Raw genomic sequence first — 62,579 nt, forward strand, 5'->3', positions numbered from 1 at the left:
TAAGGTGCTTCTCAGGCGAGTGAGGCCTAGATGGGCAGGAGGTGGGATGACTGAGTTCCAGAGCTCAGAGGTGCGGCCATGTCAGCAATGACCAGGGTGGACCACAGTGCAGGGGCCAGCCAAGGTCCCTGGGGATGACAGGGTAGAGAAAGAGGGAGGCCAGCGTGTTGGCCGGGGGTCCTTGTGGGGCCCTGAGGGACACTCTGAATGGAGAGAGCAGCACTCTGGGAGGCCCCAAAGCCCTAAACAGAAAAGTTGTCCCAGGAACCAGGATGCTAGAACCACCAGGGGCTGAGGGAGTTGGGTGGGGATCAGGGATAGGCAAGCTGTGGTGGGTGGAAGGTTATCACAGGCTTAAGTTAGGAATCATGGAGGAGAGAAAATGAGAGAGAGAGAGAGAGAGAGAGAGCTGTTCTTCTGTACCCAGGTGGGCAGCTTGAGGAAGGATGTCTTCCTGCGTCCTGCCTCGGCAGGCAGCTCCAGCTACCTAGGAAAAGAGTCCAGGCCCGTGCCCCGCCTGGGCCTTGAAGCCAGGCCTGTAAGATGGAAAGAAAGTCGAGAGGAGCTAGGCCTCACACACAGACTGCCACTGGAGCCCAGGCTCTGAGTGGAGAGGCTGGGGCGCAGGTGTGAGAGGCCTGGAGCAGGGATATGGCAGACGGCCGCATGCCTCTGTAAGCTCAGAGGCTCAGGAGAGCCTCCCTTGGCCAGGTGCCAGGGGGAGGCCTCTGCTGGCTCCCCAAGGCCACCTGCTGTCCCTGGCCCCCACCCCCAGCCAGCCCTGGAGGCATGGGGGAGCAGAGAGGAGGCCATTTCCTTGGACCCCAGCTGGGTGCAGGTTGGGGCCAGCTGGGCGGTCCTGGCTGGCTTCTGCCTCCCTCTTCAGCATCCTCTACCTCAGAAGCAGCAGTCAAACCCCACCCTGGCTCTGTCCTCAGCACACTGCTAAAACATGGGGAAGCACCCTCCTCCCCACAGCAGTGTGCTGTGCTCCCCGAGTGTGGGATTACACACCCCAGGGCACCTGCATGTGTGCTCAGCATGTGCATGGAGGCAAACACAGACACAGGCACAAACGTAAGCAGCCTTAGAAATGTGTGTGTCGTCGGGAATAGCTACCTGAGCTGGTGTGCATGTGTGCAGAGGAATTACACACAGGCAGACACAAACACAAAGGGTACAAACACAAACACAAACCACAAAGGTGAGTACGTGCACCACGTATGTACCCATGTCTGCCAGCGTGCACACATTATGTACCCAGAATGCGAATGTATATCAGAGGTAAATATCAGAGCCATTTCATACACATCCGTGCAATTCCATGCACCCACAGAGATGCCTATTCCATGTACTTACAAGCATTCACAGGGATGGTCACCCCCACACACAGGTGTGCCCTGAAAACCAAGTACAATCAGATATACACAGGCACATGCGAGGTGCATGTACAAATACACACAAAGACGCACATGTACATAAATGCACCCATGCATATGAACACGTCCATAGTTAGGCATACACAGAGCTGCTCACACACAGTGCAGACTCTGCAATATATGCACCCCTGCCCATGTACACAGTGCACACATACAAAGAAGCCCATGCAGATACACACGTCCACATAGAGACCTGCATGCTTATAAACGCCTAACTGCAGGCTTGTTCCAGATCTTGAGCACTCCCTCTGGAGCCCCATTTGGGAAGCCAGAAAGCTGGGAAAGGAGAGTACAGAGACCCCAAGATTCTATGCTGGCCTGCCCTTTTGATTGAGCCATTGTTGACACCACCCAAGGTCCCCTCAACTTCCAGGGAAGACTTGAGTCGAGGGTTGATCCACTCCAAAGCCCACACCCCTATAGTGGTGGAAATCATTATCTCCATTTTACAGATGAGGAAACTGAGGCTCGGAGAGGCTAAGAACAGAACTTCCAGTGCAGGATTTCTGCATGCCAGGCTTCCAGCTGCAAGGCCGAACTTGATCCTGCCATTCCCCTGCTTAAAGCTCTCCTGTGTTCCCCTTCTTTCATGGGGGCCTAACCTCGCAGACCCTCCTTGGCCTGACCCTGCCGACCTCACCCTCCTCTCCTGCCCTCCAGCACACTGGCCTTTCCCAGTTTCTCTAACATTCCAAGTTCCTTTTGGACTCCAGCCTTGGCCCATGCTGCCCCCACTGGGTGGGCTGATCTCCTCTGCCTTTGCCCACTCTCACTCCACCTTCAGTTTCGGCTCAAAGGTCATCTCTTCTGGGAAGTTTTCTCTGATGCCCAACTACCACCCACCCCCAGCCCCATCCATAACCTGTCACAGTCCCTTGAACTTACCACAGGTATCCTACATGAATGACTGTGTAATGATTTGCTTGATAACTAGCCTGTCCCTAGGGCAGACAAAGGGACTGTCTTGTTCTCTGTTGTGTCCTCTGCATCCAGCACAGTTCCTGGCACACAGTAGGTGTTCAGTGGAGAGGTGCTAGAGAGATGAATGAGACTGTGGCTGGCAGGCAAGTGGGGGAGGGGACAGCAGAGAGAAGGTGGGTGAGCAGGAAGCAGCCTTGGGGGACAAAAGATACAACCCCTCTTTGTAGAAGGCCTGGGGAGGGACAGGGACTTGCCCCAGTTGACATGCTGGTGAGTGGAGGGATCGGATTAGAACTCAGGTCCCCTGCTCGCCAGCCTGGAGCCCCAGGCACACACCGCAAGTCTAGTGTTGGGCAGGGAGAGGACTTCCTTCCCCTCCCCCTTTCCCTCCACCCTGGAGGCTGCAGAGCCAAGCTGCCCTGAGCCAGGCAGTCCCTGGGGCCCTGATCTGATCCCCCTTCCTTCCTGACCACACCCCTAACCGGCTCTGGGATGTCAGCACCCCACTGAGAGACTCCCTCCAATCTCCCCTCTGAGAGCTGGCTTCTGGAGTCATGGGGCCACTCTCCTGCTGCGTGACCATGGACAAATCATCTCCCTTCTCTAAAGTTAGTTTAATCATCTATAAAATGGGGACATGACACATATAGAGACGCTGGGAAGAATCGGTGGTATAAACACGAAATAAACCCCCAACGTGCTTTGGGTAGCAACGAGCGCAGGCACTTCTCATAAACTCTCTCGTTTCATCCTCTCCCCAAGCAAGACATAGGAACTACCCCATTTATAGATGAGGAAACTGAGGCTCAGAGAGGTCACGCACTTTCCCAAGCAGCAGGACTCCGCAGGGCTGGCTCCCACCCCAGCACCCGCTGCCCTCTCTAGGTGGGAGCCATCCCTGCCGCCTGGCGTTTGTCCTTCCTCCCTACCAGTTCGCGGGCTCCCCCCGGGGCATCCCCGCGCCGTGTGGCGCGCCCGGTGCCAGGCCCGGAAGCGGGGCAACCAGCGCCGGGGCCAGAGCTGGGGAGAAGAGGGCGAGTGGGAGGGGACGCGGGTGCGCGCGGGGTCGACTGTGGGTCGATAGAGCGGCAGAATGAATGGGAGAGGAGAGAGCTGAGAGACAGGGAGGGCGCGGTGCGGAGGGGCGAGCTGGAGGAGGTGGAGGACGGCGGGGGGCAGTAGGGAGAGCCCGCCTCCCCCCGCTGCACCCCTCCCCGCCCGGCGGGGCTCGGCCTGGGTCTGCAGCCGTCAGCGCCGAGCGCGGCCCCGCGGCCCCGCCGAGGGATCGATAACTAATTTCACCGCAGCAGCCGCCCCAGTTTTTTCCCGATAATTGTGCGCCGGCAGCTGCGAGCGAGGCCCCCAGCCCGGCACGCGGCCCCCGCCCGCGCCGGATCAATTGACACCGCCACCGGGCGGCAGGAAAACTCATTTTTCTCTCCCTCCCCCCTCCCAGTAGGCGCAGGCGAAGCTCCGCCTCCGGCCTGGGGCGGTGGAGGGACAGGGCCGGGGAGGGGGTGCAGGTCGGTTCCCCGACTGACTCCGGTCTGGGAAGGAGGCTTCCAGGGAATATGAGGAAGTGGGGTGCCTCAGTTTCTCCATTCCACAAGTAGGGGCGTGGCTGAAGGCCCCTGGGCGGACTGGTCCCTCCCCCTCGGTTTTCCCAGGCTGGCTTGCGTTGCGCGTGGCCCATCCCTGGCTACCGGGAGGAAGGGTTAAGAGCGCGGGCTCCTGGACGCTTAGATTCGAATCCAATCTCCACCAATTGTGGCTGCGTGACCTTGGACTCGTTCTTCCCTTCCTGCCCTATCCGAGCCTCAGTTACCCCATCTTCCCACAGGGCCTGGCCTAGCCCTGGGCATGCAGACCTGTTGATCTGAGACAGTGAGGTGGTGCACGTGTAGGTGTTCGTAAATGGTGGCTGTCATTAGAGAGCAGAGGAAATCTTCATCCATCAGTTACTCCCTGAGCACCTCCAGTCCAGGCACTGTTCCAGGCCTGGGGGACAGAGCAGCGATCACAGCAGAAACCCTTACGCTTGCAGAACTGACATTCTAATGAGGGGGTGGACAATAAACATAATACATAAGTGAAGTAAGTTGTGAGAAGATGAGAAATGCCAGGGAGCCAACTAAAGCAGGCAAGTGGAACAGGGTGTGGGGAGAGAGGGGGTGCAAAGGCCGTGCAGTCCCCCAGGACCTCATCGGGAGAGGGCCCTTTATAAAGCTCTGAGCTGCCAGCTATGCTTCCAACCTACTGGCTGCTCAAGGTCGCGGGAAACCTGCAGACTTGGCATTCTCTGAGGGTGGGCAGGAGGAGGGGGAGAAAGAGGAGGGAGAAGGCAAGAAGTGGGGTAGGGGGAGACCATAGAAGGCCAGAGAGAGGCCATAGTGGGGGCTGAAGGGGGTCCAGAGAGGAAGGGGGTCCAGAGAGAAAGGGGCTGCAGGGAAGGAAGGGCAAGCTCTGATGGTCAAGGAGTCCTGGAGGGTCAGGGTCAGTATCAGAAGGGATTCAGGTAGCCAGCCTGCCGCAGCTGGGTCACTGAGGCTCAGAGCGGGGCAGGGGCCTGCCCAAGGCCACAGGACGTGTGGAGGACAGAGGTGGGCTCCCGGGTCCTGCATCCACAGCAGCGGGAGTTTCCGTGGAGCTTTACGGTTTGTGTTAGCAAATCTTTGGGAAGACTCAGAGTGACTGGTGGGGTCTCAGGGAACCCAATCTGCTGAACAGACACCACACACACACACACACACACACACACACACACCACACACACATCTGACCCTGGTGATGGTGAACCAGGCAGGGGTAGGGGCCCAAGGCTGGGGAGGGGGACATTCTGGGGCTGAGCAAACCTCAGCACTCTCCCCTGCTTCAGTTTTCTCATCGGGAAAGTGGAGCTGCTGGTGAGGTTCTGTCAATCACAGGGGGGAATGGGGAGGGGAGGAACAATGACTGGCAGAAATAGGAGCAAGATTGCTAGCAACCAAATGGGGTGGGAAGAGGAGGGAAGGACTGGACTGGGTGGCTGAGATTTGGAACAATCTGGAGCTAGATCTCACCCTCCTGTTTGTCCGTTTGTCTATCCATCCACCTGTCCAGACATTCATTGTCATTCAGCAAATATTTATATTATAGTAAGTGCCTACTATATGCGAGACACTCTGGAGGGAGTGGGCATAAGGTCCCTACCTCTCCCATCCTCTCCTCCCCACGACCCCCACATTTTCTCTCGGGGTTTTTGATTAAAGGAGTACTAGATTGGGAGTCAAGACTGGACTCAGGCCCACTGGGTGGCCTAGTCAGGCCCCTTGCCCTCTCTGTGCTTTGGTGTTCTGACCCCCTGTCCAGCCAGTGGTGCTGTGTCCCTAGGAACTGGGCCATACAGTCCAGGAATAAGTTATGGAAATAGGATCGCGCTTCTCCCCATCACTTCCAGTGCCCCACTTGTGAATTTGTGTATCTCGTCCCTGTATCCTTAGGTTTTGTCAAATAAGAAGTCCAGATTCCCCAGGACAGTATAGGTTCCACTGAATTCAAAGCTGTGACTGCCATATGACCATTTGGGGGATCCTTATGCCAGGAAGCAGCAGGCAGAAAGGAGTTACTGTTCGGGTGTGGGCAGTCCACTTCAGATGGGGCTGCAGGGCCTATAGTTCGCCTCTGTAATCATCTCATGTAACGTCTTTGCAAGGACTGCAGATGGCCAGCCTTGAAGAGGACTCTAATGGACTGGACCCAGTGGAGGCCAGGGGCCGAGCTGAGTGCTGCAAGGGGCAGATTGTACTGAACATCTCTCACGCATTCTTTCACACCTCTTGGCTATGCCTCTTAATCTAGGCCTCGCTGCAGTGAACAGCCATAGCAGGCTTTGGCTAGCTCCAGGCAGCTGGCCGCCAGTGCAGCACCCTGGGCCTGCAGGCTGCGACGCGCTTCCTGCCCTGGGGCTTCTCTGATGCCCCAGGAACCCATCCACCAACAACGCATGCTCACCTGTAACATCCTACAGATCAACCCTTGACCCAGGGGAGACACAGCCACAGGATTGGTGCCTCCCCTTTCTTCCCCTGGGCAGATAGTCCTGAGATGCATTTCATAAGGAATCTCAGACAATCTCAGGGGATTGGGCACCCAGACTTCCATCAATAATGTGTGTTTGTGTTGGCGCTTTCCTCTCCTGCTTCGTTCTCCCTCCTCCCCCATCCCTCACTCTTGCCCCTGGGAATATCCTCCCAAACAAACCACACGTACATCAGCCTTTAGTGTAGCCTGCTTTCAGGGAAAGGAAAACAGATGTTAGGGGCTGAATTGTGTCTCCCCAAATTTACATGTTGAAGTCCTAACGCCCTGTACCTCAGACTGTGACTGTATTTGGACATAGGGTCTTTAAAGAGGTGATTAAGGTTAAATGAGGTCATTAGAGTGGTCCCTACCAGTATGACTGGTGTCATTATAAGAAGAAATTAGGACATACGAATAGACACACAAGAGGAGGGACCACGTGAAGACACAGGGAGAACATGTCCACCTACAAGCCAGGAAGAGAGGCCTCAAAAGAAACCAAACGTGGAAACACCTTGATCTTGGATTTCTAGCCTGCAGAACTGTGAGAAAATAAATTTCTGTTGTTTAAGCTACTCAGTCTGTGGGACTTTGTTATGGCGGCCCTAGCAGACTAATATGTTATCATGCCCATTTTACAACCGAAGAAACTGAGGCTTCGAGAGGCAAAGGACTCATCAGGATCAAACAGCTTGTAAGAGACAGAGCCCAATTCAAACAGGGGTCTTGGAGAGGTAGAGTGCTAGCCCTTGACACTAGGAATGCTAGGGAACCAAGTGAGTCTTCAGACGTTTGGGTCCAGAATTCCTCAGTCTCCTTTCCCAGGTTTGGAAGCCCCTCCTTCCATCCATCCAGGCCCACCTCTTCTTTCACACTTCCTTTCCAAGCTCCCTGCCTCTGGGCCTCTGCTTCACTGCTCCTGCTGGGCTGGGCTTTTCCAGCACATTCCCTTCCTCTGAAGGCTCTTTCTTGCCAGACACACACACACACACACACCCACACACACACACACACACACACACACACACTCTCAATGCTCACCCTTTTTTGGCAGCCACTCTGAGGCTGTCTACCACATTTCCTAATGCCTGCTGAAGACCAGCTGCAGAGCGGCTTTGGGGGTGCCCCCTGAAGGCCACATCCCTTCCCTCCCTGTGCCCTGTTGCCCAGGTGAGTGTTCCCCCCACCTCCCCGCAGGACACTGTGCTGAGCACCAGGCCAGGAACTGCACACAGATGGTGTGGCTGACTCATGCCCCCTGCAGTGAGGACCTGTATTGCCTCCACTCCACATATGAGGAACCTAGGCCCAGACACTGGGGAGAGAGGCACAGGGATATGGCAGTCAATAATGGGGTGACTTAACCCAGTCCAAGGAGAGGTTGGGGAAGGCTTCCCAGAGAGAGTGGCCCTACAGCTGAGATCTGGAGAATAAGTAGGAGTTACCCAGGTGAGGAGGGAGGGAACAGCATTGCAGCTTGAGGGAACAGCATGTGCAAAGGGCCTCTACAGGGAGGGACATAGGGAAGAGAGGGGCAGAGAGAGGCCTGTGCACTGGATCTGGTGGAGACTTCTGGAAGAGGCTGGAAAGGCTCCCAATGGCTGAGCCATGCAGGACCCTGTGAGCCACGTTAAAAACTCTGTTTTTATCCCACAGAGATCTGTGTTTTGAAGACCTCTACACCCGCTCTGTGTGATGGAGAATAGGGTCAAAGCACAGAAGCAGGTAGGAAAGCGAGAGGTTGGCTTCTGTCCAGGTGAGAGGACCTAGGGATGTGTTATGGCCTGAATATATATATATTTTAAAAATTGACACAGCCCAGCAATGACAATAACGTCCAGTCCTGATTTCAGAGTGGAAGGGACCTCAGACATTCCTAGTTTGTGGACACGCAGTTTCACATGTGAAGAAACTGAGGCCCAGAGAGAGAAAGGGCTTTACCCCCCAGTAACTCTGCTGGTTCATTCATTCGAAAAACATTTATTGAGCACCTGCTAGATGCCAGGTGCTGTGCCAGAGGCTGGGGACTGGACCTGCGGTGGCGGTGGGGCAAGCTTGCATGGTCCCAAACACAGGAAGGAGGACAGGGAGGGAGAGACATGATGATAAGGATGACAAAATTATACTGACTGAGCATTTTCCATTGCCACACATAGTGTCAAGCCTTCTGTAACCATGATCTCATTAACTGCTACAAGGCTGCAGGGAAGTGCCGTTGTGCCATTTCATAGATGGGGCAGAGAAGGGGAGTGCCCTGCCTCACCCAGGCCTGCGTGAGAGACAGGGCAGGCTGCCAGGCCAGGCCCTTGTCCCACCTGCCACTGGAGCCAGTGCTTGCACTCCTGGGCCTGATGGGGGAGGTGGGGTCCCCCAGGGCCCAGGCAGGAGCTGAAGGGATGGTGCACTGGGGGTGGGGGGCAGAAGCACAGCTGGATGAGATACTGACTATACTGGGAGGTCTCTGCCCCTTCCCCCATTCAGTGGAGGGGCCCAGGCTGGGTGATGGAGGTCACAGGAAGGTCAGAGAGGAAGGAAGGAGCAGAATGTGTCAGCACCAAAGGCTGTAGACTGCAGGCCTCCGCCTCCCCCTTCCCTCTCCACTCTCCCCTCCCCCTCCAACAACAAAGCAACCTCAGTAAGTCCACTGTCTGCACTGGGGTGGGGAGTGGAGTGCTCTGGCCTCCCCCTGCTCCAGGCCCCCTCCAAGACACAGCCTTGGCCAAATCGCTGACCCCTCCATCACTAACTGCGGGAACACACGTGCTGCCCCTCCTGCATTGTACGCATGTGCACAGGCAAGTGATTGCAGCCTCTTTGCTCATGCATCGGACATGTGCATTCATTTACTCATTCATTCATTCATTCAACATCGTGTTCATGGAGCCTCCTCTTGGGTCATGTGGAGTTTAAATGCAAGTTGTTGAACACATACTGCGTATTAAGAATGGCCCAGGATGCTGGATACAAACCTGTGAGATAGCCAGCCGTGGGCCTTCCTGGGGCCTTCACTCTACCATGAAAGCAGCAACCTCTCTGCCTGGATCCTGGAGGGAGGTGACATCAAGTGGAGCTGCTGTTCTCCTGCAGCCCAGCTGACCTCTAACCTGAGCGAGAAGTAGATCTTTGTGGTTATGGGACACAGCGATGTGGAGGCTGGTTGTTACCACAGCACAGCCAATCAAGAGCTGACTGACCGGCTCTATCTCCCCGAGCTAGATCCAGTAGGGGCTGATACACTCATCATCTGCCCTCTTCCTCACCTCCATCTTCCATCAGGACCCCAGGCTGGAGAAACCAGCGAGTAAGTTGGCTACTCCCACTCCTCAATTCCCCCATTTCATTGGTTACTGGGGCCCGGTGATTCTACCTGGAGTCCAGGACTCCTGCCCCTTCCTACTGGCCCTTCCCTCAGCCCCGCCCCAAGCTCCCTTCCTGGCCCTCCCAGAACTCCATGCTTGGTGGGTATAATGTCTGTACCCAAATCACAGGAGCAGAGAAAGTGTGGCATGGATAGAATTCAGGGCGTTTGTGAACTTGGATGGGGAAAAAATGACATCTTCGTTTTCCCTCCCCTCTAACCACAGTTTAGCCTTTCTTTCAGGGACAAGGCACTGGCACCCCCAGCAGCGGGCCCACCTGCAGCTCTGTTCCCAGAAGAAATCACTGATCTCTGCAGATCACGTCAAAGTGCATATAGACTCCTCAACATTTCCTTCATTTTAGACTTGCTGCTAGATCTTGGTAATGCTTAATAAAGAATCATGCTCATTATGACATCACAAATGTGGTTTAAAAAAACTCTTGTTAGCTTTGTTTCAAATTCACTGGCTTCCGGTGTAATCCTATGTATTTGTTATGCATTTACACACAAGACAGGGTATGAAGGTGTCACCAAATGCTACAGTGGTCCGTGGTCTGTGGCACAGAAAAAGTCATGACCCCCCACACACACACACTGAGGGGAAAGGAATTGGGTACACGGGTGAGAAGCAGGGTCCAGAGCGCAGCTGGGAAGCCTGTGGTGAATGGAGGTGGGGGCTGGCAGGTGAATGATTGGCCTCCAAGTGGGCCCAGATGGGGAGATACTGGCACCCTCTCGTTGTCAGGGCCTCTCTCCTTGAGGGATGCTGCCACAAGGCTGGTGGCCAGGCCTTTCCGTGGTGCTTATGGCCTCCTCTCGGCACCAAACCCAGGTAGATTGAGTAGGAAAATGTCCTCAGAAGAGTTCCTTAGCAGAGAGAGCGTTCCAAGGGAGAGCGTTGGAGGCCGGCTAGCTAACATCCCTGGACTCCTGTGGGGCCAGGCAAGAGCCTACTCCATCCCTAGTTTCTCCTCCTTGCCCCCCATCAGGATCAGGGCTCCCCAGCAGCTAGAAGCGTGGGTAGAGCCCCCACAGGCTCCACACTGCCCTGAAAAGGTCTTCATTTCACACTGATTCAGTCCCAGTTTTTGAAGGAAGCCTGAGTCTGCCTCCACGTCCCCTTCCCCCCTGGTTCTCTGGAACTGCTCCTACCCTTCTTCCCCTCCCAGTGGCAAAATCCCCTGCCCCTTCCAGGAGCTGGCCTCTGAGTCCCCTAGCTTCAGGCCAAGCTCAGTCCTAGAGGCCCAGCCCAGCCCAACCCAAGGGCAGGAGAGGAAGCCACATTGAGGGGCACCCAGTCAATTGATGGGGCACCTGGGGACAAAAGCAAATTCAGTTGGGTCAGTTATTCATTCCACAGCAATTTAGCGGGCACTGCAGAGAAGTAGAGACATGTCAGCCCAGGAGCCAGATGGCTCTAGGTCTAAATCCTAGCTCTGCTACTTCCTAGCTGAGTGGCCTGGGCAGGTGATTCGACCAATCCTGTCCCTCAGTTTCCCTACCTTAAGGGTTATTGTAAGGATTAAATGAATGACTACAAATTAAAGTACTAAATACATGTCAGCTATTACTATTATTACTACTACTGCTACTATTTATCATTATTATTATTATTATTATTATTATTATTATTATTCAGGAGGTGGAGACTGTGACGCAGGCTGCTAGGTCTCTTCTCTCCTGTTTCATAAGACTAGCAACCCTCAATCCTTAGCTGGGCACATGGCTGCCTGGCCTAGAGACTACATTTCCCAGCTTCTCTTGCAGCTAGACATGGCCATGTGACTAAGTTCTGGCCAATCGAATGTTGGCAGAAGTGGTTTGTATCACTTCCTGGGAATTTCCTTAAAGGACAGAGGGGATGCTTTCTCCCTTTTTCTCTCCTTTCTGCTGACCAGAATGTGAGCATGGAGGCTGGAGCTGGAGCAGCCATTGTGCACTGTGAAGTAGAAGCCACATGTTGAGGATGGAGAGCAACTAGACATTAGGAGTTCTGGTTCCCAACAGCCATGGAACTCCATATCAACCCTGACTGCTGTATTTCTTCAGCAAGAAATAAGCCCTTTTCTTGTTTAAACCACTGTTATTTGAAGTCGGCCATGTTTGAAGCACAACCAAATCCTTTTTAACACAGGGACACAGCTGTGAGCAAGACGCACAGTCCCTGCCTTCTGGGAACCTCAGTCTTCTTGGGGAGAGAGAGAGTCTGTAATCACGTAAATAAAGAACACTGCAGTTGTGAAAAGAGCTCTGAAGGAAACGAAATGAGGGGGTGAAGAACATGATGGGGAGTGGAGGAGGTGCTGACCGACTCAGAGGACAGTCCATGGGAGGGTCTCTTGGAGGAAGGGACAGCCCAGCTGAGATCTGGCAGGTAGGAGGAACAGGGATGAGCATGGCACAGAGGGAGGCAGCCCAGCCCTGCATGCAGAGCCTGGGTCGGGTAGGTGGTCCTAGGCCCCTAGTCTAGCCCTGCCTCTTCCAAGTGTAGGAGCTATTTCTCTCTCTGAGGCAAAGTGCTCAGCAAGTACCTGACACATAGTAGGTGTTCAATGAAGATCACTGTTTGAGATCTTTCTAAAGATCTTGAAATTATAGAGGGAGGGGGTGTTCTGGGAAGTCTTCACAGTAGAGAGACCATTTAGATTGTGTCCTGAGTGTCACAGGAATTTGATTAAGGTAATGAGAAGAAAAGGAGAGTGGGTCACAGGCCCTTTCCACTCACCATCCACTTTTGGGCCAGCCCCACCCACCACACCTCCTCAGAGCAGAGCTTGGGTTTCTCCATTTCAGCCTCTGGCCAGTCCATTCCAGGTGAGGCCAGAAATCCAGTCTGGGGTTTTCTTCTAACCCCAACTTAATCCTTCCCCTTCTCTGGGTCTCACCCATTGAGTTCTCTCAACCTGGGAGTGGGGACATCCTGGCTTCTTGCATTCTGTGGGTTCCAAGGTCCTGCAATGCCCTGCTCAACCAGGGCTCTATCCAGACCCCTGCTGCCCCAGGCCTCTGCCACACCAACTTGCTTTTCCATCCTTGCTTTTCCACTCACACAATCCAGCCCACTCACTCTTCTGCCTCCACACTCTTCCCCTCCCACTGCTCACTCTCCTCACCCTGGCCTTTGTTTTCAATTCGTCCATGCGGCTTCCTCCAGGACGCCTTCCCTGCTTCCTGTGGCTGGGTTAGAGCCTTTTCTCTGAGCTGCCTGGAGTTCCAGGATAGGCCCTGTTTATGGGTCTATTGGACTTGTGTCTGTTTCCCCCACTAAATGATGACTATCCTGTCCACAGAGGTATCTGCACACTTAGCACAGGGTTGGCACATAGCAGGTGCTCAGTAAACATTTATTAAAGGAAAGAAGAAGGAGAATTAGTTCAGCCTTCCAGGGTGATGAGAAAACAGGCTGAGAATCTTGGCCCAGGGGGGTCAGGTCTCCTGCCTGCTGCCCCCAGGGAGAGCCCTCCATTCCCTCTCCCCTCCCCTCTCTGCCTGCTGAAGAGCAGAGAGTGGGGTGGGGTGGGGTGGGGGCATTGGGAGTGGTGGTAGGGAGCTGCAGAGAGAATACCCAATACCCTGCGGGAGAAGCCACAGGAAAGCTGGCGCTGGGGGTGGGGCTGAAGCGCACATCTGATTTTGCCCACCCAGGCCGCAGTTCCTGCAGGCGGCATGTCCATCCCCGCATCACTACCACCCCCTACATCCCACCCACCACCCTCACGCTTCCCTCTTCCCCTCCTGGGGAGGCAGGATGAGGCAGTTTCTGGGCTGCTCTTAGATTTGCGTGCACGTACAACCAGCTGTATGGAGCGGTATGTGTGCATCAAAAACATCAGTTCCTGAGACGTAACATCGGAACCTACCTTGAGGCTTGGGACCAGTTTTCTCCTGTGTTTAATATATGGAAGCCCCCCAGAAGTACGCCTGCTCCCCTTCGCCCTCCCAGGAGGCTTTGGTTGAACAGATTCCTAGGTTTGAATCTAGCCTGAATGGGAGGGGAGCGGGCTGTCTTGAGGCCAAACACTGCTAGCTCTGTCCCACTAGCTCTGGAACTCAGATCCCTCTGTGGACCTCAGTGCCCCTAACTGCAACTCGGAACTAAAACTGTGTCCCCCGCCTGCTGCTCTGCGGTGCTGGACAAGGCTGGGAAATCAGCTGGCTGGCAGAGGAGGGGTTCAAGGAGGCTGCTGCAGAGCATCATGGGACTTGGGCAGGGGAATCAGTGGCTGGGCTTTCCCAGGGCTGGCAGCGGTTGGGCCCACCACCTGAGGCAACAGCTGGGGGTCCTGCACAGTGACAGCAAGGTGTGGGCTGGAGGTAGGGAAAAGGCTCACCCTGCTTTGTGATCTGAGGCTATGGTACCCCAAGAACCTGTGATGTACTCTAGAAGCCTGGGATGCTCTCAGTGGACCCCTAGGACTGGCTGGCCCCAAAGGCTAGTCTTATTGTGACTATTGTTGAAAAGTCCTCCCTGTTGGCAGAGCACCCACTCACAGCTGTCCAGGCACCTGGGAAAGGGATGAGGGGAGGGGTTTCCAAGGAAGGCCCAAGGAAGAGATGCAGACAAAGAGGAGCTGGGTTCAGGCCAGGAGGAAAAGATGGGCATTCCAGGCAGAAGGAACAGCATGTGCTAGGGCGCGACAGAAGACCATACCTGGGCACCACAATTAACCTGTCTGGTCCAAGGATCCACTGGCAACGGGTGGCGGAGCCACAGCCGCCGCCGCAGGGCCTGGAACGCCGAGGACAACCTGCTTCCTTGCTCCTTGGGCGGGGCTGGGACCCTACGCACACCTCCCTGCCTCCTCCCCTTCTCCGGGCGGGTCCCGGAAGGCTAGACGGCCGGCGGCTGCCCTTTCAAGTCCGCCTCCGCGAGGTTCCCCAGCCCTCTGGAGCCGGCCGCTGCGCAAACATCAAAGCCCCGCGCCCCAGCCTGATCCTTTAACGGAAGGGGCTGGCGAGCCGTGGAGGGAAGCGGCTTTCGGAGATCGGATCCCCCTTTCATCCCGCAGCTCTGCCGAGCCGAGACCTCCAGGAGGCCCCGCAAGTCTCTGCAGGACTGAGCTGCCCGGGAAGGCAGGGACCGGGGGGGCCACAAGGCAGCGCCGCTGGGCTGTGTGACCTCAGGCCCGTCAATGCCCTTCTCTGTGCCTTTATTGCCTTCCTCCCTACCCAGGAATCCCTGGCTCAGGGCCTTCTTGGGAAACGGCGCTCCTTGGGAGAGGCATTCGGGAAGATTCCCTGGCGTTTGGACCCCTGAGATCTGATCGGGGAGCCAGGGCTCACCTTGGGTATCTGCTCCTTAACCCCCACCCATCCCACGGGAGGGTAGTCTCAGAGGCTCCGGTGTGTCCAAGAGACTCTATGCCCCCCCCTTCCCGTGTGACCCATTGTCCTGCCTTCCCCTCTGTGGGCCTCAGCTACTTAGAAGGGACGTTAGATGTCCTTCCCCGCTGTTGAGACTGAACACATCCTTCCTGCTTCCCCATCGGTAAAATCAGGGTGGAGGGAACTGGCTCTACTTTCTGATACCACAACGACAGTAAAAATGACCGTGACCACCTTGCTATAGCTAGCCACACACTGTCCCACATGAGCCGCACAGTGCCCTGTGTGGTGGAATTTGGACTCCTTTCTCAGGTGAGCAGCCTGAAGCTCAGCGAGGGGACTCACCCCAAGTTACACAGCTGGCAACGTGGGACCGGAGTCCCTGCTGGAGAGGATGCACGAGGTTCCGGTGCATTCTTTCCAGGGCCTGTTCCTGCCTGCTGTTCCCATATCGATCAGAAGACAATTGTGACGTGGGGGGGGGGGGAGGCCAGGCTGGAAATAGTGAAAACAGATACTGATATGGCACTGGGGGGGGGGCAGCCACTGTAAGAGGCAGGGGTACCTATCACCCCCATTTTATAGCTGGGGAATCTGAGGCACTACAAGCTCACACAGCCAGCTAAGTAACAGAGCTGGATATTGACCTTGGTTTGTTGGCTCCAGAGACTGGAGGCTTAGCCAGTTCCCCTGGGATGGGGAGGGCAGGCGCCTGAGCTCCAGAGCCCATGCAGGGAAGCTTCCGGGCCAACACAGGCACCCGGCTGGGAGGTGCTGTTATTGTGCCCATTATACAGCCTGGACGGAGGCACGGAGAAGCGAATGGCAGGCCTCAGTTTCCCAGGAAGTGACCAAGTCGGAATTTGAACCCAGCCTGCCTGGCTCCTGAGCCCCAGTGATAGCTTTGGCCACAGAGAACAGTACACCACCAGCGACGCACAGTTACAGAGCCCTTGCAGGATTTCTGTGTGTGTGTGTGTGTGTGTGTGTGTGTGTGTGTGTGTAGCGGGGGAGCCTTATCGGCCAAGAGGGGGCAGTTTTAATGGGTCTCCCCAGGATGCAAGGTGCACTCAGGCTGTTGGGATGGGACGGGTGCCTGGGTATCAGGCAGATGCCACACGAACCCAGCAATTTAAAATTCCTCCCTGGAAAATCAGATAATCAAGGAAGTCAAATACCGTGAAATGAGTGTGATCCTTGCCAGAAACCCAGAGGGAGCACCAGAGAATCATCCCATGGCAAGTGCACACGTGTCCCCCACCCCCTCATCTTATAGGCGAGGAAACTGAGGCACAGTACACTGCAGGGAGATTTGCACAGAGAGGATCCTGCCCCCTTGCCTAACATTTATTGAGGGCCTGCAGTGTGGGAGATTCTGCATTGGGGCCTGTTCAGTCCCTGTGCTCCTGGAGCTCAGGGTCTGCTGAGTCTGCATGCCAGTAATGTAACCATTATTCAGTTCTGATCCAGAAGGGCTTCCTTGAGGAGGGGACATCTAAGCTGAGACTTGATGTTAAGTAGGAGTCAATGAAGCTGGTGGGAAGAGCATTTCAGGCAGAGGGCAAAGCATGTGCAAAGGCCCTGCGGTATGAAGGAGTTTGACTCAGGAAAGTAAAGAAGCCAGAAACCTGCTGCAAAGTGAAAGGAAGAATGGAGGGAGGAGGAGAGAAGGAGGAGGCAGAGGGGGCAGATCTTGGGGCTGCCAGAGCAAGAGCCTGCCTAGGCCAGATCAGTGCCGGGTGCGGGGAGAGGAGGCAAGCAGGGGGAGTCAGGGCTGGCAACCGTGTATCTAGCCTGCAGTGACCACCTCACAGGCACACAGGACTTCAAACCTCAGGAGACCCTAGCTGGGAGCAGGAGCGAGGAGGGAGCATCTATAAACCCTGTCCTGTTGAGCTACTAAAATATTAAACAAACAAACAAATAAAAGGAGAGAGATCAAAAGAAAAACATTTCCAAGTTAGATTTACCCTCAAGTCCATTAAACCACCAAAAGCTGTTTGAAAATAGTTTTAGGGTCTTAATTCCACAAATGCTGGAAATCCCAGCCTGGAAGGCCTTTGAGGCCATTGATTGTCCTCCCTGCACTGGGGAAGGAGCTGGGGTGGCAAGAGGCCCCGGACTGGTCTTGGTCTCTGGGCTTAGCCAACATGCAAACAGCAAGCCCGGGGGAACCAGTGGCTCCCCAGACCTGGGCTGGGTTGCTCAGATGTGCGCTGTGTACTGGGTTGGGCTGTTTCTACCTAAGAAGGCACAGCTGCTATGGGGACGAGCATGCCTTAGGCTTGTCTGTGTGAAGGGAGAGGAGGGAAAGGGAGGGAGAGGGGCTGGGTAAAGGGAGGGGACGGTAGGAAGGGAGGGAAGGGAAGGAGGAAGGAGAAGGGTAAGAAAGGAAGGAGAAGGAAATTGGGGGGTAGGAGGAAGGGGAGGAGGAAGGGAAGGAGTCACTGCAAGGGGTGACTACACTGTGGGAACCCCCATTCTGTTCCTTCCCTCACAATAATATCAGCTCCCCTGATAGCAGAGCCCCTGTGCTGGCCCTGGCCAGAGGAATCCCCAGCTGGCTCTCATCAGACCATCACCAAGGACTGGACCTGTCACCCCACTGAGCCAGACCCCAAGCCCTGGCACTTAACTGGGGCACTCCCGGGGCCTAACCCACAGGTTTACTCAGGGGCCAGGGACCATGAGTGTGCAACTGTGAGTGTGTGCGTGTGCATATTTCATGTTAGGAGTTTGGACTGAGCAAACTGGGCTCTGATCCTGGCTTAGCCACTTACCAGCTGTGTGACCTTGGGTGAGTGACCCAACTTCTCTGTGCCTCAGTTACGCTGAGTAAATGAGTTAATTCCAGAAACCCCACAGTACAGCCCCTGAAACAAAGTGCTCAATTTTAGCTACTCTGATTATTATTCCAAAAAGGCTGTCTGCAGGGTTCCTTCAGGAAGAAGCTCTAAATTGGAGGGAGGGCTCTGTGGATGGGTCTCAGAAGATCCTAGTTGCTCCCAGAATTTTTCTGAACAGAGAAGGTTCTTAGCGTCCTTAGCGTTCGTCACAGGGCCTCCTGACCCCCAAAGCTGAGCCTCCTTGAGCCAGTAGTGATGGCGCCCCAGTGCTTGGAGAGTCCATCTCCACATATTTTATTTTTTTTTAACACTTTTTTTTAAACAGTAGCTGTAATTTTTTTTTTTTTAAAGATTTTTATTGGGGAAGGGGAACAGGACTTTATTGGGGAACAGTGTGTACTTCCAGGACTTTTCCAAGTCAAGTTGTTGTCCTTTCAGTCTTAGTTGTGGAGGGCACAGCTCTCCAGGTCCAGTTGCCGTTGTTAGTTGCAGGGGGCGCAGCCCACCATCCTTTGCAGGAGTCGAACCTACAACCTTGTGGTTGAGAGGACGCGCTCCAACCAACTGAGCCATCCGGGAGCTCAGCGGCAGCAGCTCCAGGTGCCGTGTTCAAGCTTAGTTCCGCACCACTTTTGAAGGGCTGCCTGTTGCCTACCCCTGGCTCTGCCAAGGCAGGTGGTGTCGGCTGTCCTGCAGACCCACCACGGACACCCCACATGGGGGCCACGTGTGCTCAGGGACAATGAGCCCCCAACTCAAGGGAATTATTTTTAAGGCTGATACCGCACCACACAATTGTATCCAAACCAGCTCCCTTCTCTGGGATGGGGAGGCTTGAAAACAGATTTCAAAGGCAGAGTTTGAATAAACAAAACACAATAAAAATAACACTTTGAACCCAAATACTGAATCACAGCCCCAGGCACATTCAACCAGCTGATGCCAGCCCTCCCTAGTGACAGGCACGAGCCACTGAGGGGAGTGCCAGAAACCTCAGTGCAGCTGGGGCCGAGAAGGCTAGGCGCCCACACCTGCCCTGCCCACCCCAGCGGACCACCTGGCCTAGCCCCACCCTCCAGGCCTTGCTGGGACTCCTGCCAGCTCCATCCTGGTGGCTCTGTCAGGCTAGAAAGGTCTTTTGCCCGATTCTCACCTGCTTCCCCATCTGGCCTCAGGAGTTTGTGAGTATATTGCAAGGGGCAGTTCTCCCTGGGATGTGAACCTACTCTTTAGAGGTATTGCAGCTTCTTCGCAGGTTCCAATCTGGGTTTGGTTATGTGACCTGGGATGGTGGTTGTACGTCTCTGAGCCTCACGTGGAATTAGGGATGATCACAGTACCTCCTTCACGGGAGGGACCTTTGGCTTCCTCCACAGCAGTCCTTGCAGTTAGGACAGGAGAGAGGCTGTGGGGGAGCCCGGGTGTATGTTGTGCACCTTGGACCATGCAATGCCAAGGTCAGGCACCGTGCGTGGGCGACTGTTCATGGCCTGCATAAATGACCTTGAAAGGGCCTTCTGTGATCTCCCAGTGAGGTTGTGAAGTGAGGACACTAAGTACACAGAAGAGTGTATAACACAGACATTCCACTATAAAAAGGCACACGTGGACGTACATCCACGTGTGCACTGAACATCTCTGGAACGTGCCCAGAAAGGGAGTTACCTAGTGGGAGGGACCAGGGCCGGGTGGGGGGGCTGGAAGGGGCTGTCTTCTCCCTGGTTTCCGGCTTGTGCCTGCTGACACCTGCATGTACGCACGCATGCATACATCACCTAGGCAATGCAGACACGCAGGGGTATATTAAAGTCCTTTTGCAGCTTTGCTGGTCCTGACTTCTTGCTTGGCATTGACCTAGCTGCCAGGGAACTGCCCGGAGTCACCTGGGGACCCATGATGGGGACTTGGGGTCAGGACAAAGCCTGCTCTAGGCCAATCTGTTACTGCCTCTGAGAAACCCTCCTGGACCCTCCTGCCAGCCCTCCATGTGGCCCCAGCCCAGCATTTGCCACAGTTTAATGTCTGTGTCCAGGACCAGTTACACAATTTGCTAGGGCCCAGGGCAAAATGAAAACTCAGCGCCCTTGTTCAAAATCAATTAAGAATTTTGAGATGACAACGGCAGAGCGTTAAACCCAGTGCAGGGCACTTCGAGGCGAGGGGCCCCGGTGCCACTGACTGCAGGGGTCACACACCTGTGAAACGAGCCCCATCTGTACCCCCTCACCAAGACATGGGTTTCCTGAGTCAGGAACGTTGTTTGTCTTGCCCACGGGGCCAGCACAGAGCCTGGTATGCAGTAGATGCTCAATAAATGTGTTTTGTGAATGAATGAAGGAGAAGGAATAGAACCAAGGTGTGGGCACAGTTTACCGTTGATAGTCAGCCTGCGTACCCTGGCTAGGGCCTTGCCCTCTGGGCCGGAGGAAATCTGGCTGGTTTTCTGGAGGAGAAAACCCCAGCCTCAGCAGAGGCAGCTGCCCTGTGCTCCCCTCATCACGGCATTTACCACTGATTTCTTATCTGGAGCTCAGCTGTGTGATCCTGGGAAAGTGACTTAGCCTCTCTGTGCCCTGGTTTCTTCATCTGTAACATGGGGTTATGGGCAGTGCCTACTTCACAGAGTTGGGCCCTTCTTCATGGGTAAGCAAGCTCTGAGTGTGGCAGTGTTTAGACCAATGTCTGCACATGGTACTTGCGTCAGTCATTATTCCTGCGATTCCCAGCTGCACTCTGAGCTCCGTGAGGGCAAGGCCCAGGTCTGTCTTGCTCACATGGACTCCTGGTCGCCCTCGTTAACATTACAGAATGGCTGTGAGCATCTCACCTTGGAGAACACAGTCTGGGTCCTTGAGGTGCCTGGGCCCGCAGCATGTGGGTCTCAGAGAGCTGGAAGTCAGGCCAGAACCCAGCTGGGCCTCCCTGGGAGCTTGGGGGCATCGCTGCTGTTCCCAGAGCTGCCAAATGCAGAAAATACACTGTGGAAACCTTGGCGGGTGAGTCACTAAGGGTCCCCAAGGCCTCACGACAGGAGATGGCAGACGAACTACTCAGGAGATGGCTGCTGATCTTGGGGTCCAAGTGCCACTGTTCAGGAGGGTTCCAGAGCCCAACGTGGTGGGTCCAATCTCTGCTTCTGGCTCAGACGCTGCCCAAAGCTGGCTCCAATGGGCCCATGTGGCACAATGATCACCAGTCTTACCCCCTTTCCTGAGCCTGGTTAGGGTTGTGGGGCTGTCTGGAGTGGCAGCATGCATTGTCTCCATGGAGGGGTTTGATGGCCTTTGACAGGAGCCCCTGGAATGTGCAGACCATCTGTCACTTAGGGCATATTGGGGAGAGAATGACAACAAGACCCAAAGAGGCAGAAATGTCAGGGAGAGGGAAGACATGGGGTGGGGGGTGGAAGTTAGATAAATGGCAGACAAAGGTAGGGGGACTGGAACGAGCAGTGGGCAGCCCACTGTGTGTGTGTGTGTGTGTGTGTGTGTGTGTGTGTGTGTGTCTTGCCTAGGGGAACGCCAGCAGCCCCCCTGCCTCCTCAACAGCCTTCCTGTGCCCCTGTTCACCCCGGCCCAGGCTAGGAGTTGTGGCACCAACCTTGTTGCTGTACTGCAGCAGTCACCTCCCTTCCCATGCTTTCTGTTCCTCTGTCTAGATCTGACCATGCCCCCACCTCACTGTCAGGGCAAGGCCCAGGTGTCTACCCCATGCCCTGTGCAATAGGTTGGATCCCCACTTTGTGTCCCCAAAGCCCCAGGCCTCCCATCATAGCATGTCATTGTGTCCTGGAATTGCCCGTTTGAGTCCATGACCCCCACCAGATTGGAGCCTCCTGAAGGCAGGGCTGGTCATTCCGGTGCCCGCCGTGTGCCCAGGGCCCAGCACGTATGTGGCACACAGTAGGTGCTCAATGAACTGCCTGCAGAATGAAAGTGGATGAGCCCACAGGGCAGCCCACGTGCCCGGAGCCCTGTTTAGGCTGGCTTCACAGGGGTTCCACATCTTTAGTGGCGCCCCTCTGCGTCCAGACGCAGGCCCCTGAGTGGAGTCAGCACTGCCTTTGCCACTCCCCATGCGTCCCAACCAGCCCTCGCCCTCGAGGAAACCTTGAGGCCTCCTGCCTCCATGACCCTTTGCTCCTGCTGTTCTGCCGCCAGTCTCCACAGCCTTCCCAAATTCTACCTTCTCTAAATACTCGTAAACCTCCCTTCCTGGCCTTGCCCTGGTTCTTCCTGCTGCAAAGGTGCCCCACATGCTGCAAAATGGGCCCTGGGGCAGAAAGGTTCTCCCAGAGCACCCCGCTTGCCTTTCAGCAGGAGACATGGGCTCCTTCTAAGAGGTGCTGGTGTACACTGGTCTCTTCCTGCTGACCTTCAATCCTTACTCTGACCCTTAATAACTGTGGGACCTTAAGAAAGTTCTTTGGGCCTTAGTTTCCCCAACAACGAATGTACTAAGAGGGGCTTATGAGAGAATGCCTGTGTGTGTGGCTGAAGGCTGGGTACGATGCAGGACACGGTCCAGGTAGATCCCCTAACTTCTCTGGGCTTCAGCGTCTTTATCTGAAAATGGGCTAAGGAGATGCCCTTACCAGTGGGTGGAGAGGCCCAGTAAGGTGAGGACAACTGACGAGAAAGGAGCAGTGATTTTCCTGTCCCTCTCATTACCTCCTTCTGATCTGGGTTGGGAGTCATTCCTCTCTCTTCTCTCCCCTACCCCCAAACTAGACCCAGCTCCCCTGCCCTCCACCCTATTTTGTTAAAGTTCTGCCCATGGGCTAGGTTGGGAGTGGAATGGGGTGGGGACTATGATTGCTCAGAATGAGAAGGGCAGACAGGAACTTGAAAGACCGGTGTGGGGGTATACCTGCCTTGCACCCCCCCAGAGGTCCTGGGGTTGTGGGGAGCAAGAGCTCCAGCTGAGGCACAGCCACTTTCCCCAGCCTTCCAGCCATGCTGTGCCCTGGAGCCCAGGAGGGGCTGGCCACCCGCCAGCCTGAGTGGAAATGTACCAGGGAAAAGGACCCTGTTGGGAGTCCTGGGAAGGGGTAAAAGACTGAGAACCTGGAAACAGCTGTAAAGGGGTCCATCCCAGCACTGCAGCACTCCCTCCCTCCTTCCTCACCCTCCTTCAGGTCACCCCATGTTCAAGTTCAAGCTCTACTTACAGTGGGGGAGGGGCATGTTGTGGGACAGACCTACAGAGGATGGGTATGAGGGGGTGAGGGGCATCTGTGGCCTCCACGTCAGCAGGTGGGCCCCAGAATGTGGGGGCTGGGGTTGCTGGGACACCCTAACTATGGGAGGGTATGTATGTGTGTCCTCTGTGGTATTTCTAGGTGTGTGATGTGGGTCTGTTTATGTGTATGTGTGTGTTTGTGGTGCATGTATCTGTGTGTATGTGTTTCTGTGTATGACGTCTTTGAAGTGTGTGCATGTATGGTGTTTGCTGCGTGGTGTTTGTGTGTGTGTGTGTGTGTGTGTGTGTGTGTGTGGTGTGTCTGTGCTGTGAGTGGGATGAGAGTCTCAGAGCTGACGCTCAAGGTCCTCTTGACACAGAATCCTTGTTTGTCAAGGAGGAAAGGGAGAGAAGGGAGAAGGGAGGATCATGGGGAGGGAAAGAAGAAATGAAGGGATGGGGAAGGGGCGTGATGGGATGGGAGGCAACAAGGCGGAAGGAAGCAGGGAGGGGAAGGGGGTCGTCACTCGTTCTCAGGAAGCCGGGGTGCAAGACCACGCATCGCCGCCTTCCTTAGCCTCCGCAGGAGACCGGAGTGGCGAGTCCCCCCCTCCCCCACCCCTTCGGTCGGTCCCTGCCGGCGCCCCCGCCCTCTGCCCCAGCCACGCCGCGAGGAAAGTGCTTGGCTTTGGCGGGGCGGGGGACGGGGGGCAGACGGAGGCAAGGATTTTCCAGCCACCTCCCCGCCTCTGTGCGCTGCACTCGGGACTCAATTTTCAGTGCTCGCTACTGACAGCGCCTTCAAAGCTTAGCAGTTTTGGTTTAATAACAAAAGGCCAGAAAGAGAAGTCGGGGGGCTGGGGACACCCCCCGCTCCCCCACGGTCCGGCCGCAGACTCATGCAGATGGCAGGAGGCGGCGCGGGCCCGCCGCTTGGTGCGGGGCGGGAGGCGCAGAGGCGGGCGACACCAGAGCCGCGCCACGGGAAAAGTTTCCGACCCCTTCAGCGACCAGCAGAGAAGTTTCAGCTGCGCCGGGCAGCGCCAAAGCCTGGCCAACACTGCCCCCGCGTGGACATGGTGCGGCACTGCAGCCGGCGACCAGATAGGGGAAACTGAGGTTCGGAGAAGGCGAGGTGGGATGCACAAGGTCACTGGGAGGAGATGCAGTAGAATGGGGCCTCTTCTGAGACCCACAGGCTCTCCAAGAAACAGAAATTCTGTGGGGGAGGGGCATGAAAGTCCAGAAAAGGGGATGGAGGGAAAAGGTCATCCCAGGGATTGAAATCCTACTCCAGCCCCCTGTGAAGGGGGTCGTAGCACTGCCCCCAGCCCATCCCTCACAAGGTTTGTCCAAATTGTGCCTGGATCTGTCGCCTTTCTTCTGAAGCCAGGGCACCCCTTCAAAACCGGTCTCCCCCAACCACAAGCCATCCTGGCCCTAAAGACCCCCACCGTCTGCCCAGCCCAAATCCCACCCTTTTCCTATCATCAGAGCGCCTGGCGGTGGATTCCTCGGCAGTTTCCTCACTGGCCGGGAGGTGGCGATAAAGACCTGGATCCTGGGCATGGAGAGAGGTTGAGGCCAAACCCCAGCTTCAACGAGTTTAGGACCTTCAAACTCTGTCCAGCGGGTTGGAACACAGTTGTGGCAGGGCCACATCTAGCAGGCAGACGTATGGAGTGGCACTGCTGGGTCAGTGCAGTGGTCAGATAAACTCCAAGCAGTACATGCCATCCAGTCTTTCACCACCTCCCCAGGAGGCTTTGAACACTGCCCTCCCCCCATGGCTGGGAGAGAAACACCTGACCCCAGCACAGCCAGATGCTTGCCCTCCAGGGACCAGATGGTGTGAGCATGGCCTGGGGGACACAGAAGACAAACGTTTATGCACACACAGGGCTCTTTTTCCCCAGCCTGAATCAGGATGCCCTTACCTATAGTGAAAGGTCTGCCAGCAGCCTTTGCTTCCATCAAAGATGGAGGCTGGGGGCAGAGGTCAGGGCGGGTGGCTGTTTCATGTGTGGGCTGATCCAGATTGACAGAGCCTTGGTCCCAGGTTTGAGTTGCGTGACAGTGTCTCCCATCTTCCAGAAAAGTTCGACTTGGAACAAGCCCTGACCCCTGGGGATGCCTCGTCCCCACCCACCAGCCTCCTTCCCAGCTGTGATTCTGCCCCCTTCATCCCCTGGCCCAGGAACCCTGGAGACCAGCAATCAGGAACCTGGAGAGGCTTGTAGGATGAGATGTGCATTTATTTGCGGGGCACGGAAGGCCTCTCCTCACCCCTGGCCCAAGTCCATGCCTGGGCTTGGCCTCCAGTGGCCATTCACTGCTGAGCCTGCTGCCGTGTTACAGAAGGCAGGCGGAGCTGGTATCCCTTAGGGGGTGCAGCAACAAGCGGGGCAGGAAGGACTCCTAGAGGGAAGAGGGGTACCAAGTGGGTGCTGTGGGGCCTCCAGGTGAGAGATGGGCCCAGGGCTCAGGGGCATTCTACGCTGCAGTGCCAGGGGACAGACACTGCTGTCAACCCCATTTTACAGATGAAAGTGAAAAACAAAAAGATAGTCTGCAAGTACGGAGCTGGGATCTGAACCAGGCAGCCCAACTCGAGAGTCCACCCCTTAGCCAAGAGTATAGGGAGGCTTTCCCCGGTGCCCCGGCCACCCAGGTGGCTGCAGGCTGCCAGCAAGTACTCACCAGTTTCTGGTTCCAGGAGCAGGGTGATTTGCCCGCCTGCTCCAGGGTGCTGTGGGTGCCCTGGAAGGTTTTGAGGTCTGTCTGCTGCCTCTGGGTGGTGGTGCTGGGGGTGAAGGACAGGCTGCTGTTCATGAAGGTGTCCTCAGAGAGGTGGCCCTGCAGCTCTGGGATGGGCCTGAGGGGGACAGGAGACTGTGAGCTGCATGGACCCCAAGGCCCAGGTTCACTCATGGGGCTGGCAGAGCCCTCAAGGCCCAGACTTTCGGACTGCCCACTGCTGGACAGGGAGGTCTGTGGGGTGAGGAGGGGGAGCCCCGGAAGTGTGCGTGAATCCCATTCCCTTCCAGGAGCCTTAAAGTCAAGGCAGTCCCAGCTGAACGGGGAGCTGGCCTCGGCCTCCTGTTCGGCCCTGGGATACAGGGTTTTGGGCAAACTGTCCAGCCATTTCTCAACACTGTCAAACACCGGCTCCCATGCTGCCGACTGGGTGGCTGGCCCGTTCTCGATGCGCCGCTGGACTGGAGGAGAAAAGACATGGTGAGAGCTCTGCCCAGGAGGGGGCACACACGCCCTCCCTCCCCCACAGGCAAGGCGGGCAGAGCGTCTCCATGGAAACCCAAGGCTGCCCAGCAGCTCCTTCTGGCTGTCTTCAGAGAAGGCTCCGATTTTAAAACTATCTTTTGTGACTGTTTCTGCCTTTATTACCCAGTCTGTGCTCCCCATACCCACTCTTGCTCCAGCCCAAAATGAACCCCCTTTTCCACAGTGGGAAGGTCAGTCACCCCACCACGAACGTCCAAGAGAGGATGCTGAGACTCCTGTGGGGATGGAGGGAGGTTCTGAGGGCTGGAATTCTTTCCTGTCCAACAGCTTCCCTTTTGGCAGGTCAGGGACCCCGAGGACGGAAAGGGCTCAGAAGTACCCACAGGCCCCACTCAGGCACCCTGCGGTGCAACCACAGCTCCCATGACCAGCAGCTGGCCAGAAAGTTCTCTCATGCCAGCCAACTGCCATCAGCATGAAACTGTTTCTCTGGGGCAGCTCCTTTCCTTAGTTTCCCAGAGTGGCCAGGGCCCCTCTGGCTTCTCTTCTTGGCTGCTGTGTCACCTGCTCTCAGGGCCTTCACTTTCCTATCAGACAACCAGAAGTTGGGCAAAATCACAGCTTCTGTCTCCAATTGCCTGTGACTCTTCGGGAGCTGGCTAGGGTCCCTCCTGAATCCACGAAAGTTCTGGATTTTTAAGGCTTTACCCATAGCTAGGCTTTGGGGCATCTGTTTCCTGAAACTGAAACTATAGATGCTCAAAAAATAGATGCAGGCTGTTGAGTGTTGGAGGCTCTGGGATCTGCTGGATCCTGAACGGAGAAGAGTCTGGGCAGATGGAGAAAGGTTATCCCAGAGCAAGGACACGTGATCTTCCCGCCTGCCTCTTGACACCAGAAAAACTGGAAACTGCCCAAACTGACAGACACTATCACATCCATCCCCAAAGGGCTGAGAGCAAACTTCTGCTGGGAAATCCAGGCCTAGGGTTCCCAGCTTCTTTGCCAGACCAGGTGGTGCCAACCTTCCCCGGGAGAGTGTTTTAATCTTCTGGAATTTACTGGGCACCTTCTCATGCACGTCTGCCTCCACGCATTTGGGAAGAAGATGCTTCTGGTGCTTTCCCACCTTCTCCAGCCCCTGGAGGCTGTGTGTGTGGCGGGCAGACTTTGGTTCAGGAGGCTGTGAGTGCCAGTTCCAAGGTGGGCAGGTGTGGCATGTGGGAAGCCTTGGCAGCAAGAAGTCCTTCATTGGTGGCCAGGCCTGGGCAGCTGTTGTTTCCTGGGCCTACACTGTGGCTGCTGCCTGGTGCCACCTGCTTTGGGACGCTTCTCCTGGACCTCGCTCCCTGTACGTGGTCCTTGAAGGTTACCCTGACATCCTCTCAAGAGGCCAGTTCAGGAACCTCCTCTGCAGGGTCAGTGGCCTCTTGGTCTTTGCAGGCTGGCCCCTTACTTCCAGGACCCAGGGCCGCAGCCTCTACTCTCCCAGGTCCAGGCTGGAACTTTCTGGAGTCCCGGGGCTCCCCATCCTGTCTGCTCTGTGCACAGCTGCGCTCCCAATAGCGGAGCGCCATATCCCGTAGGGTCTCCTCAGCAAAACACACTCGGAATGGACAATACGCCTGCGATGCCCTGAGCCTTCCCCAGAGGAGCTGTGGGGGAGAATGGTCTTGAACTTAGGGGCCTGTATACCATGGGCCCTGCTGAAAAAGGCGAGAGGGACATGGGAGGGCTGTACTGGGAACTGAGCCCCCAGGCCCCTACTCCACCTGGACAACACACATCCACCATACAAGCTCACTGTGTGATTCTGACAGACACACAGACACAGCAGCTGGCCTTCTCTGAGTACTTCCTGCCTGCCAGGCAATGGACCAAGCATAGCATTCAGCATCCCACCAAGCTCCTATTTTACAAATGAGGAAACTGAGGCACAGAGATGTTTTACAACTTGCCCAAGGTCACACAGCTGGTAAGAGGTGAAGCCAAACTTTGAATCCTGGTTCCAGAGCCGGCACTTATATATCAGGTACTTCAGCAGAGAGAATCAGGATATGAACTCAGGAGTCAGGCAGTCCTGGGTTCCAAGCCTCTTTTGAGCTTCTGTTTGTTTACCTGTAAAGTGGGATCATTGTCACGCCCACCATACAGAGCTGTGTGGAGAGAAAATGGATTGCAAAGTGGCCTGCTGAGGGTCTGCAGGGCCAGGGGTGAACATCTCTAACTAGGAACTGTTCTTGTTATAATCGTCAGTCTCCATTACGCCCCTTCCCAGCAGCGCGACCTTCAGCAGACGCCCTCAAGTCTCCATTTCACAGTTTTCCCCTTTAAACTATGTATTCTATATTATAGGCACAATAATAGCCTCCTGAAAGAGTATGGTGAGCACCAAATTGCTTATATGAGGCATCTAGTCCAGGGCCAGTGCTCTCTAAAGGGAATCTGTTATTGTTACATTTATTGTTATTAATTTCCGTGGCAAGGGCAAAGCTGTAGGAGGGCCTGCCTGATCCATCCACGGCTCCGTCATTCATAAATGCCGTGCTCGACCTGAAGTATATGCATATTGCTGCATCTGCATCCATGTACCTGACCACACATCTGTGTGGGCCCAAAGGGGGTGCTTTTTATCAGCCCACTAAGTGTCCAAGACTGTGCCTGGCTACGGACATCGTACCTACTTATCCAACAGTGGTCAGCGTATCAACGGCCACCCGGTGCTGGCCTCCGGGCCAGGCCAAGGCACTCTCCAGCTCTGCCCACGGGTCTGAAATCTCAGCTGCTCCTCAAAGGCTGCTGGAACCTGTTCTAATGCACCCTGGAGTCTCCCTCCCCTCTAGGGCCGACCAGGGAATTTCACACGTGGGAACGTGCTCAAGGATTGGCTATTGAATATGGGACACTGTGAATGTGTCTGTCCCTGAGGTCTCTGACATCTGAGACCATGAGTTCCATACTTGTGTTTGCTATGTCTTGTGAGAAGGGATGTGTTTATTTGGCCTGATTGATTTAAAGTTCCTGGATTGGCAAATGTGTTTCATTTCTGGCACCGACTCTGATCCATCAGTGGTGTCTGCTTGGAGCACTGTGTCAGGAAGGGTGCTGAGGCTCAGTGGGGAAAAGTGCTGTGATCAATTAATACCATCTGTCATGGGTCCAGGACGAGAAGGAATGGCATGTATGTTGTGCATTTACTCTCCCTGGTCTTTCAACTCGTGGGCAATGCTCTTCACCCTTCACCCCTGTTTAAGCTGGAGGAATTTTTTCTGCATTCCTTCCCTCCTCCATTAGAGTTATAGCACCGAGGCCCAGGTGAGCCCTAATGCCCAGGCTCCTCTCCTACCTTCATCCCTAATTTTTTATTGCCCCCAATATTTAACATAGAGTAAAATGTAATAAATGTTAGAGGAAGAAATGGAGGAATGAGTGATGGGATGGGTAAAAGGACTGAAGACTGGTGGGTGAGCGGGTGGACAGACGGATGAACTGCTGGGTGAATCAAGGAAAGGTCTGAGTAGAAGGACTGGGTCTTAGGAGGAAGCGTAGATGTACGAGTGGGTGAATGAATAATTATGTAGATGGGTATGTGCACTTGTAGATGGCTGCATGACTAGATTAGAGATGAATAGTATCCTGGGTTTATGAGTGGATAGAAGGATTTGTAAAGGATTGATCTACAAATTGGATTCATGGATGGATGGATGGATGGATGGATGGATGGATGGATGGATGGATGGAGAGAATTGTGGGAGCTTGTGAATGGATGGATGACTGACTGGATAGATGGATGGTTGGATGGAGGTTCATGAATAGGTTGTAGAAGACCTGGATCACAGATAAGGTGTATGAAAGGATGGATGGGTGAATGGGAAAACGAATATATGAATGGATTCATGGGTGAATTATGATTGTGTTGTAAAAGACCCAATTAACGGATCCATGGATTCATGGATGTTGATGGATGATCCTTGAACGGGTTGGGAGAAAACCTGATTCATGGATAAGTCTATGTAATGATGAGTGAGTGGGTGGATGGGTGGATTCATGGATGGATTATGAATGAATAAGTGAAAGAATAGGTGGATAGATAGGTGAGAGACAGAGGAAAGGAAGGAAGGAAAGAAATGCTCTTTCTCTCCACTCCCTACCCTCATCCTCCCATAACTGGCTAGTTGGCCTTCTTGATCTTGGTCAATCGTGCGTGATCTTTCCTCAGCGGCCCCAGGGTAGGTACTGATGGAGCAAAATCTCCTTAGGACTATTCTGAAAGTATGATGTCTGGCCCCTTGAAGACAAAGAGGCCACATCTGGCATGAGTGGTCAGGGTCCTCCACCTTCGGAGCGTCGGTGACAACACTGTCCCCACCAGCAGGTCACCGACACTTACCTCAGGTCTAGGAGGAAGGAACAGTTGGGACGCGGAGGACGGAGGATGTAGGCCGTGCTCTGACTGACACACCCCTTTGAGGTTGAGATTCTGAGGATGCCGGGAGCCAGGAGGTGGTGGAAATAGTTACGAACCTTTGCTTGGGGACAGTCCTTACTAGGGTCTTCCTACTTTTATGACCTTGGGCCTCAGTTTCCTCATCCTTACCACTGAGGCAATGAGAAACCCGCCCTCAAAGGGTGGTTCTGTGCAAGGTGGTGGGCCCCACCCACCCATGACTCAGCCCCGCCCTTGCCCTGCCCCCTGGGGATCTAAGCAGGGCGTCACTCGGTGGCTGTGGCTGCTGGACGCAGTGGGCCCCCATCTGGCACAGGAACTCCTGGAATCTGCTAGAGGGGACCTTTCCTAGGTGGGCACCCAAGGAGTCCTGGGCCTCCCTGGCCGAGCCCCTCCAGGAGACCTCGCACTCTCCGGATTTGGGGAGCTGGGACCCCAGTGTCCGGGATATGCTGGCCCAGAGCAGGGGCGACGGCAGTAGCGGCCTTAGCCCTGTCCTGTTAGGCGCTGCCGGCTGGGGCACGATGGGCAGGGCGGGAAGGCGCGGCACGGTGCTCCAGACGCCCACCCCAGGTTTTGTGGGCGACTCGCCGCTGGAGGCCTGCCACCCCTCGGCGCCGCCCCCGGAGGCCCTTCAGTCCCCCCATCTTTTTGCTCCAGCGGCTGGTCGGAGCTCATGTGAAGGCAGCCTAGGCAGAAGAGGGTCTCTCCTTCCGCGATCGCCCTTGCTGGGGAACCCCTCGGGCTCCATCTGCTGGGGGCGGGGGTTGGGGAGACGCCGCCGCGTGAATGACCCTGCGCTCAGCTCAGGACCTTCTCACGCCAGTGGGGGCAGGGGGTGCCGTGTGAAGTGGAGAGGAGAGCATAGGCCAGCCCCCGGCCATAGTGCCCAGAGCGGGGAACCGTGGTCTGGGGGTAATAACATCTCTGGCTCGCCAGGCACTGAGTGGCTTTAGGCTAGAGCTCTCCGACCCTCTTGTTTCCTCCCTTGGAAAATGGTGACGGTAAGAGTACCACCTTTTTGAGTTGCTGTGACGTTCAACTGAGCGAGCACACACGTAAATGGCTTAGAATAGTGTCAGGCACTGTCGTAAGTGCTCAACAGACACAAGCTGCTATTATTATGATGGTTTTTAAATTATTACTGAGGATTTAGTCTCAGCTCCACTACTTAATAGCTTTATAACCTGGGGCAAGCCAACTGATGAACTCCACTCAGTGGCCTCATCTGCAGAATGGGGATAACAGAGGACCTGCTCCTTTGTAAGAGTGAAATACCGACCGACCTGGTAGAGAGCACGACCTGGTAGAGAGCACTTAGCACGTCTGGGTGTCAAGTCCTGGAGGCTGTTACTGTTTTAGCACTTGTTCTCCTGGTCCCCTGGGAATTAGGAAACCTGGAAGCTGCTCAGCATCTGTCTCCTGCTGGGACCTCGGACCCCCTTGGGTGGGGAGCTTGTTGAAAATACAGATGCCCCAGATTCTGATTTAGAAGGTCTGGGGTGGGGCCAAGACACATATATTTTAACAAACTCCCCCTTTATAAGAGAGAGCCCCAGACCTGCCCCCAGCTTCTGACACTGGGGTCTCAGAGCCTGCTTCCTCCGCACCACACCCCACTCCCAGATGCAGTCAGCTATGAGCTGGCTCCTAGTGACATACGCACCCTACTGAGGCTTCAGGGCCGGGCCAAAGAAGGTCCCAGTGAGTTTAGAGGCCCCTACAGGTGGCTGGTACTGGGGGGAGCCCATCTTCCTGGCCTGGTCCCTCTGCTGGCCCCTCCCTGCTGCCTTAAGGACCTCTTCAGACTCATTGTGACCTGCCCCTCACCCAAGGTCATGTGAGGAGCAGTGGGCACTGAGGCTGGGGACAGAGGGAGGGTCTGTTGTACAGGCTGCCAAGGCTGCAGTTACAAGGGGGCAGGGAGAGGGGTGGAACTCCTGACCAGGACAGTCAGGCCCAAATCAGGGATGGAAGGCCCAGGGTTCAGCTTCCCGCTCCAGATCTGGGAGGCCCATGTGAGGTATGTTGAGGCTGATGTCTCTGGAAGTAGAACTTCCACTGGAAGGCTGGGCAGCATGAATGCAGTAGGCCCGGAATCTAAGAGAATCAATTTCAACTCCTTGATCTGCTTCTGTGTGCTGTGCGATGCTGGACCTTTCTCAGGGCACCATGGTAAAATGGACTATTGTACCCCATGTGTGACTCTTGTTTGGCAAGGGGCATGGAAGAAGCTTGTATTGTGAAATTCGAGTGGGGACACGGGTAATTTGGACCAGCAATTTCACTGGCATGGTATAATTTTACAATTTGAAAATGGACAAAAAAAGACTTTGTAATTTAAATTACAAGGCGTCTGCCCGGAGGAGGCACCACAGACTATGTATTCCATTTCTGCAAATACTCCTCAGCCTCAGCCAGGGATGGAAGGTGTAGGGAAAGGACTTCCTCTTCCGTTGACAGAAAAAAAGGTAGGGGTGGATTTTTAGGCACCCCTAAAAGAGCTAAGCTCAGAGCTGCCCTCAAATAAGATTACAGACACTGAGGATTTATCCCCTTCCCTTAGAAACGTGGAAAATGAAGCTTGGGAAGGGACCCAAGGCTCACCTGGAGTATTCTAGAGAGGGTGCCAAATAATATGGACATAGATTTAGGGGACTCCGCTGCAGGTGGGACTTTTCAGCAGCCCCCACATAGTTTTCACTTCTTTAGAGCAAACACACTTTAAGCACCTCCTGTGTGCAACGCCCAGAGGAAGGCACTGTCAATAAGACTAGGATATCAGTTTAGGAAAAATGAAGTTAGGATGTATGTTTTCGTTGTAAGAGCTACAAGCTAAGGGCTGAGGGCTTGCCGTGCGATATCCCACAAATTTAACCGTCAGAGCGTTGCAAGGTGACTAATTATTACATCTGTCTGGCAGAAGAGGAGAATGAGGCTTGAAGAACTTCACAAGGTCTACATACCTGCAAACTCAAATGTCCATCAAGGTGCTTCAGGGACGCTCAAGAATTTCTATATATGGGAGGATCCGAAAGAAGGGCAGCCTTTTTGGAATGGAAAATTCATGGACTTGTTCTGCTTGATTGGGGTGGTAAACCCTTGGCATGGCTAAGGGTATTTCTTTTTTCTTCTTTACGTTTTGGATCTGTATATTAAGATACTACTGTTATGGGTGGGATTTGAGGAATAAGGCTCCCCCTCTTTTTACCCAGTAGAAAACCCACAGAACACTCGTTTTTAAAAGTCCAGCCTTAAACCCTCCAAATGAACTGGTACACGTGCTGGAGGCGGGAGAGGGTCGGTGTTGCGGCTCTTCTAAGTCTGGGACGTCCTTCCAGGGACAGAAATGTCAAGCTAGGTCAGAAGCCTATGGGCGGGGCAAGCCAATTGCGGGGCGGAGCCAGCCGTGACCCCGCCCCTCGGCGCACCCGGAAGTTACGTGTGCGGACAAAGGCAGCGCGCGCCGCGAGGTGTCGCGTCTGGCAGTGGTCTGACGGAGGTGGTTGTGGGCTTGTGGGGTCTTCGCTGCCGCCGTCCTCCCTTCCACTTCCCCATCCTCTTCTCCCGGGTCCCGGGAGGCCCCGCCCGGGGTGAGTAGCGCGAGGCGGAGTAGGGGGCGGCGGCCGCCGGGAGAGGTGAGGCCTCGACCTCCAACTGCCTCGCCGCCCTGAGGCCCCGGCTCGTTACGTGACCCGGCGCGAATCGGCCGGGGCCCCACGTGCGCGCTCTGGGAAGGTCTGTGGGTCTGACCCGGGCCACGGGTGGGGGTAGAGGAGGAAGGCCGGGGCACCCAAAGCCTGGGCCGAGCGCTCCTCCCGCCGGTCCCTGGGCCGCAGCAAGCCCCCTTTCCCCCTTTCAGCCTCAGTTTCCCCTGTGAGAAACGGGGATAAGGAGAGCACCCACTCGGAGGGTGGGTGCCAGGATACAGTAAAATGCTCAGTTCAGAGACGGGCACACGGCGGTGCCCGTTGCATAGGAGTTGCTGTCACATTTCACCTTGGACCCAGCCGGTTAAAGGCCTGACACCGGTGCCGCTCAAAAAACAATCCGCCAAGAGCCCTTGGAGCCAAGGTCAGGGTGTTTGCGGAGAGGCTGTCATATCGAAAGGCCCAGGCCTTGCTGCCCATCGACTGTGTTATCTCTCAGGACCCTGGTTTCTCTGCACAGTAAGGGATAGAAACAGCCGGTGTCAGGCCTGCCCCTGGGGAAGGGCCGTACTGCAGAGGCCGGGATGTACAGAATCCTTGCCCAGTGAGATGCCCTGGGCGGCTGGGGCCTTGACTGGTTAAGATGTCTGGGTTCCCAACTCATTCTGTTCCTGGTTTCCGGTGTGTGTGTGTACTTTAAGGCACCCCACTCCTTTAGTGGAGTGGTTTTTATGTCTGTAAATGGGGCTGTGGCGGGGTTGAAGGTACATGTGGAATGCTTCAGTGGAGACCAGGAGCCATAGAGTCACAAAGGCAGCATCTCCAAAATCTGCAGTCTTTCTGTGCTTACAGGCTGAGGAGTCCCCACCCCGCCCTGCAGACTCAAGAGTTGTTTGTGGCTGCTGGATGGACCTCCCAGCATAACTGGGATAACCCCTTAGGTGTGGCCAACACTCTACAATGTATGGGGCCCTTCAGTGCATTTTTCTCATTTGATCTTCACAATTGGCCGAAGGAAGTGACAGGAATCTCTTTTGACAGAGATTAGAAATCTGTGGTAATGTGCGCCTGGCACTGTATGGATCCCCGTCTGCTTTTCTATCCACATTTAATCATCACAGCCTTCCCATACAGTCAGTATTGCTGCTCCCATTTTATAAAGAAACGTACGTCCCTGAGCTCAAGTGTTTTATGTGAGCTTACACAGCCGGTGAGCAGCAGAGCCAGGATTCAGACCTGGTTCATCTGGGCCTTTGTTTAAAAGTCCTCCCCTCCGCTTTTTTCGGTTTGTTTTCCTTTCTCCTTCCTTCTCTTTCTTTTTCATAGACCTCCCGACCATTTTCATATGTCCAACTGCAGTCACACAGATCCAAGAACAGGCCCTGTGCAGCAGGCTGCGAGGAGGAGGGAGGTAACTGCAGGCAGCCTTGGGCCTCCTGTTGCTTCCCGGCTTTTCCTTAGAGCCTGGAAATGACATGGATGGGATGACTGCCAGGCACGGCAGTGACAGTTCAAACACCATTCTCTTCCGTGGATCCCGGGGAAAGAGAGGTAGCTGGGGCAGCCAGTCAGCTGTTCCCCTAAACATCTTGGAGGGGGAGCAGGAGGTGGCCGGATGACCACGAACAATGCGCAGACACAATCTACCAGTTCACTGTGAGCAAAGGCTTTCTCCCTTCCCCTCCCCGCCAGCCTAGCGCGCACACAAAGCCAGATGTGCCCAGGCCCCTTCCCCAGCTCCTCACTGTGGTCTGGGCAGAGTGGAGGACTTCCCGCTGTTTGACTGACAACCCGCTGTTCTCTCAGACTCCTAGGGACCTCCCGCCTACTCCAGTCTGGACACCGGGAAGCAAAGTGTAGACAGGGCCCCAGGAGTCATGTTTACTAATGAGTCAGCTGTTAGAACAAATGTCAAAGTTATACTTGCCATTTCCCAGCCTAGATGTGCCTCCCTGGCTTATTCCTAGAATCTGCCTGTAAGTGGAATTCTTGTAAATTAGATTATGCAGGGGACCTTGACATTTAAAGGAATCATGTTATAAGGCTTTTGGTAAAGCAAAAAATCACATCGTCGGTAATGGCCTTCAGTGTTACCAGTTTTGAATGGTCAGATTTTTGTCGGTGGGATTTTCTTAAAAGTGGGAAATGGCTGTAGCTGCACAAAGCTCATTATTTGATTCACTCAACAACCAGTTAGCAAACACCCACCTTGTATCACGTGCTGGGCTAATGATGTACAAAGTAATGACCCTCGCCCAGGAAGCTTACATCTGGGGAAGGAAGGCAAACAGCTAGGCAGAGAGAGTACAGCCAGGTAAGTTTTATTTATTTAAAATGAAAAGATTTATTCTGTTCACTTAATAGGCAGTGAACTTTTTGTTGAGTACCTACATGCCATGTGTGATGGAAGAGAAAGACAGTGATACATGTCAGGGTGTCACCTCTTGGCTGCTGCCCTGTCTGCCATTCGGAAGGATTCCTCCATCCTTTGAGTTTCCACGGCACTTCTGGGCTCAGTGAGAGCCCTCATTGTTTCCGCCTGTGTTTCAGTGGGTTCCATTTTTGCTGCCTCTCCTACTGGACAGGGGGCTGGACTTTCTGTTGACAAGCTCACAGCAACTAGGACAGTGCCCATGCGGGGTGAGCGTTTGTTGAGGAGTGCCAGTGCCTCAGAGTAGATCCATGATGTGGCCAGGCGGGCTGAGTGTGGAGCTGCTGAATGGCCCCTCTCCTCTGTCCTCCGTCCTGAGTGGCGCGGTGGGACTGAGCTCGCTGCCAGGGTCCCTGCTGTTGCTCTGTGGTCCTCTTCTGTCCATTCTGGGAACAATCTCCTGTCTGTCTGCTTTCGCTCTTGCCCCTACGGTTCACACAGCTGCCAGCACAGTCTTCCAGAAACTCACACCTTCTCATGTCACTCCCTGCTTAACCTAGAGTCTTTCAAGCTCATTGCTCTTTAGGGTGAAATCTAAACTCCTAAATGGGACCCATAGGACCTCGAGTTTCCAGTTGCAAGGGCTCTGTGCGCGCTCTCTTCTTCCTGGAGCAGTCTTCTCGGCCCGTGTGCTGAGCCGAGCCTTCCTCATCCTTCATTTCAGCTGATGCATCACTTCCCCAGGGGGGCCTTCCCTCACCCCAGCAGAGTTAGGTTCCTCTGGGGTGTGCTCTGCTCACGTCTTGTGCTTCTGTGTTGCCCCACCAGTTGTGACTGTGTCTGTAGCTGTTTTCCTTCTGGCCATCTCCTGGGTTCATAGCACGGGGCCTGGCACAAAGTCCCAGCTCATTGTTCAAGAAGGACTGGACTCCACTTGTTGCTGACGAGTGAGGGGAAGGGAGGTGTGGGTGCTGCTCAGGCCCCTCCCAGGATCAACAGGAACGCCCACTGTAAGAGGCTTGGGCTCCTCACTTTGCTGTCCTTTCTCTTAAGTGTAGATCAGGGTTCTCTTGTACCCTGGGGTCAGAAGCCATTGAGCAAGGTATATGTAGAGTAAGGAAAGAACTAGAAGCCAGAACTCTGCGTCTCCTGCTCTGATATGAAGATAGCTTTGCAAAATGACTTGAATGCAAGAGACAGAAGGCACTGATCTCCAAGGCGTGGCAGTAGATTAGGGGACACTGGACACTCTGCACCAGGCAGGAGTGCGTGACCAGCGAAGCAGGGTGTGAGCCCGGAGTCCTCAGCTGGGCTGATCGTCTGCCTTTTTTCATTCAGGAGGCGCTGTTGCTGAGTTTGGTATCTTAGCAGAGACGTGGTTGGTGCCAGCATGACGAGCGAGGTGATAGAAGATGAGAAGCAATTCTATTCGAAGGCCAAGACATACTGGAAAGAAGTCCCACCGACCGTGGACGGCATGCTCGGGGGGTACGGCCACATCTCCGCCATCGACATCAGCAGCTCCCGGAAGTTTCTGCAGAGGTTTCTGAGGGTAGGCAGGTCTGGTGTGCTCTCCAGGAGGAGAGAATGTGGCGCTGGTGCCACGTCTTCCGTGTCCCGCTGCAGGGTCTTTGGTCATCTACCGGTGGCTGCCACCCAGGCCTGGAAGGACGGGGGTGGGGTGGGGGGTTGTGGACTGTGGACTTTGCCTCGAGGCTACCAGACAGGCACTGGGGGACTCCCGGGTGCCAGAACTGAGTCGTCTCCCCTTGAACTGTCCAGTTCTACCCGGGATGAAACCTTTGCTCTCGGGTCATGTTCGTGGACATTGGGCTGTTCTGCTGCAGGCAGGCTCCAGGTTACTGGCCCCCAGCGAGACCCTCCCTTTCCAGGCGGGCATCTGCGTGGCTGGAGCCTCCCTGGGCCTGCCCCCTTCTTCTCTCCCTTACCAAGCCCCACAGGCTGCTTGCCCCAACCCCTCTGCCCGGTGTCTCTCCTCCACCCCCTTTCCATCTTCCCAGATTTGTTAAAAGCCCATGTTCGCTGATGACCCTCCTATTGTCACTGCTCACATTTTCTTCTCCACTCTGTCCTTTGAATGGGTCTCAGGAGTGAGGGAAGCTGAATGCACCTATTCTAGTCAGCACGTTCAGGTAGACGCTGCCTTTCATTTCAGAAATGTGTGGCCTGGAAAAAGAATGTGCCATGCTCACGCCCACTGACGACCCCCTGGTGCCAGCTGCCAGCCTGTGCCTGGTCCAGATCTGAGTGATTCCAGGGGCTCGTGAGGGACGGCCCCTTCGCAGTGCCAGGGCGCCTCTGGCTGCCTCCCCTGGCTGACAGTGTCCGCCTCCCGTTTTAGGAAGGCCCAGACAGCACGGGCACCTCCTGCGCCCTGGACTGCGGCGCCGGCATTGGGAGGATCACCAAGCGACTGCTCCTGCCACTCTTTGCAGTGGTGGACATGGTGGACGTGACCGAGGACTTCCTGGTCAAGGCAAAGACCTACCTGGGTGAGGAGGGCAAGAGGGTGCGGAACTACTTCTGCTGTGGCCTCCAGGACTTCAGCCCGGAGCCGAACTCTTACGACGTCATCTGGATCCAGTGGGTGATAGGTGAGCACCTGCTCCGCGTCCCCGTGTCCTGCAGCCTCTGGCTGTGGAGTTGGGGGCTCCCCCGGGGGCCTGGAGCCAGTGCTCCCGCAGCGGGCGGGCCAGTGGGGCCCCTCCAGTCCCCCGGTGCTCCCAGGACCCTGGGACACTACCTGAAAGGTACATCTTCCATGATTTGGTCTAACTCAGTACCCACTGCAACCCGTTGGGGGGGGGCATTTTGTTGAAAAAATGTGAACGACCAGTAACTTACTGTATTCAAAGACTGTGGACAGAAGTTTTTATAAAAGGGTTTTTTTTAATCAGAGGAAAACTCGAAGCCTTAGCTCTCCCTGTTGTTGAGAGCAAGGAACACTGTCCCTCCCCGGCGCCCTGCTGGGGACACACTGGGTCTGGCCCCGTAGCTGTGGTCCCAGAGCCTGTCTGGAGCTTTAACATCGGGAGGGGACTGTTTGGTACATTCCCTGACCCAGGCCTCGGAGGCTGGGTGGCCTGTGCTGTCAGGTGTCGGGCAGGGCCTGGAAATCACCCAGTCAGGGCGAAATCCCAGCTGCGTACTTCACAGCCGCACTTGGATGGGTGACTTCCTAGCCCGGGGTTTCGTAAACCCCTCAGGACTCTGAGAGCCAGCGCGGGCGGCAGGTGGCGGCCTGTGTGCCGGCCCCTCGCCCTGCTGCCCACGCCCCTGCCTTCCCCAGGCCACCTGACCGATCAGCACTTGGCTGAGTTCCTGAGGCGCTGCCAGCGGGGCCTCCGCCCCAACGGCATCATTGTCATCAAAGACAACATGGCCCAGGAGGGCGTCATCCTGGACGACGTGGACAGCAGCGTGTGCCGCGACCTCGAGGTCGTGCACAGGATCATTCGCAGCGCCGGCCTCAGCCTGCTGGCCCAGGAGCGGCAGGAGAACCTTCCCGATGAGATTTACCACGTGTACAGCCTCGCCCTGAGATGAGCAGGGGCCGGCAGGACGGGGACCAGTGCAGGGGTGGGGGGCTGGTGCCGCTGCTGCCCAGAGGCTCCATGTCGATGGGGGCCACTCAGGACACCTGCCTGCCATCCACTCACAGCCTCTTCCCGAGGACCCAGCGGGCGGGGTGCCGCTGTGGACAGTGAGGTGGGAGCCTGGCTCTGCTGCCCCAGGGCGGGACTGGGCAGTGCGGGCCTGTGCGTCGCCCACGCCAGGGCCCCTGGTGCTCCCCATGTGGGGATACGGTGATCCGTCAGGAGCGGAGAGCTGGAGCTCCGTTACCACCGGGCCTTCCAGCCACAGGCCTGGCTGCCTTAAGAGGAAGAAAAGCTCCCTTAACGTGGCTGTTGAGGACACCCCCTGGGGGAGGAGCGGGCTGCCAGCAGCCTGCCGTCTGGAGTGGCTGGTGGGAAACTCACGCTCTGAGTCTGCTTTGACTATGGGGGCCTGGTGTCCTGAGTGGGGTCGTCACAACAGCCTGCAACAAGGGGAGAAGCCGGCGGCCTCGCTCTTGGCGGGCGTTTCCAGTCAAAAATAAAAGGGTGACCCCAGTGCTGTGAAGGCCCTGCCTGTCTGAAGTGGTGCTTTACTTTATGGGACAAGGGTTGGCTACTTGAAAATCGTCCGCCCAAGTGCTGCGTTGGCTCGTACTGACCACCTCTTCTTCCTGGCCGCTGTGGGAGCCTTCATCCTGAACTTGGCGGGGGGGGGGAATGTTACACAAGGATCTTTAAGGCCAAGAGAAATCAGTTTAATTTGGTAATATAAATATGTCATTGAGTGGCCTCCGTTTCTTTCCGAGGCATTTACACAATTCACAATGACCAACGTGGCGAAAACAGCTTTGTGAGGGTTCAGCATTGGGTGGGACACTCGGCTTTCAGTCTTGGTAGCTTTCTCCATCAGATGACCCCTCACAAAAGGAAACACTCCGAAAAGGGCTGTCCCTGGTCATGCATGATTGCTTTTAGGGAGAAGGCATGGTCCACTGGGTTTGGCACAAACAGCGGCCACCAGAGCACAGCCTTGTGCCTTGGGGGGCGGGGCGTCAGAGCTACAGATGCTAGCAGGAGTCAGTCAGCTGTCTCTCCGCCCACTTAAAGCACTGTAAGTGACAGAACCTGGGACATAAGGAGGTGGGAGCAAAGGGCCTCTGCTGGGCTGCACCCCCACGGGCCCACCCAGCTTCCTTCGGGCTTCAGCTCTGCCTCCACTCAGCTCTCAGGACCTAGACTCAGAGCTACCCTGCTTCTGGGAATGTCTGGCACTCCTTTCAAAATAAGAGTATAATCTTGTCCCAGATCTAAATCCTGTCATTTTTGCCAATGTGGGTTGAGAGCTTGAGGGTACTGCCAGAGGGATGGAGGGGGGCAGTGTCCCTGAAAGCCAGAAGCCTTTGCCCACTGGAATGACCGCAGCTGCTGGGCTCCACCTGGCCTTCTTTGTACTGAGGTCAAGTCCGTCTCCAACCCGCTGTGTGACCGGCAGGACCGAAGGCTCCCCGTCAGGCTGCCACACGTACTTAAATCCACCAGAGGTTGACTGAGCTGCCCAGACCCTGCTCCCTTCAGTCTGGGAGCTGTTAGATGTCGTCTTCGACGGGGCTGCTGTGCTCACTGAGGAGGTACCACTTCAGCCTGTCAGGCAGAGGAAGGGCTTTGACCTTCACATCCACAGGCCACGGCTGAAGGTAGAACCTGATGTAAACGCGACACAGGTGCTTGAGGGGCGGGGGGCAGCTCTCCAGCTGCCGCAGGGAGAAATGAAGGGCCTGGATCTTTTCTGCCAGGCTGCCCACAGGATGGATGTGGAAGTTCTCAGGCAGCTGCAGTTTGGGGGAGTTAGTCACCATGAGATCCAGGACGGTCTCGGCTTTGCGCAGCAGGTCCACATGGCTCTCATCTTCGGCGCAGCCTGGGTGAGAACACAGTCTCTCGAAGACGATGTGGAAGCCAGACCAGCAGGATGCACCGTGGAGGGAACAGTTGTAGGCGGCTCCAGACTCCAGTAGGAAGCGCAGGAGAGGAAAATGCAGCTTAAAGCTCTTGAGGCAGATGTGAGTGAGGGACTCGTGCGCTGGGCACTCACTGGGGTCGGCCCCATGAGCCAGCAGCAGCTGCGTGACTTGGAAGCAGAAGCGGTTGATCATCTGGGCCTCCTCCTTGTCCCCTCCCACCGTCTCACCAAGCAGGAAGATGATGCAGGTGAACACGGTGTCCCCGTCTTTGGTGGTCGCCTTGACGTCTGCCCCTAAAAGAGCCAGCAGGGCGAACAAGGGAAGGTGGGAGGAGGCCTTAAGCCCTTGCAAAGCAACAATGCGTATGGGGGCAGGGACGGCCTGTAGGAAGTGACATGTGCTGTGCAAGAGTGAGGTTCAGGAGCAGCGTGGGGACGGCCTCACCTCCTTCCAGTAAGAGCCGGATGTTCTCGGTGTTGTGGATCTGCACCCCGTCGCTGCTGGCCAGCGCGTGCAGCAGGGCCGTCTTCCCTGAGGAGGGCGACAGAGAAGGGTGGGAGGCGGGACCAAGGGCAGGGTCACCCCAGAGGGGGACGGGAAATACCGGCGCTCGGGATCAGAAGATGACCTCTCAGCCAGGGCTGAGGGTGACCGGTTTCTGGCCATTCTCTCCACCCACACTAGACGGGGAGAAGGGCCAGGAGACGCAGGATTTCTGTAGACCCTGAGATGCTACCCAAGACCCTCAAGGAAGCCATGGTTCCCTCCGAAGCTGAGCGCACACACCCCATTTCCTCCTACACACAGCCCTCCACGGACTGGCAGGGCCGATGACTGCTCTCTCTAAAGCCTCTGCGAGCCAGCGAAATGCACCTGTGCGCCAGGCCGTGCTGTGCCAGCAGATGGGCTGCAACCAGCCTGCCCACCTGTCATCCTGGGGTACCCCGGGTTTCCCTCACAAGGCACCTGGGCCCAGGGCTGTCCTGCTCTCCCACAGGAGGACCCACCATGCTTGTCGGCCGCGTTGACATCCGCTCCAAGGTCCAGCAGGCGCTGCAGGCAGGGCATGCGCTCGGGCTCCTCGCTGGCCAGGTCCAGGGGGCTGCTCTCGTGGATCTGAGCCAGGAAAGCACAGCCAGGTTGGCCTGGGGTCCCGGGAGGCTGCTCGAACCCCTGACTGCATCCCCCTTCGGAGCAGGCTGGGCCTGGCTCTTACCCGGTCCCTCCGGTTAATGTCGGCCCCGTGGCGCACCAGCAGCTCCACCATATCAGGCTGCTTTCGCAGCACAGCAACGTGCAGGGCCGTGTAGTAGGTGACTGGGTCTGAGGACGCAGACAGAGCTCACGTGAGTCCTGCCTGTCGGCACATTCTGGCTGGATCCCAGGGCCGGCCTGGCAGCCCCGTCCCCGCACTCCCACCCGACAGGCTGCACCCGTCACCCTGAGGAGTCACAGCTGTCCTCATCGGATGCTACAGCACAGGCCCTGGAGTCAGACTAGGTCCGGGTCTGGGGGGTATGCTAGGGGGCACGGTAATTAATCTGTTTGGGCTTTAGTTTCCTCTTCTGTAAAATGAGACCATAAAACAGGGCATCTCTTCTCGGGCTGTTGGGAGGACACCCAGAGTGACAGCTCCTTAAGCGTGGCTGTAACGGCCACATTCTCAAAGCTGAGTCTCCAAGTGACTGACTTCAGAATGCCACGCCCCCAGCCCTGTCATCGGCTCCCTGACCCTCCAGGAGCCCAGGAGCCTCTGAGCCTGTCCTCAGAAGGGGAGGGGAGACATGCCTGGCCACAGCCTGTGTCAGCACAAAGAGCCCCATCTGGTCACAAGTGGGCAGTGCATGTCTCCTGGCTGACCCTGCCCTCCCCATGGCAAGGAGAGGGAAATGGCTCCATCACACTAACCGCCCCCCCACCCCCCGCCCAAGGGACTTACAAGCTAGAAGCCAACACAGTCCTGCTGTGATTTATGCCCTCTGTGGCCACCCTGTTTTCCTCTCTCGTTATGGCATGAACAAAATGCAAGATGGCTCAGAATAAAAAGAGAAAATGACCTTTCCGTAGCTCTAGGCACAGTGCCAGCAGCTGCATTTTTCACATTAATGGAAGCAGGGCATTCGCTGGGAGCTGGGCAGGTTTGCTAAGTCAATCACACGGTAGAAGCAGCAACAACCTTGCTGTTGGACCAGAGGTGGTAAGGGCCATGGAAGCCCGCGGGGGATGGGAGGCCACCCAATTGGGTTTCCTTAGTCGTCACCCATGAAATACACGAGGGAAGTAGCGTCTAAGAGGACAATCAGGCAGAGCCCAAAGGCCTGGCTGCCCACCCAGAGCAGGGCCACACGTAAGCCACCTATCCACCTCAGCCCTTCAGGGCTCCCCCTGACCTTCAAAGTTGAGGTTGGCCCCATTCCGCAGGAGCACATGGGCTGCCTGGGTCAGTCCCAGCTCGGCCATCTTCAGCAGGGCATTGCTCACACCTTCCTGGTAAAACGGACAGTGGGCCTTTCTCTCCAGCAGCTCAGTGAGAACGCGAATCCGGCTCTCCTCGCTGGCGACATAACTGGGCCTGGGGCAGGAGAGAGGCAGGCCAGTTGAGGGTGGGAACAGCTGTGTGACCAGTTGGCCTGTGCACCCTGTGGATGGGTGGCCTTTAGTCACCTGCTGTCATCACCACTCCAGGAAGAGCCCTGATTCTGTAGGCAGAAAGTCTCTTTGGAAACAAATCTGCAGTAGAGAGGCAGCCAAGCCGGATCTTTTACCTGGAGCAGATTCCTCCGGTTTGCTGAGAAAGGACTGGCGCTGTCTCCAGCCTCCTCCCAAGTTGCTCAGAGAATCTGATCCCTGGCTTGGGTACAAAGCCTCACACGCCTAGGCTGTTGGGACTGAAGGGAACCCCTATGACCAGGAGCAAGAATCAGACACTGATGCTTCTTCCTCAGATACGCCCCTCCCCGCCCCGCTTGGAGAGGCAATTAAAAGGAACTATCCCTGAGCTGCAGAGGATGCCAGACGAGCCCGGGCAACCCCTGCAGCCAGGGCAGCCGACAGTCCTCCTTCCCCACTTACACTCACGGAGATGATTAGCCTCACAGTCTTCCAAAGGCTGAGTGCACACAAGGCTCTTCACACCCCAGTCCTAATCCTGCTACCTCCCCGCAGCACTGACCACTAAGAACCACGTGGCTTTCCCCAGAAGTTCAGGCCCATGGACAGTGCATGACCTTGCACGAAGCTCCTTCACAGACCATCTCGTCCTCTTGGTGAGGCTTCCCTTCGCCAGTGGCACTCCCCACTCCCCTCTTAGTCTCACCCATCTGCACCCCATCCATGGTCCGGGTCAAGTTTCCATCCTTACTGTCTGGCCGGAATTCCAACTCATCCCCCAGCCCTAGAGAGCCCGTCGGGTGCAAAGCAAACATTCTGGGACTGCAAAAGGCCATGCACCCGCCCTGTGCTGCCCTAACCCCACCCACCCCAGAACAGCCTTAGAGTTAAGGAAACACCTTTTCCCAACAAGCCTCAAAGTGAACAGAACAGCGTTGAAGAAAGCCTGCGTTTCCACCAAAGTCCCTGGAGAGAGACACAATACCCACTGTGTTTGAAATCCCAACTGATACCCTGAAAACACACACGATCCTCCTCTCCTCTGCTCTTTCCTCCATTGCACTAAAATACTATACACCTCACATGACCGTCAGTCTCTCTCTTCTGGCGCATAAGCATCACGAAAGCTGGGGGGTTCTGTTTAGCTCATTGATCTACCCCTTTCTGACACTTTCCCAGGGGTTCACAGCGAGACGTACTCCTGTCTATATAAAATACAAACTCAGCTACAGAAAGCTTATTTTTGCACTGCTCGGGGGTAAATATTGAGGCGCTCAGAGGCCACCCTGCCCCTTTGCAACGCTAGGTGTAAAGCAGCGGACAGGGCACAGGGTGGCACTGAAGCGGAGGCCCTGCCGACGACACCCGCCCTCCAGCCCTCCCTGCGCTGGCCCGGAGCACTGCACCCTGCACAGGGCAGGGCAGGAGCCCGCGCGGGGGAGCCCGCGCTCGACGCCGCGCCACTCCGGCCTCCGCCTCAGTCTCTTATCTGTAGGCGGGGGACACAGTTCCCCACGCCCCCCCACGCCCCGCTTGGAGTGGCAATTAAAAGGACGCAGCGCCGGGTCGCAGCGGCCCCGACAAGCTGGCGGGAAGGGAGCGAGTTACCTGTCCAGCGGCTCCTGCCGCTCTGGGTCCTGAATCCCCAGGGAGCTCAGAATCGCATCCACCAGCGGCTGGTACTCGAAGATGATCCTCCGGAAGCCGTGCAGGAATGGCATGGCGGCGGCCCCGGGCGCGGCAGGACGGCCGCACCTTCCGCCGAGGCCGGGACGCCGAGGGGGCGCGTCAGGGGCCGCGGGCCTGGCCTGGTCTTTGCCGGTCTCGCTCCCGCGCCTGCCAGAGCCGCCGCCGCCGCCGCCGCCGCCGCCGCCGCTCCGCGCCGGAAGTGATCCTCGCACTGACTTCCTGCCTTCCCCGGTCCCGGAGACAGCGCCACCTGCGGGCTCGGAGGACCGCGACGTGCGGCCCCGGGGAGTGCAAGGCACGGAACCGCCGCCAAACCTGATCCCAGACGTAGGCGCGCCGGCCACTTCCCACCCCTGCCCGCCCCAGCCCGGCCGGGCCAGGCCCTGCTCCGCCCTGCGATCCCGCCCGCGGCCGCTGGGCGCCGTCCGAGCTCCGCCCATTGCACGGCCCAGCCACTGTGGTGGTGAATCGAGCATCCGCGCCCCCAAGCCTAGTACCACTTTTCTGGAGTTTAGGCATTTAACTTTAGACCACTCATTTGAGCCTCCCCCACCTCGAGCCCCACAGTGGGGCCCTGATGTCTTCATGATTCTCGAAAGTCCGTTATGAAGAGGTATGCTGTCCCGGCCTTGGCCTCCCACCCCCCACCAGGCTGGCTTGGGAGTCTTCCCGCCTGGCACCTGCAGGAGGCGAGAGTTGTAGAGGGGAGGAAAATCAGTTTTAGAGTCACTTCTAAAGACAGTCCGATGTGTCTTATGATTAAACATTAAAAATGGGCAGAGTAATCCTCCTCCACGAAGAGCAAAACAGATTACACAAGAAAGCTCCACCTAAAACATGTCCGGGTTCAGCTACCAATACCTCGTGGGGTCGAGTATGCAGCAGAGGCTGCATAATTGCTCACTGTTGTTACTGTTAAGTTTACAAGATTGTTGTGCAGATCAAATGACAAGCTGTTAAAACCCCCACCGGACACTCAGAATGCCTCATTTTGCTTCCCCCTCCATTGCCTAAAAGAGCAAGGAGGAGGGGTGGGGGTGGACAGCTGAGTTGAAGCCCCTTTAGGGTGGGCCAGTGTGGACTTGCCAGAAGGGACTCCAGACCACAGGGTCCATGGCTCCCGGCACACTTCTGCCTTGGTTCTTGCTCCAGGAAGGAAGTATCTTCTTCTTGACTGAAATTGGGAAATTTTGCTCACACAGAAATGGAGATTTCCAGCTTATCTTGTAAAATCGGAATATTGGGCAACTGGGCCCAAATTCCTATCTGGCAACAATGAGCATCTGGATGGGGCACTTGCTCCGATGTGCCTCAGTCTCCCCAGGCGTTACCCTGGGGGTTTGGGAATGCCTGCCCCTGTATCCAGGATCCATACCTTAAGGCCCCCAAATGGACGCAGCAGCCTGCAGGCAACCCAGGGGCTTCACAGCCTACTCTCATTTGATCTGGGGTCACTTGCTCCATAGCACAGGTGAGGGAACCAAAGAGCCCGAAGGGGCCTGCCTGGCCCAAGGGCACACAGTGAGTAAGTGGACAAGGCCCATCTAAAATGGTGTCCAGGGCAGAGCTCGGGGAACAGCCTGTCTGAGGCCTGCTTCTGCCTTGGCTCCATTAGTTTCCTAAGCAGGGCCACGCTCCCTCCAAAAACCCTACGGGAAAATCCTTTCTCGTCTCTTCCAGCTCCTGGCAGCCCCAGGTGTTCCTTGGCTTGTGGTGGCATCACTCCCATCTCTGCCTACTACCTCTGTCCTCGCTTGGCCTTTTCCCCTGTGTCTGTGTCTCTGTCCAAATCTCCCGGTCATTTCTAAATGACACCAGTCATTGGATTTAGGGCTCACCCTAAGCCGGTATGACCTCTAATTAACTTACATTTGCAAAAACCGTATTTCCAAATAAGGTTATAGTTATAGGTACCAGGGCTAGGACCTAACCTACCTTTTCGGAGGACACAATTAAAGCCATTGTAATGGGTGGCCCAAAGCATGACCCTTCTGGTCTCTGGGCCTCAGTTTATTCACCTGTAACATGAAGGCCCTTTGGCTCTGACAGCTAGCTAATGGAGAGCTCTACCCACAAGAAAACTATAATTGTCTTGTGATCAGTATAGTAATAACGTGAGTTAACTTGTATTTATTGAGCCCTTTCCCTGTGCCAGGCACTGTGCTAAATGCTTGACACACTAATCTCAATAAATCTTTTGAGTAGATGATGGTGTCGTGCCATTTTACAAACAAGGGAACTGAGGCTCAGAGAGGGCCAATGTTTTACAGCCAGGTCTGGGGGACTGTTCCATACACCTGGCCTCTGGGAGTCGAGTGTCCTGCAGCTTCTCTGGCTCTGGGTCCAAGAGGGTCTGGACACGCAGGAGGGAGGAGTTGACCCCTGCTCTGTCACAGCCCTTGGGCACCACACTTTGGAGCCAGGCCCTGCCGCCTGCCTGTCGCCCAGGCTACTATCTTTAGAAAACTCCATGCCCCCTGACCTCCCTCCTGTCAGCGAGGGCAAACTTGTTTCCTCCATCTGCCTCCCATTAAGCCTCTGCCGCTCAGAGCTTCTGATTCCAGCTCTGAACCTACTCTCTTCTTTCCTCGCCACTGTCCCTCACTGCTCTGCCAGCCTAGCCACTTCCTGCTGCCCAGCTCTGGGGCTCCTCAGTAGGCTGGGCGTCCTAGGGCCGAGCACCCAGTGCTCAGGCACTGGCAGAGCCTCTCCTTGTTTCCTACTCCCCAGGGAGTTTGGGAGTCACTCTCAGGATCCAAGGTAATAGGGGGATCACCTGAATATATAAAGAATTGTTACCAACCAGTAAGAAAAAGGCAAAAACACTAAGAAAATTGGGCAAAGGAAACACATACAGGTGAGTCACAAAGGATGAAAACCTGTCAACAAACATAAGGAGAGACGTTTAGCCTTTCCAGCTGTCCAATGCCAGCAGCAGTACTGTCTGATCCCAGTTAGGGAAAGTGTGGCATGTGTGCGTGTGTGCACGCGTACGTGGCCAGGGCTAATTCTCAATGGCCTCATGCTGAGATGCTCATGATGCTGGGATCCGGGGAACTTTTATCTTCTCTGTGCTTCTGTGTATTTTCTACCTTTTTACCAATGAGTGTGTCTTAGCTAGGTCAAAACGCGAAATCAGCCAGAGGCAGGGAATCAGGCCCTGCAAACTGCTCTTATACCTGGAGTTGAAGGTAAGGCCGTGAACACCCGGGCAAGACCCTGGTCTGTCCTCAAAAGCCTTTTCTCCTCCCAGCTCCATCTAGTGACCTCTTCCCAGCATGCAGTTCCCCTCCTCTGGGCCCTCCCAGCCTGCACTAGTGTATCCCCTCACTTCGCTGGGTCACCAAAGGACCCAGCCTGACTATGAATGATAAACCGATAACAGCAGCAGCCTTTGGTTGACTGTCCTGTGTCCCATGACTTAAATTAGAAGCTCAACACACATCGTGTCACTGACTTGTCATAACGCCCCAGTGAGGAAGTGATAGAAGGAGTCCCATGTCACAGTCTGGGAAATTGAGGCTCAGATCAATAACTGACCAACTTAATTAAGGTCAGGGAGCCAGTGAGGGGCCCAGGCAGGATTCAAACCCAGAGCCTGGCTCTTAACCTCTCCTCGGAGCCCGAACTCAGGACACCCACCTCCTGCCCAGGTACTTCATCCTGTGCTCTCTCTCTCTCTCTCTCTCTCTCTCACTCGCTCACGCATTCACACACTTTCACATGCACATACATACACACAAATTCTCACACACATACTCCCTCATAAATACATACTCTCACACACCTGTCTCTCTCACACTCACTCTGATACACATACATACTTGTGCACACCTATTTTCACACTCACAAGACATATGCTCTCACACACGGTCACACGCTCACACACATTCACTAACATATTCGTCGCATACACTGTCTTTCTCACACTCACACATGCCCAGGGCGGGTGGCTCCCGGAGGGGGGTGTCCCTGGCCCCATCCCAGCATCTCACCATCCCTAGGCCCCTCTGCCCAGGAGGGGCCGCCTGCAGCCAGGTCTGTTCTTTATGAGGTCCTCGAGGGGGGGAATGGGTGAAAGGCCCCCTTTTAATTTCTCTTCTTTTGCTTTGGCGGAGTTTCCATGAAGGGAAGTATTTGAAAAGTGGAACAATCTGCCTCGCGGAGTAGTGCTTTCTCTTCTTAGGGGAGAAGCCCTGGCAGGTCCCAGGGGCACTGAGGCGCAGAGATGGAGGGCTGGGCATATTTCTGAAGTGTGGTCATGGAACCGCCGCCCTGTGGCTTCCTCCTGTACTTCTGCTCAGGCCCGGCTCCCCTTCCTTTTCTTTTCCCTCCCCTCACCCTGACCCCACCCTGACCTCTGAGCCTCATGACCCCAGCGTGTCGCTGAGCAGGAGGCCCTGTTTGGCCCTGGTCCCCACACTGAAGGGCAGGGCCCTGATTCCCCACTGCCAGAGGCCCAACCCTCCATGTGCTCAGTGGGGAACTGAGAGAGCAGGAGTGGATGGTAGGACATTGGCTGGGCCAGGGAAAGACTTTCCTGTCTCCTCCCTCTTTCTGTTTGCTCTCCTAAGAAGCACTCAGGAGCATTTTGGGGACCTTGAGGCTTAGGGACCTCTGTGCTCCCAGAGGCCTGCTTCGCTCCTTTCCTGCCACCTGCCCCCTCTAAGAAAACTGCTTCTGCTGGTCAGAGCCCTCTGCTCCCCAACACCCTTCCCCCCACTCCACCCCCAGGCACTGCCAGCTGGCCCCTGTGCTTGGCCATGGTGTGGGGTTATGAGCTGGGCTGGGCCCTGGTGAAGCTCCCGGGTGGGCCACCCAGAACTTCAGGTGGGCCACTGAGGGACCTCCCTTCCTCTGCCAGCCCTGTGTGCCCACATGAGAGGCCCTGCCTGAGCCCAGCCTCTTCCAGATGAGGTAAGACCTCAGAGACCCCAGAAGCCCAGGAGACCAGTGTGAGAAGGTACTGAGAGCCTGTCTTCAGCTCAGGCGACCATAACAAATCATCACAGACTGGGCGGCTCAAACAACAGACATTTATTTCTCACAGTTCTGGAGGCTGGGAAGGTCAAGATCAAGGTACTACAAGGCAGGTTTCATTCTGAGGCCTTTTCTCTTGGCTTGTAGGTAGCTGCCATCTCTGTGTGTTCACATGACCTCTACCTTGCACACATGCACAGAGGGGGCGCTCTGGAGTCTTTTTATCTTCTTATAAGGGCACTAATCCCATCCTGGGGACCCCACCCTCCTGGTCTCATCTAACTTAATTACCTCCTGCAGGCCCAACCTCCTAATACCATCACATTGGGGGTAAATCTTTAACATATGAATGTGGGAGGAACACAAGAATTCGTCAGACCCCCTCGCTCCAAGATGGGAGGGAGTTGGGCCCGGGCTCTGGCCTGGCCCTCCTCAGCCTCACTGTGCCATCTACACAACAAGATGGTGGTTTCGAGGCTCCCCTAGATTCCTTCCCACTCCAGAAGTCAGGGGTCTACTGAGAGTGACCCTTAGCTTCACATGGGGGAACAGTCCCCAGAAATAATGCCCAGCCTCTCACTGGCAGATCCTAAATGCTGGTCAGCCTTCCTCCACCTCTCCCATCTCTGGCAAGCAGATCTGTGTGATCTTGGCCCAGGCCTTGCCATCGCTGAACCTTGGTCTATTGGGCTGCAAAATGGGTGGTAGGAGGCAGCAGTGAGGAGGTCTGAGCTTGCCCCATCTCTAGCTGGTCTGTAAGCCTAGAGTCCTGATCCCAGACATGCCTCCCATTTGACCCCCCTGGCATCTACGTGGCATCAGTCCCTGGCAGGCCACCCTGGAGGCAGAGCTCAGTGGAGGGGTCCACTGGGCCCCCTCCAGCCACTGCAGCTAAGCCCAGTTGGGCTCTGCCAAGGGAGGGCTCGGAGGACTCAGGTCCCTTGGGGAAGGAGGGAGGGCAGAGGCAGTTGCAGGGCAGGGTCCTTTGTGCTCCCCGGGAAGCCCCCACCCCACCCCACTGGCCCCGCTTGGCAAAGCTGACGGCAGGAAGAACCCCGTCGGCCATCCGTCAGGGAGACAGAGTGGGCCCACTCGAGGAGGGGAGCCGGGAAATTTGATCATTAAGAAACCCTCCTGGCTGTCTGGGGGAATTTAATTAAATTGCTGGAGAGGGCTGTGAGAGAGGGCCACATCTGGAACCAATATGTGGGCTTTGATTTTTTTCCCTCCTCTCTCTCTCCCTCCCTCCCTCTTCCCATCTCACTGCTGTAAAAGGGAACACAGTAGACCCCTGGAGTATTGGTTCCACTGGGAGAGAATTCCTGGCAGACAGAGACAGAGGGAAACCAAAGAGTAAAACCCTGGTGGAGACACAGACAGAGGCGGGAGAGCAGAAATGGAAGAAGAAGGAAACTGCCCCTGAGACAGGACAGGAGAGCTTGGGAGGAAGACAGAGATGTGGCCGGGTTGTGCCCTGGGTATTGGCTGTGGAGGTTTCAGCAGGGACAAGAGGTAAAGGCCCACTTCACAGACCAAGACAGTAATTTCCAGAGGATTCCAGACATCGACATACCCGGCCAAGAGTCCTATGGGCAGCAAACATTTGTTCAGCCCCTGCTGGAAACACAAGTCATGGGGTGGATCTTCCTGACACCCCTGAGGTGCAGATACTGTTAAGAGCCCCATTTACAGATGGGAGGCCAAGTGACATGCTTGCCCAAGGTCACAGAGCCCATGAGTGATCGTGCCAGGGTTCGATCGCAGGCCTGTCTGGATCCCGTCTAGACGTGCTGCCTGGGTCACCGTGATTGCCATTACTTCATGTGGCAGCTATTCACTTCATGCTTTCGGGTGCCAGGCACCGGGCTAGGCTCTCGGGACAGCAGGGTGGAAGGAGGGCAGGACGCTCCCAGCAGGTCCTGGAGGTGCTGAGTGCAGAGCTGCGACCAGCTGACTTCACCTGGGCAGTCGGCAGCAGTGGTTAAAGTTGGTCCTATGCCTGGGCAGCCATTGGCTGAGATTGGAAACGGGGACAGAGACCCTGGGGTCTCCATTGCCCCTGTAGGGCAGGCCACTCCAGGCCCCTCCAGGCCCCTCCAGGCCCCAGGCCCCAGGCCCCAGCCCTGAGCTGGGCCAGAGGGGGTGCTCATGTGTATGGGAATGGCTTCCCAGACTTTACCCCCACGGCTAAGCCATCCGTATTAGCCTAGGCCCCTCTTTCAGTTAGTTGCAGTTAATTTCCAGCACATTAGCAATCCCGCCCCTGGTCTCCAAGCTGCCCATTACCCCCAGGTCCCAGAGCCCCCAGGTCCCAACAAAGCACCAAAGGCTCCCGCCAGCCAGGGCTGTAGGGGAAGCATATAGTCTCCGCTCTGGGCAGACACCCTCTGGGGTAATTCCCATCCTCCCCTAAAACCCAGCACCTGCCCTCGAGGCCACAGAGCCTGGGGGGTCTTCCTTGACTGCAGTCCCCCTCCCTAGGATGGCTGAAGTCCAGCCCTGAGTTGAACATCCATCTTCACTTCCTCTACAGGCTCTGAGCCCCGAGGGCGGGGACCAGCTCCAACCTGGTCCCCAGTGTAGCCTCGAGCCCAGCCTAGAGCCAGCCCAGGAGGGAACAAGGTACATATTTGTGGAATGGATGTCTCATGACCTTGGGGCATGTAGAGCAGTTTCAAAAGGCAATTTAAGCTCTTGGCACGGAGGAGAAAGTGAGGCACAGTGAGACCCAAAAAGGAGGCGGCTCAGAGCCAGCCCTTGGAACAGGTAAGGTTGGAGGCTCTACGGGTCCTTTGCACATGCTGGGTCCCTTGCCTGGCTGCCTCTAGACTCCGCCCCCTGTCACCTGCTAAATCTTGCTCAGCTTCCTGCATGGGCTTAATGCCCCTTCCTTAGGGAAGCCCTCCTGATACGCTGCCCCCAGCCCGCTCGCTACCCCATGGTCCCCTTCTCGCTGCTGCTCTATGGAGATTGGATTGGACTGTATGTGTCACCACTCGATCCCCAGTGCCCCAGCCTGGACCCAGCACTGGGAAGGCGCTTGATAGAAACACGTTTATAGAGGTACGATACAGCCTGCGTTTAGGCGGCTTGTGAGCTGGGGGACAGCCGGGGAAACAGCACAGGTCCTGCCCTCAGACTCTGCTTTAGGTCTGGGGAAGCAGGAACAGTGACGACAGTGGCCACCGCTGTACGTGGACGTGGGCTGTGGGCTGGGGACCAGGCAGATGGTAGGAATGTGCTGAGCCAGGAGGCAGGTGAGGTGGGTGGGAAGGTGAGCACAGGAGGCCAAAGGCTGTGCTAAGATCTGGGTGATGGGATGGGAAGGGGCACATGATGCAATGGTCAGGGCTGTGTGAAGGGAGGCAGCGTGAAGACCAGTGGCAGCGAGAGCCAGCCAGCCCCACGCTGGCTGATCCGAAACAAACCAAGAGGGGGACGCGGGGTCCCGCTTGGAGGCTCTGACAGGGCGATGATATACAGAGTTTTAAATAAATGTATCTCATTAGGGACGCGTTGTCTGGCGGGAGAAAAATGATGCGCTTCCCCACCTCTGCCTCCTGTTTCCAAAAAAAAAAAAAAAAAGAAAAGAATCCAGTGCTACAGCTAAAAAGGAAATTGCATTAACACAGATTGTTTTATTTAAAAAACCTTGACCTCCACTTCAAAAAAAGTCATTAGACATTCTCCTTCTCAAAGGCCGCCGGAGCGATTACGGGGAGGCCTGTTCATTTCTCAATGACTTACTGTTCCTGAGCTGGGGAAACGTGCGAGGAATCAGGAGTAATTTAAGGCTCCCTGCAGAAAGGTGTGTAAATCTTTGCATGTCTAAAGAAACTTTACCAGACCACTAAGTCAGAGGAAAAGAAAACTGGAAGAGCCCACCACCCCCCTCCTTTTTTTCTGTTCCTTTCCTTTGGAACTCTGATCTCTTTGATCATAAAAATGGTCATATTTCACCCCCAAAATATCAGCAATCAGCGAGCTAAGGAAGTGGCAGCCCAGGGGGAGTTTCACCGCCGATTAGGCCCTTGGTTTAATTATTTAACGCCTGCCTGGATTGCGCAGGCTGTGAACACACTCTCCTGGCGTGGGTTCAAGAGCAAGTTATAAATAATAATAACTATTACACCCCAATTAAGCGAGTGAGCTGAAATTCTCATCCCGTCCATCCTTCAGCCCCGCCTGTCCTCGGCCACTGTGCCCCCCATCATTGCGCGTGCCCCTCCCCTGCTGTGTGCAGTGAGAGCCCTGCACGGCACACAGCTCCGCTCACTTCAGAAGAACTGCAGGAAGAAACATCTGCGGGGAGCCCTCAGGCCGTGCCCTCGCCCCCTCTGGGCCTGAAGGCTCCCCTGTGCCCTCAACCCCCCCCCCAGTCATCCTTCCTCTGACTCCCAGGGAAGGCAGGGCCAGAGGAGGTAGGACAGCTCCCCACGAGAGCATTCCAGACAGCTACAGTGGGGGATGGATCCCAGCCTTGGGATTGGTCTTGCCTCAGTTTCTCCACCTTTAACAGGAGGGAATTCTTCAACGTGGGTCATCCTGGAGTCCTGTTGGTCCCAGGAGCCCAAAGGCCACAGTGCTTTCGAGTTTAGTTTTTGGTGTTCAGGTGCCATGGCTGGACTGCGGCATCTCCTCGGAGAAACCTACCAGGCGTTAGGGCCTGGTGCTCACCAGGATGCCTCAGTAGACAGCAGGTGCTCAATAAATTGCAGTGGAATAAGTTGTTCAGGACCACCTCCTTAGAAAGCCTGCAGCCCCCTGAGGACAGCAGGGGTGGGGTGTGCCCCATGTCTATGTAACATAGACACCAAGCTCTGCCTGTCAGGAGCCCTGCACACAGTAGGTACTCACCAGGAACTTGTTTGACCCAGACCCCAGATCCAGGCCTGTCCTAGCCCTGCTGGGTCCTCAGAACCCCAGACGCACCTTAATGCCACTCTGGCAGCAGCCCAGGCACAGCCCGCCATACTGGCCAGGTGTTTCCTGACAACAGGTAATCTGATCACCAGCCATTCGCTCTTGGAACAACTGTGTATGGAGCCGTACTATCTGCCAGTTCAGGGCCTGTATCACTGCTCCGTTCTTCCGTGCAGGCTCTGGGACCCAGCGTGGAAAAGTATAGAACAGGCAGTTTACAGATGGGAACCAGAGTCTCAGAGAGGGAAGCTCGTGGCCCAAAGTCACACAGCAGGTCTACCGCAGGGCTTACCTCGAATCCGGCCAAGTCTTCCCACTGGGGACAGGTTCTCTCTGCTCTGATTTCATCAAAGCCTTTTTCCCACCTATAGGTGATGTTTATTGAATACCTATTTTCCATGTGCCGGGTTCATCTGAGGATTTTTATTCACACAGATCACTTCATTTGATTCTCACAACAACCCTTTGAGACAGGTGCTATTATTACCTCCAATTTACAGACAAGAGCACTAAAACCCAGCGAGTTAAGTGACCCAATCAATATCACACTGCTAGAAAGGTTTGAACACAGAGCCACTACATCAAAAAGATTGAAAACAGAAAAACAAAACCGTCACATGAAAGAAGAAGAAAAGAAAAGCTAGTACACTGACTTGCCACCTGGACAGAGAGAGTTGCTATGATTACGTCTTAACATTAGCTCTGGGTTTCCTGGTAGCCAAAGCAAAAAGGGGAATGCAATGGATTGCCCAAGTCTCATTATCTAGTTCTCTCTCTCTCTCTCTCTCTCTCTCTCTCTCTCTCTCTCTAAGGAGAGACCATAATTCTTCAAGAGAAACAAATAACTTCCTAGCCCTAGATTCTTATGAAACAACTTGGCACAGTGGTTTAGGAGCCTGACAAACTTACCGGGACACAGAGCTTGAGTTCCCTGAGTCTCGGCTTCCCCTCCTTGCGTGGTAATTGTGAGGACACCTCTCAAGGTATCCTCACAAATGGCTCAGTACGTTTCCTGGGTTACAATAAGGCTCATGAAATGAGAGCCCCTGCTCCTATGAAGCTCATCTTTGTCTTTAGACTTGCAAGTAGAGCCAAAACATTTTTCAAAGGGGTGTAATATTTCAACCCTTGACAAAAGCTGAGGACCAGTCACTTCAGCAGCTATCCTGGCTAGGAGATCGTTAGGAAGGAAACTGAGGCTGGGAAAAGTTTGGGCAGCAAACTGAGGGAGAGAGCCAGATGTCCTGCTCCGTTGGGCTCAGCTCCACTTCCCACAGGGTGGATTGGGGTCTGGGATGAGCAGGGAGTCCTGCTGTGATCGCAGCCTGACACAATATTTACAGAACCCTGTGATCTGTCACGGTCACGCCTGGTCAAGTCTGAGTCACATTGGCCTATGGTGTTTATGATTCCCCAGACGTGCAGCAGTGAACACGATTTGGCCTGTGAGCCTCTGTATGCTGCCCTTGCTAAACTGTCTCCTCCAAAAGAGGCTCTTGGGTATGTGGCCATGGGGGCTGAGCAGGTGAACCAGAGCGACTGCAGGGTTCCGTGTGATCCTTGGTCTCTGTGTCCCCGTCTGTGAAATGGACCTGGTCCTTGAGTGATGGACAATCAAATGTCTTGCAGAGGTTGTTATGGCTAAAGAAGGATACTAATATAACTCCATAAGAAATAGAAAGCCATTCCAATAGAAAAAAGGGTAGTGAATATAAACAGACTTTTACAAATAAGAAATGCGTGTGGCCATTAAATACCAAAAATATTTACCTTCAGCAATAATTCAAGGTATGCAGATTAAAACAAGGAAATGCCTTTTGACCTTTAAAATCCATGATTAGTACCTTTCTTCCCCTGCACTGCTTATAGAGAAGGCAACCATCTCCTATTTGGCACCATGCTGCCCTCAGACCCCTTGTGAAGATGAAGACCATCACACAGAGAACCAAGAAGTTCAAAGTGAGGTAGAAACCCAGAGACTTGACAACAGGATGCAGAGAAGATACAAGGGCCAATTCTTGATGCCTAAAGTGGCTATGGGAGCAATAAGAAAAGGAAACACAATTCCTGTCCACAAGATCAAGGAGCGGAAAGTAACCATGTTGCTGATGTGCAACAAATCTTTCTGTGTGAAATCGCTCACAATGTTTCCATAATGTTTCCTCCAAGAACTGCAAAGCGGCTGTGGAAAGAGCAGCCAGCCAGCCCTCAGAATCACCAATCCCCGGAAGTGAACACACAGCTCTTATGTACTTTCGAGTGCAGTTCTATTTGTGTTAAATACCACCATAAAAATGCTGTCAGAAATGAGTAAACAAACAAAATAGCTCATGCTAGCAAGGATGCAGATACTTCCAGCAGTAGAAATGGATGCAATGTTTCTGGAGGCTCTCTGGCATTGTCTTTAAAAGTCTCAAATCTTTTACAGCAATCTTTAACCCAGTGCATTTATTTTCTGTTTGCTGCTGTAACAAATTATCAAAAAGCTACTGTTTCAAAAGAATGCAAATATATTATCTTACTATTCTAGAGATCAGAAATCCTGGGCTAAAATCAAGGTGTCGGTAGGCTGCATTTCTTTGTGGAGGCTCTAGGGAAGAGTCTGTGTTCTTGCCTTTTCTAGGTACTAGAGGCGGCCCACATTCTTTAGTTGGTGGCTGCCTTCCTCCATCTTCAAAGCCAGCAACGGCCACTCAAGTCTTTCTCACATGGCACCGTTCTGACACTGACATGTCTATCTCTCCCTCCCACTTTTAAGGACTCTTGTGATTACATCGGGTCCACCCAGATCATATAAAATGATCTCCCATTCTTTTTTTTTTTTTAAATGATTTTATTGGGGAAGGGGAACAGGACTTTATTGGGGAACAGTGTATACTTCCAGGACTTTTTTCCAAGTCAAATTGTTGTCCTTTCAGTCTTAGTTGTGGAGGGTGCAGCTCAGCTCCAGGTCCAGTTGCCATTTTCTAGTTGCAGGGGGTGCTGCCCACCATCCCTTGCGGGAGTCGGGATCTCCCATTCTTAAAGTCACCTGATAGGCAACCTTAATTCCATCTGGTACCTTAATTCTGCTTTGCCATACTCACAGGTTCCAGGGATTATGATGTAGACATCTTTGGGAGGCTATTATCTGCCTACCACATCCAGATATCCTATTTCTAGGTATTTATTAGCAAGAAAAGAACTGGATGTATAGCAATTGTGAATAATGTATCACTAGGCTTTCATTAAAAACAACAGTGAACAAGACTAACGACACAGTAAGCACAGTAAGTTATTAAAACGTTGGTACAACATAGTTCAACTTTTATAATATTAATATATGTGGCTATCTCTCTCCATCTATCTAGAATATAGATATAAGCTAGAAAGATAGACTCTAAAATTAAAGGATAGACTCTAGAAGTCTTTTTTCTTGTGTTATTGCTTTTTCAAGGTCTTCAACTCGATATTGAATAAATAGATGCCTATCTTCCATGTCTGTCATTGAACCAACTTTTAAAACAACGTATGGAATACCTATTGTGTCAGAAATCTCTGGGAGTAGGATATATGTGATTTTTATTTTCTTAATTTTACTGTTTTTCTAAAATCTGCACCACACGCATATGACTTCTGTAATAAGAAAAGTTAGCATTTTATTTTATTTTATTTTATTAGTTTCTTAGCATGTGATCTCTTGAGACTGGGGCGAATATGCATTTTCACTCATGGTCGGACCCAGGACCCAACCTCCAATAAAGCCACCGATCCTAGGTCAGCTGCTTTTCCTTGAAATGCTCTCTGGAGAGCAGGGCCCTCTCTGTTCCCTCTGCTCCTCCCATCCCACTGCCTAGAGCAGGGCTTGGTTCAATAAATATTTGTTGAACTGAGAGGTTCCAAATTGGGATCCTATTTTCCCTTCACCCCACACTTGGCGTTAGCATCTCAGAGTTTATCTAAATCACTGTGGACATTATTTATTTTTTAGCTGTTTCCCTGTAGGGTGATGCGTCCTGCACCCCCTGCGTTAACTGGAGTTTCCTCAGGTGCATTTGCAGGCTGCGTACAGCAGTCCCGGCCTCTTGCCCCCCTCTCCCTTCCTTGTAGCACCCGAGCCCCCAGCCCCAGGATTAGCAAGGGTAGTAACAACTTCATGACAATGATGATAATAGTAATGCCAAAGTCACACTAATCCTTTTGGACTGTTCCCTTCATTATCCAGTTGTACAGATGAGAGGTCAGACTCAGAGAGGACCAATGAGTGACCCGCTCCAAGGCCACACAGCTAGTAAATGACAGTGAACCGACTCAAACTCATCTTCCCAGCTCCAGAGTCCAAGTTTGCCATCACTGCTCTGCACTGCTTCTTGGAAATGATGTTTACAAAATAATAATGAGCACTTACTGAGTGCTCACTAAGTACCAAGTGCCCCACTTATATCAACTTACTTAATCCTCCTAACAGCCCATTTTACAGATGAGGCAACGGAAAGAAAGAGGCTTAGAAGACTGCTAAAGCCCACAGGAAGTGCAAGGTCTGGATTTGAACCCAGGAGCCTGGGGCCAGAGCACCATTATCTTACAGAGAAATAGGATATGACCTCTTCACACGCAAAGATGAAAGAATGTTTGAGTGATGAAGGAAGCTGCTGTGAGCACCAGTCTCTGTGAGAGAACTTAACACCTCACTTCTTAGCTCTGGGCCTCACTTTATCCATCTGTACATGAATGGGTTTGGACCAAACCCTGGGTGGTTCTCCCAGCTCTAGAAGGAGCCTCTTCCTTTCTGCCTCAGTTTCCCCATCTGTCATCCAAGGGAATGGGACCTACATGATCTCTCAGGCATTTCCAGCTCCATAGGCCTGTGTTGACAGCACCCTCTCTGTGTTCTAGGCCATGGGTCCTGGATTTTCTTTGGGACAGAATCCCATGGTGCCCGGGAGCTAGGTATTTCATTAGGCCTGTTCTACAAGGCAGAAGCTGGGGCTCTGGAAGGAAAGGTCACGTGTTTGAGCTCACACAGCAGTGCGCAACAGAGCTGGGCCTGGAACCTGGTCTCTGGCACCAAAGCTGTTCTGAATGCTGGGCTACACTTTTCCTGGATAAGCCCCCACTCTTGGCTTGCTGAGTGCTCTGGCGGGGGAGAGGCCTTCAGATGGTCCTCAGAGCTGAGTAGTGGCCCCACCCTGCTCAGTCCCTCAGAAAGCCGTTCAGCCACACACACTGTGGGCAGTGCTGGAGACCCTTGGTACCCAGGCTGGGATCCTGTCAGCGCCCTGGGAGAAGAGAGGCTGCCACCTCTTTGGCCAGCCTTTCTCATGGACACTCCTTGGGGCAGCTTTCCAGAGAACTGCATCATCTCCAAACCTTCAACCTACCCACGTGTGAGCCGCCACGGATTGGTGTGGCTAAAATCACTTGGGGGACACTCAGTCTCATTTTGAGGGAAAACCTTTCTGGGAAAAGCCAATTCGTGCAGAACTTACGCTGCCAGTTTGCAGGATTTCAGGGGTGCGTGCCGGGTGGGTTTTCTGTGCGGCAGCCCACAAAAGGCCTTTCCCTTGGTGGGCTTACTTTTGCGGCTATGACGTTATGGCTCTGCTGTGATGGAGAACCCAGGGCCAGGTCAGCAAGCGCGGTCCTGGGGAAAGACCAGTGGCATCTGGAGGGCTTAAAATCTCAGGCCCGCCACCAGGGGCATCTTTTCTGTGCTTTCCTTGAAAAACAAAAACAAGAGCAGAGACCCAAGCCCGCCTCTCTTTCTCTGTCACCCATCTGTCAGTCTGGCTGTCGTCTGGCTGTCTATCCTCTAGGAATTCTGGAGGGACACTCTTTCCTCCCAGCTTAGTTTTCCTTGGGGAGGGCCTGGCGCATCGTGGAGGTGGACTCCGAAGTGTTTGTGTGTTTGTGTGTGGGAGGGAGCGGTGCATACACCCCAGAAGTTTGGGAGTGTGGGACTTCCTCGGGGAGAGAACCTCGGGCCAGGTGGGATGGAGGAAGTGGACCTTGGAGC

The 62,579-nt window shown here is 54.9% G+C and overlaps 3 protein-coding genes and 1 long non-coding RNA gene across 9 annotated transcripts; 2 read left to right on the forward strand and 2 right to left on the reverse strand.

The window, feature by feature from the left end:
• The first annotated feature begins 7,403 nt into the window (after window positions 1-7,403).
• LOC109446020 (uncharacterized) lies at window positions 7,404-10,188 on the forward strand. 2 transcript variants are annotated; one of them, XR_012496125.1, is made up of 4 exons: window positions 7,404-7,589; window positions 8,076-8,175; window positions 9,632-9,720; window positions 10,021-10,188. It is a non-coding gene; the product is annotated as an uncharacterized LOC109446020 (long non-coding RNA). The 2 variants fall into 2 exon arrangements; XR_002137125.2 differs by having other exon boundaries at window positions 8,076-8,144.
• A 15,129-nt stretch (window positions 10,189-25,317) lies between these two features.
• LG04H9orf50 (linkage group 04 C9orf50 homolog) lies at window positions 25,318-34,952 on the reverse strand. Its single transcript, XM_074331547.1, is given in 10 exon segments — window positions 25,318-25,550; window positions 25,833-26,605; window positions 27,832-27,996; window positions 27,999-28,030; window positions 30,548-30,611; window positions 30,614-30,663; window positions 30,766-30,839; window positions 31,061-31,336; window positions 34,265-34,562; window positions 34,822-34,952. Coding segments are annotated over 10 exon segments (1,929 nt in total). The 3' UTR covers window positions 25,318-25,484.
• Window positions 34,258-40,986, forward strand: NTMT1 (N-terminal Xaa-Pro-Lys N-methyltransferase 1). 4 transcript variants are annotated; one of them, XM_019728810.2, is made up of 4 exons: window positions 34,258-34,415; window positions 38,182-38,395; window positions 39,206-39,458; window positions 40,154-40,986. In XM_019728810.2, exons 2-4 carry the CDS (start codon window positions 38,234-38,236, stop codon window positions 40,408-40,410), a joined length of 672 nt encoding a protein of 223 aa, XP_019584369.1. In that variant the 5' UTR covers window positions 34,258-34,415; window positions 38,182-38,233; the 3' UTR covers window positions 40,411-40,986. The 4 variants fall into 4 exon arrangements, with proteins under 4 accessions (XP_019584369.1, XP_019584372.1, XP_074187273.1 ...); XM_019728813.2 differs by lacking the exon at window positions 34,258-34,415 and adding an exon at window positions 35,921-36,786; XM_074331172.1 differs by lacking the exon at window positions 34,258-34,415 and adding an exon at window positions 36,824-37,945.
• A 168-nt stretch (window positions 40,987-41,154) lies between these two features.
• ASB6 (ankyrin repeat and SOCS box containing 6) lies at window positions 41,155-46,885 on the reverse strand. 2 transcript variants are annotated; one of them, XM_019728808.2, is made up of 6 exons: window positions 46,601-46,884; window positions 44,773-44,954; window positions 43,599-43,705; window positions 43,390-43,498; window positions 42,827-42,913; window positions 41,155-42,675 (listed from the first exon to the last, which is right to left on the reverse strand). In XM_019728808.2, the coding sequence occupies exons 1-6, from the start codon at window positions 46,711-46,713 to the stop codon at window positions 42,008-42,010; spliced, it is 1,266 nt and encodes a 421-aa protein (XP_019584367.1). In that variant the 5' UTR covers window positions 46,714-46,884; the 3' UTR covers window positions 41,155-42,007. The 2 variants fall into 2 exon arrangements, with proteins under 2 accessions (XP_019584367.1, XP_019584368.1); XM_019728809.2 differs by lacking the exon at window positions 43,390-43,498 and having other exon boundaries at window positions 42,437-42,675; window positions 46,601-46,885.
• Window positions 46,886-62,579: the final 15,694 nt, after the last annotated feature.

Source organism: Rhinolophus sinicus, linkage group LG04, assembly GCF_036562045.2.
Source record: "Rhinolophus sinicus isolate RSC01 linkage group LG04, ASM3656204v1, whole genome shotgun sequence".
Classification (NCBI taxonomy): domain Eukaryota; kingdom Metazoa; phylum Chordata; class Mammalia; order Chiroptera; family Rhinolophidae; genus Rhinolophus; species Rhinolophus sinicus.

Excerpts from the sequence above, each read along its gene's own strand:
- NTMT1 (XM_019728810.2), top strand. The coding sequence starts at position 38,234 with ATGACGAGCGAGGTGATAGAAGATGAGAAGCAATTCTATTCGAAGGCC. Across the intron at positions 38,396-39,205 it reads TTCTGCAGAGGTTTCTGAGG|GAAGGCCCAGACAGCACGGG; the intron begins GTAGGCAGGTCT and ends CTCCCGTTTTAG. Across the intron at positions 39,459-40,153 it reads CTGGATCCAGTGGGTGATAG|GCCACCTGACCGATCAGCAC; the intron begins GTGAGCACCTGC and ends TGCCTTCCCCAG.
- ASB6 (XM_019728808.2), bottom strand. The coding sequence starts at position 46,713 with ATGCCATTCCTGCACGGCTTCCGGAGGATCATCTTCGAGTACCAGCCG. Across the intron at positions 43,706-44,772 it reads GGCCAACCTCAACTTTGAAG|ACCCAGTCACCTACTACACG; the intron begins GTCAGGGGGAGC and ends CTGCGTCCTCAG. Across the intron at positions 42,914-43,389 it reads CAACGCGGCCGACAAGCATG|GGAAGACGGCCCTGCTGCAC; the intron begins GTGGGTCCTCCT and ends CGCCCTCCTCAG.